We start from the raw sequence: 72,089 nt of genomic DNA on the forward strand, positions 1-72,089 counted from the left end.
TACTTTCATCAACACCACAGAGGACATTGTTGTGAATCCTGGGTTCTAGGACCCAGGTGTGCAGGGTTTGGGTACCCAACCCAGGGGTTCAAGGACTTAGTTTAGTGTAGCATCATTGAGTAGGAAAGTCCAGCTTAACTACAGTCCCACACAAACTACTGAGCATTCCTCTTGACGTGGTGCTTGTGTTTTCTGGGTTACTAACATTCACATGAAGGGTTCGGGGACACAGTAGTAATTTTTTAGTAGTAGTAGTATAAATCTTTATTCGGTAAAATTCTCACCATAAAAGAATACATTTTATACAATAAAAACATTGCTAAAAGCTATCAACGATAAAATTCCCTTGTTAAAAAGTTGAGCCTGCACATTATACAGTACATTGGGTGATTATTATGAGGCCCCAGCCAAAACATCCTCATCAGTACACTATTGCATAATAATTAGAATGACTTCAAATCCATCCAGTCATCATCATAGCGTCCTGCCAATAAGGGCCTGCTAGCTATTTGTCGGGGTGGAGTGTAGCTTCATCCTCCTAGTACGAGTCAACCATGCACTACTCAGATATTTAGCCACCCCGCATACCATGGCAGAGGAAGACGGGTCAGTGGTCAGAACTCGTAGGGCCATTCTATGGCACCTCAAACCCAACCCCATGCATACTGGTTTCAACCAGACCTTCCTGGCAACTTTATAAGCGGGGCAGGCAAAAAGTAAATGCGCCACAGACTCCTTTGGAGCCGCGCACCCGGGGCAGGGGCGCGGAGGGCCACCAGCGTTAGTCCACCCCGCGGTGAACTCGTGCACCGGAAGGGTCCCATACCTGAGTTTTAAATAAAGGGCTCTATCCAGAGGCTTGGCTATGAGGTCGAGGAAGGGTTCCAACTTCCTAGACCATTTAAACTCTAAAAAACGCTCAGTGAGTAAACCCCCAACCCCACTGCGTGTTGCCTCTGCCTGAACCCAGTCCCAGTATAACTTCTTAATCACCAGTTTGGGGGGTGGCATTTGACTCGCCCACACATCCCTCAGGCCCAATTGCACCACCAACTGCCTCACGTTGCTCAACCACCCGATCTTGTTACCGATGTCGAGCAATATTAGTTCATCCAGCCCAGCAGCATATTTGGCGAGTTCCCTGGTCCTTCGCAACCGAGCCCAAAACAATAGAGGGCGCAGCCGCACTAGGTCTTTAAAGGATCGCCTGCCCAGATCTAGCCGCAAGGGAATTAGCGGGGTGGAAACAGGAAGAGCCACCAAGTCCCTCAGAAACTTGTTTTCCGCTGCAACTAGCTCTGAAACATTTTCAAACCCCCACAGCTCGGAGCCATATAGTGCGGCCGGGAGTATCTGGCCCTCATAGATTGCCATGACCGGTGCCACAGGTTTACTCGTTGACTCACGATGCTCCCTCATGGTCACCCCTGACACTCTTTTGTGGCCGGGTAACATTTTGGCCAGGTGGTCCTTCCAATTCATCCGACTATTTACCCGCACCCCCAGATAGTCGAATGAATCTACCAACTCCAAGGGTGCCCCATTGAGCGTAAAATTATTTTTAAATCTTTTGGAGGGTGAAAGAGCCATGAGCTTAGTTTTCAAGGTGTTAATGGTAAGTCCTCTATCTGTACAAAAGGTGCTGAATCGGTGCAGAAGCGTTTGGAGTCCCACCGGGGATTTAGAGATCAGTATGGTGTCGTCTGTGAAGAGTAGAGTGGGGATTCTTTCCCCCGCCAGGGATGGTGCATCCGCCTCTTCCTCTCTCAGATGATCCACCACTCCATTCACATACAGAGAGAAGAGGGTCGGTGCCATGACACATCCCTGGCGTACTCCCCTCCTCACGGGCACCCTATCTGTCAGCTGGCCCTGGGTGCCCCATCTGATCCTCGCATAATTCCCCTCGTGGAGCCTTACAATAAAACTCAGAAGAGACCCGGGGAAACCCATCTTCTCCAGTGTCTCCCACAGCTTTACTCGAGGGACCAGGTCAAAAGCCGTTTTGAGATCTATGAAAGCCATGTAAAGGCTACCCCTTTTGATGGTAACTGACTTCCAATAGATGACAAAAAAAACGAAAGACCTGGTCCATCGTACCCACCTTCTGACGGAATCCTGCTTGAAGGTGGGAGAGGATTTGTTCCTCTTCCATCCAAGCTCCAACCCTTGAGATGATGACCCTGCCAACCACTTTCTGAATCACGTCTATCAGGCTGATAGGTCTGTAATTGGCAGGGTCCTCTCTAGCCCCCTTTTTGAACACAGTGACCACCTCTGCCCCCTTCCAAGAGTCTGGCACGGGGTGCCCCTGGCAATCAGATTCATTATAATGGCAATTAATTCGGCCCAAGCCCTAGGTTCCTCTATCAAAAGGTCCCCCGAGATCCCATCCGGGCCAGCCGCCTTCTTCGGGGTCAGATGTCTGATGGCCACTACTACTTCCGAGGGCAAGAATGGGTCCTCGAGCTCCCCTATAAGTTTCCCTTCTCTACCCCTAGCTACCGTTGGACAAGAGGGGACTTCAGTTCCACCATATAGTGCAGAAAAATGGTCAAACCATTGCTGGCTTGTTATGTGGGCGGCTAGAGGCTGTGCGCTCTGCTGCCTAGCTTTATTAATAAGGTCCCAGAATAACCTTGAGTTCCTCATGCTGACAGCACAGTTTAGGTCCTGCCAATGTTGTTCCTCCCACTCTCGTTTGGCCAGTGCCATTACCCTTAAATAGTCTTTCCTAGCCGCTCTAACTAGTGAGGGATCTTTTTTAAGTAGGGCAGCTGTTAGCTCTTTCCTTTTTCCCTTGCACTGGGCCGAGTACCAGGGATTACTAGAAATGGGAGGTGTGTTATTAACTCTATGGCTTTTCCCTTTGGATAAAAAATATTGGCTCACCTGCTCTATTGTGGTTTTGTAGGCTGTATCAAAGGCAATGGGCGACTCCGGGGCACTTCCCATTCCCTGTTCCCATGCCGCCAAGTCCAAGGTCAGATCTACCACAAGAGATTTTATACTCCCAAGTTGATCTTCCTGCAATTGGGCCTTGTCCCATTTCAACCTACGGTTACTATTTTAAGGGACAACCTCTTTGGTTAACTTCAAGGGAGCACTCATCCCCCCACCCTTGGGGTTACCCCACCTAAACCTAGTGCAGAGGGGGTTGTGGTCACTATCCTGTGTAGCCACCACCTCCATATCTATTAGGTATTTCCACAATCTAACGTCCAGTAAGATGTAATCAATTCTAGACGGACCATTAAGCCTGTTGAAGGTCATTGCACCAACGCTGTCGGACATAGTCCTGCCGTTGAGTGCTCTTAAGTTGTGTTCCCTAGTGAGGGCATTAATTTGTATTGCCCTTGCTGTACATTTTCGAATAGGGGGTAGTGACAAGGCTGGGATAGACCATCTAGAATCTTCCCCCTCCGTACCCAAAGGATCGTCCCCAGAAAGGGGTTCAAACGTACAGTTAAAATCCCCGCCCACTATAATTTTAGCAGATGGGGGACACTTAGCTAATGCTAAGTCTAGACTCATTAAAATTACTGAGGAAGTGTCCCCCGGTGCCCCTCTAGCGTAAACATTAAATAATTCGAGCCTGATCCCCTCAATGTGTCCCCTAGAGGAGAGGTGTAGAACATCCCTACACACTGAATCTTGAATGACAACATCCCAATCCAGATCAATTTTGATCCAAACCAATAGTCCTCCCGCGGGTCTACCCTTCCCACTGCTTACTGCTGGTGAAAAATATGTAGTATAGCCAGATTTGTGTAGTGGGAGCAGACTCCAGGTTTCCTGGAACAGGCAAACATCAAACTTCTCAATGAATGTGTGCCATTCTGGTAGAGCCATCTTCCTTTTTAACCCTGCGGCGTTCAAAGATAACAGGTGTATAACCCTGTGACCTATAGGAGCTATACCAGGGACCCCCTTGCTCTCACACCTTCCCCCCTCCTTGGGCATGGGAATGGCGTCCACACAGGTAAATGACTTGGGGGACACAATGCTACCATCTATGGTGTCTATACACAATACATCCGTAGTGACTCTGGTGATGCTGCTATCCGTACTTTGGGCTACTAAGGGGCCCACCTGTCTATTGTCATTACATCTTGCCACCCTTAGTGCCTCGAAATCTGTGCCCTTTGGATTAGCCACACTTGGTCGGCCACCCCTTTCCCCCTTAGACTGTAGACATCAGTCGCAGTCTTCCATACCGGATAGCAACGAGAACCTGTTGCCTGTCTCCAGAGGGGTAAAGGGCCTCAAGTGCTCCATTCTGCTGTTACTATTTCTGTTGTATCTCTGGGGTGCCGTGATCCAGCCAAAAGGGTCAGCCGCCTGGGCGGGGTGCTGGCCATAGGGAGCATACCTATTACTATATAGTGGCGGAGGGTTGGGTCTGGAGGGGTAGAGCCCACTTGCATAGGTTGGGGGAAACACCACTGATCTAGGGTAGAAATATGTCAGAGCCCGTGGGGGTAATGCAATTGTCCCCATTTCCAGTGGGCCAATTTAATATATAATCCACTGCACGCGGGTCTCTAAAATTAACCACCACTAGGTCACCCTCAATATCTTTACATCTGCTACCCAACCAATTGAGCCGCCTGACATGCACTATGTCCCCATCAATGATATGTGGAATGGGCCTATAAGTACTCAACCAGTGTATGATTTTATTTTTCAATTGAGCATAGCCCTCCCTCTTGTTATCTAATAGCGGCGGAACCCCTGTCAAAACGACCACAAAAGGCACCGCTTGTGGTGGTATCTCCACTTGTGGCCCTTTGGTCACTGGAGCTCTAATGTGTCTGGCGCTTCCCTGTTCCTCCCGCATATTTCCTGTGGGGGCCATTATCGGTCCCCTTTGGGAATCGCCCACTGGCCCTGCTACTGGGATGTTTATATGCTTTAGAGGGTGCGGTCTTTGGTAGACGGGGTAGGCCCTACCATGGGACTGTGACTTCGGTTTGGGGGGCTGGGATGGAGCAATAGGAGCATTGGTAGAGGATAACCTAACCGAGGTTGCGGGCGGAGCAGCCCCACTCACCTGGGCTTTGGCTAAAGTAACCATACTACTTATGGCAGTCTCCAGGATGGTCAGTCTAATCTCAACTTTATTTATGCTCTCACTAATGGGCAGGAGCAGGGACCTGAGTAAAAATTCCAAGTTCCCCAATGATGTGGCGGGAAGTAATGCATTCGGTGGTGGGTCCCCAGGAGTAGTGTCGTGGTCTGTGGTGTTGGTACCCATGACAGGTGAAGCCACTACTAACGGTAGTGGCAGAGTTGAAGGAGATTCTGGCACCTCCACTATTGCCATATCAGGAATGATAGGGGGCTTTGATGCTTTACCGAAATCGGAGTGGGGAATTTTGGCTTTACCCTGCCCTACCCTCAACTTCCTTCTTCTCTTACTGGGTGGTGGGCCATGCATCTCCACCACAAATAGTTGTTTCGGCTTCATCTTCCTTGGCTTTACTGCAGTGGGGGTCTGGGTGATTCGATCAGCAGCCGTACAACAGAGACTAGGAGGGGGGAGACACTAACAATCTGATCGGGAGGCAAACAGGGAGTGGGAGTACAATCCCGCAACAAAAGAGGGACGCCATCCTGGGTTAGTGGATCCTCGCTAATGTTAGGGGAACCTCCCTCCTGGGCGACAGGATGAAGAGCGGTATCGGTAAGGGACCTGTTTTTCATACTTTCAACAGAGCGACGACGCTCAGCCCTACGCTCAGCCATAGAAGTTTCCTTATCGCCATCACCCAGGACCCTAGAAAAATATTTGTCCAATGACCGATTTCTTAATCCACCCGCCCTCCCAGTGATTCCCTCCTCAGACGGCGTTGCCATGTCCGTCGCCTGTATCGAGGTCCACTGTTCCAGTTCAATACACGCGTAAGAGAATAGGCCCAGCCCAGCCTACACTGGCCTACGAGGGCCTCAGAGGGCCCGCCCTTTGCCCGCTTTGTCCCGCGCGCGTCCCGCAGCGCGGAATGGGAAACCAGGTTTTAATCCTCCCAGGCGGGTGGGCGTAGCCGCTGCGGGAAGAGGCTGCAGGTGTGTTAGGAACTGCCTCGCAGTCCCGCAGCGGTGTGGGCAGTGTGGGCGGGTCCAGCTGCGCAACCGAGGAGCGGGCGCCGCGACTGGGAACCAGCAGAGCAGGAAATCCAACGTAGAATCCAGGGAGCCCAGTCCAATGCCCCGTGAGCTGCAGCCAGTGAGTAGCACCCGCGAAGCGGGTGTTATGAACAGTTATGGAGGAGCCAGGCGGTGGGGCGTAGCCGCTGCGGGAAGAGGCTGCAGGTGTGTTAGGAACTGCCTCGCAGGCCCGCAGCGGTGTGGGCGGGTCCAGCAGCGCAACCGAGGAGCGGGCGCCGCGACCGGGAACCAGCAGAGCAGGAAATCCAACGTAGAATCCAGGGAGCCCAGTCCAATGCCCCGTGAGCTGCAGCCAGTGAGTAGCACCCGCGAAGCGGGTGTTACAAACAGTTATGGAGGAGCCAGGCGGGGGGGCGTAGCCGTTGCGGGAAGAGGCTGCAGGTGTGTTAGGAACTGCCTCGCAGTCCCGCAGCGGTGTGGGCGGTGTGGGCGGGTCCAGCAGTGCAACCGAGGAGCGGGCGCCGCGACCGGGAACCAGCAGAGCAGGAAATCCAACGTAGAATCCAGGGAGCCCAGTCCAATGCCCCGTGAGCTGCAGCCAGTGAGATGCCTGAGAACGATATATGTACTGAGGTAAGGTTGACGAGCAGAGCGGTAAATATTGTACCTTCTTTCACAGCTGGCACCGTTGGTTGGTTGTGTGGACTCTTCCTCGCGCCTCTGTACTTCCTAAAAAGTACTTTATAATTATCTTCTCAGAAGCATAGCACAAAGAAAGACACAATATATTTTAAAGTATTAACAATGTTATTCTGTTGCTTAGTATGTGAATAATAACCACACAGAATATAATTAAAACAGCTTTTTTGCATGTTACTATCTGCGACCATGAAATGAACAGTGCTGCCATGTTTTAGAATGTTCCTAGCAGCCTACCATCATAACACTACTGCTATGCATTCTATACTGAGTGCATTGAAAAGCTACGTTGCCTCTTTAGCAGTGCTTCCCAAACTTTTAGAACCACAACCCTATTTTTACAATGACAAACTTTCACAACCCACCAAAACAAATGTAACAAAAGCATTGTGTTGAAGCACACTGTGATTTACAGACAACACAGTTTCCTCTGAAATGGCAACAACATTTGCACGGACATACACTTTTACTGATAAAACTATATTGCGCACAAGTGATAAGGTGTGGAAATCAGATTTCAGTGAATAATTATTATGTGTCCATCACCAAGTAAAGTGCCTTGATTTGTTTTGATACCTTTAAAATCTTTGTTTCCATCACACTTCAGAATTATAAACAAATGTGCTTTATTTTTGCTTTCTTAACTGCTGAATGTTTACAATCCATTTTGAGGTATTTACATTGTTTGCCTATTACAAAAAATGACACCCTACCCCCTTTTCCTTCACCCTCCCTGTACCTCAGTAGGAATGTCAGATAATTTACTTTTATTTTCTTTCTCAGACTGCAAAGTGAGAAGAGTTTGTAAACACAATCCCCATGTTAAAAAATATGCAGCAATTTGTCAGGAGACATAGCCTGACATTTGACCCTGTCTTTGGACTGTGACCAGATAAATACAGAATTTAAAGGCATCTTTATTTATTCCTTGGACTTCCACAACCCACCAAATATTGGCTTTAACCCACCAGTGGGTCATGACTGGTATTTGGGAAACACTGCTCTAGAGTTTCTTGAGCCCTGTGCACTGCATACTTGTTCACAGATCAGGTGTGTTTATCAGACTTCAGCTGGGAAGAGAGGGTGCCTTTCAGAAGGAGAACAAACAACAGCTGGGCGCATCTCCACTCATTACTGAATCAACTCTTGACAGAAGACTGGATGTTCTGGCAGTCTGACAAGACCTCTCATGATAACCTGTGGCAAAAGCCTCTCTGATTCAAATGCAAATTCAAGGGATTTATAAAGGATATTGACCATTGGCTTTTACCCTGCCTTGCAAATCAAGTGAGGATTTTCCAAAATCTGAGTTGTAACTGGTCTAAACCAGGAAGATGAAAATACTCAACTCAGACTAAATTTTTACCTTGCATGTCTACTTTTAAATCTTGAGATGTACATATTGTACAAATGGAACCACTGGAAAAACGGAAAAGTGGGAGGGCAAAATAAACTTGCCTTATTAAAGCCCAAGTTAAATCAAAAGGGTATTAAAATTGGTAATCAGGCCACTGCTGCTGTTACTCACCCCCTAACCCCTTTGATTGCTCCAACATTGCCCGCTGATGAGGTTCCACCTCAAAATCTGGAATGAATTCATACATCATTCTTTCAACCACTCCTAACCAGACTGTCTAATATATAGGATACTTTGACTCTACTCTGTAATAGGACTGCCACTAATGTTACTGGTTTGGGAGGGGGAAGTGATTTAGGACTTTCACAAACTCAGTAACCATCAACTATTGTGGATAGTTCGGACACTCGTATTACTACCACAAGGCTGACAAAGGTCCCTACAGCAACATCGCTACAGGGGATTGTGATTCACTTGGTGACTGAGAGATCATTCGCTTCTCTAACTAGTGAAAAGGCCTGATTGGGGAAGGCGGCTACTGGCATAGTTCCATGACTAAATAACACACAGACTGGCGAAACAGGTATTGTTGATTCTTGCCAATTACAAGGGCAAGGGTATTTAAGACTTGAAGATGATATGGTATATGGTATTGGTGCAAGGACAAAGGTTATATCTCCCCTCGGTGGTTTCCCCTTTTGTTATTGTTTTAGCCAGTACCCCCATATAAAAACCTGAACAACATGATTCTACTGAACAGCTAATGCGTAAAGCCTTATTTTGGCCCTCAAAATTTTCAAAGGGAAGGTGTACTTTATACCCGCACCTCATCATGGCGAGACGAGTGAAGTGGGTGAGCTCTGTACTGAAGGTCATAAGAAGGGATTGTATAGATCTGAATTCTAATAATCAGCGACTAGTAGGTACCCTTTTGAGACCACTCCCTAATGTTCCTACCTTTGACTCTCAGATATGTGCCCTCCCTCTAGGCTTTTTCTACAAACTCTCTAGGCCATTCACAACCGTACACCATAAGGTGAAGGACCCCTGCTACCCTCGCCCCTTATTGAACTCCTACTTTCCCCAATTGATTCCCTCAGTTCCTCTTTTTAACATATTTACTCCATTAGGATACTTGGGGCCCGATGTAGGTGGCAAATACCGGTCGGAAACGGCCGAATTCGGCCGTTTCCGACCGGTATTTGGCATCTTGAGATGTAGGGGGCCAGATTTTACAGATTCTGTATATTTACCGATTCGGTAAATTTACAGAATCTGTAAAATACCAAATCGGTATTTTTACCGATTCGGTACCTTCCAGATGTAGGTGGGACTCTTCTGAGTCCCAAAGGCCCTACAAATTCGGTATTTTAACACACAATCCAATTGGGTGTTAAAATACCGAATTCAGGTGTGCATGCACATGTGTGCATGCACACCTAGCCATGTGACAGACAGACATGCCCTAAACATGGCGCACATATCTATTTTTGGGGTGTCAGAGGGTGTCAAAGTGACACCCCCTGCACCCTTGCCAAATTCGGTATTTACCGATTCTGTAATTACAGAATCGGTATTGCCCATTGATTCCTATGGGCTTCAAGGCCCATAGGAATCAATGGGCAATACCGATTCGGTATTTACAGATTCGGTAAATGCCGAATCTTAATGATTCGGTATTTACAGAATCTTTAATACCTACATCTCCCCCCTTCAAATTTACCGACTCTTAAATACCGAATCGGTAAAATTCGGTATGTAAGAGTCGGTAAATATGAATTACCTACATCTGGCCCTTGGATGCTTGTGATTGACTGGATAATTTGCGTTTAAACTCAAATAAAGAAAATGTTATGCTCCCTTTACCTGACCCTGTTTCTCAAGATCAATCGTCAGTTGAAACTATTTTGGAATCTGTGCATGAGGCTGTAGGCAAAGAGGGTAGTGAATCAAAATGTGTTTAAGTCATCTCATGGAACATAGTGGGATTTAAAAAGAAAAAGGCCAATCCTGATTGGCTGGCCTTGGTAACTCCTTATGATATAATATGTTTCCAGGAAATATGGGAAATCAACCAGATTAACTTAGACGGCTATTGGTCCTTTCAAACCCTCGCAACACGGTCCAGGGCTGGAAGCTCTAGAGGAGGATAATAACATTAGTGGCAAATACATTCAGATTAAAGGTAATACATTTTTCAAATTATTATTATTATTATTATTAGGGGGTTTTGTAAAGCGCTTGGTGACGCTCAACGGCGTGTCCCCGCGCTGAGGAGCGAGTGCTTACAGGAGGACTACAGAGAGCGGAACCTATTAGCGAATGAATAATATTGTTTTTAACTTGGCTCTGAAGATTGATTCAGATGGTTCTAAGCGCAGCGTCGCAGGTAATTTGTTCCAGCTGGACGCAGCTAGATACCTGAAGGATCTGCCACCCATCCGTGCTTTAGATACCTTTGGAATGGCCAGGCGCCCCGAGCCAGAAGATCTAAGGGAACGGGACGGCTCGTATTGTGTCAGCAGTCCTTGCAAAGGAAGGGGAGACCTGCCATTAATGATCCGATGGCATGTGCAGAGTGCTTTAAACTCCACCCTGCTTCTTACCGGGAGCCAGTGCAGGGTCTGGAGCGCCGCTTTTGAGGCAGCTCTTCTGGGTAGTCTAAGCACCAGTCGGGCAGCAGCGTTCTGCAAAACCTGCAGGCGGCTCAGATTCTTCTCTAAGGTCCCTAGATAAAGAAGGTTGCCGTAGTCCATCTTAGATGTAACAAGTGCATGCACCAGCGTTTGGCGAGCTTTAGTGGGTAAGAACTTCAGCACCTTCCTAAGGCTCTTAAGAGTCCCAAAGCAAGATCCGACCACCCGATTAATCTGGGGGCCAAAGGTCAGGTTGGAATCGAACCAAATGCCCAGATTCCTCGCCTCCTGGCAGGGGATGGGTGTTGGTCCCAAGCATGGCGGCCACCACGCCGACGTCCACGCCGCCTGGCATCCCCCCACAACCAGCACCTCAGTCTTGCCTCCGTTGAGCTTGAGGCAGTTGGCGGACATCCAGGCAGCAAGGTCTTGCATGCATGCTCTGAAGATGTCCGCCGCAAGACTGGGCGCACGTGATAGGGAGATGACCAGCTGCGTGTCGTCGGCATAGGACACCATGCGAAGGCCATGACTCTCCACTATGGTGGCAACCGGAGCAACGTAAAGATTAAAAAGAGTTGGACTCAGGGACGAGCCCTGCGGCACCCCCTGATCCAAAGATACTCGCTCCGAGTAGTAGTCACCCTGCCTGACTTGAAAGCCTCTTCCTATTTGAGGCAAATACAGGTCACAATTGGATCCTTATTAACTTCTATACTAACAATTTTGAAGGTAACCAGGCATCGATCCTGGACCCCCTGGAAAAAGACATCTCCGTCTTTTTGTAAAGATCTCATAAAATCAGCGACATTGTCTGGATGTGCGATTTGAACACCCACACCTGTAAGAGGGGGGTTTCCACTGTATGTGGGATGTTAGCTGTTGATGGTGATCCTCTTCCCCACTTTTCCCACAACGAATATGGAAATACTCTAAATAGGATGCTAATGGCAAACAGCCTCAATATAATTAACCCATATGACAATGCAACCGGCTACCTGATCTTTACCTTTTCCACAGGTTCCTGTTATTCGACCCTTGATTGTATTTTAGTCTCGGAGTCTAATAAATCATGTTTTACTGATATTAAGGCACACTTTAATGCCTTTAGTGATCATACGGCAATCACTTACTCCACTAGAATTCCCTAAAGGCATAAATCCCCAGAGAAACCTTTGCCAAAGCTTTCCGTAGCTAGGAAAAATTGGATTGGTTTGAAATGGGAAATGGTGGATACTGTAGAGTTTATTGGGCGAATTGTGGGTAAAAGGGAGCAGGAGATTTTGACCTGCCAAGACCTAGATACATCTCACACTGATTGTCCGGCAGCCTTTGAGCGGATCCTATCGGAGATCAAGGATAATTTATGTTCCCCGGTCTCAAATGGGACTCGCAAGAAGGTTCGCTGGTTTGATAATGCGTGTGTAAAGGCCCTTAAAAATCTTCATGCTGCCTTGAAGGCAGAACCTAGAGACCAGACCTTAGTGAAGTCATCACCCCTGACCTATAAAAAAGTAAGATTAGACAGATTATATCTGTTGAAAGAGGTCGCGTGGGAGAATCTGCAAAGAGCTGCAGGAATAAATAGTGCCAGGGAGTTTTGGTCCATATTTAATTCCCCCTTTTTAAGAGGAGATAATGAGACTTCTTTAGAATCCCATGTGAATGAGGAAGCATGGGTTGAACATTTTGAAGCACTTTTTGGGAATCCGGACAAGCAAAGGTTCTGTGCATGCCTTTCCCATCTCGTTATTCCGGAGACCTTTTATGTTTTAGTCTGGACAAAATCAAACTCACTCTCAAGCACTCTAAAAGATCTAAGGCATCTGGACCCTATGGGGTCCCAATTTACCTCTTTTTAGATAACCAGGACCTTTGGGCTCCATTACTTTCAAATATTTTTAACACCAGAGCCAGGACAGGTCCGTTGGCATCCTGGAATAAATGGGTCATAATAACGATTCTCAAGAAAGGAGATAAGGCCACCCCAAAAGATTTTAGGCCTATATCACTATTAGATTCGACAGCAAAGATAATGAAGTGGGTACTTTTGAACAGATTGGAGGAGTGGCCTTGGAAAATAATATAATAATTCCTAGCCAATACAGCTTTAGAAAAGGAAAGAACTGTACACCAGGTCCTTTTGAGTAGCGTTTGAGCATTATAACTGCGAAGTATACAGCGGCCAAGAATGCACATTTGTAAATGGCGTTTATGGAGTTGTCAGCCACCTTCGACTGTGTGGTTCCTTCTAAGTTATAGGCAATAATGGAAGATATGGGAATAGAGACACAGTGAATCAGCTTTATTTGAGAGATATACGCTAAATCTTTGGCCTGTGTACGTTACGGAAAAAAGAAAGAACATACAAGATATTTTAATATTACTCACGGCGTGAGACAGGGGTGTATACTTGCCCCTTTTTCATTCGCTTTATACACTAATGTGGTGGAATCTGCTTTGGTAGGTACTACCCTTGATGTACCTTTTATTAAATCTTCTCCTGTCTCGATACTCCTCTGTACAGTTGATGCAGTGCTTTTGACACAAACTGGTAATGCACTGCAGAGACTCATAGAGAAGTATGTAAAATTTCTGAACAATTTGGACATGAAGATAAACCAAACTAAGGCATAGATTCATCAAACAAAAATCCGCTCGCAAAGGAGCAGATTCTGAGAATCTACCCCTTTGCGAGCGGTATTTTTGCATTTGGGATGCATCATCCCAAATGCAAAAATCGCAAATAGAGAATTCGCTAAATTGTGATTATTTGCATTTAAGGAATCTCAAATTAAGATTCTTTAAATGCAATGCATAAAAGTTTTAAAAATAGCGAATTCGCTAATAGGGCACGCAAATTACCATGAAGTACAACTTCATGGTAATTTGCAAAAACTTTGAAAAATGCACTTTTGTGCATGTGTGTGCGCAACATATGTGCACAGATCCATTTCAGGGGTGCAACAGGGTGTCCTTTGGACACCCCTGCACCCTTGAAATCGCAATCTCAATTTGCGAATCGCTAATTGTGACTCGCAAATTGAGATTGTCTTCCCATTCATTCCTATGGGCCTGAATGGGTAGGTATTCCTTAATTGCGACTCGCAATTTGCGAGTCGCAATTAAGGAATTCTAAGAAATCGCTATTTTTTAAGGTATTTCTTGATGCACTCCATTTAGCTATTCCTTAATAGCGAATCGGTATTTTTCTCTATTAAGGAATCGCAAAATAGGTTGTTGATGCATCTGGGGGTAAGTCATTTGTACTTGTGGCGGGTACGAAAATAACAAAACTCCCCACCTTGTCCATTGAAGGCCGAAATCTTGAGATTGTGGACTCTTTTAATTATTTTGGGATTAATTTTATTAGGAAAAATACATGGCCAGATATGGTGACCAACAGAGCCATTGCAATGGGAAAAAAGTATTGGAGAGATTTTTAGATTTATAAAGGACCTTGGCTCAAAAGCCATTAGGCGTAATGTAAAAGATGTGTGATGCAAAAACTTTATCTATTGCCACTTACAAGGCAGCCATTTGGGGTTTCTTGGATTTTTCAAAATTGCGGAGTATAGAGGACGGTTTCTTTAAAAGGTTGATATATGTTCCACAATCCTGTTCCTCCTACATAACCCACTCTGAGCTGAGTGTCCCTTATATAATAGACAAAATGTGTATGGCCCCAATTCTCCTGTGGCACTCAGTCTGGAGGAAAGAAACTTTGAGTCTGACTAGACATATCCTGGCAGACCCCTTCAATTTAGATGTTTACACCAAATCAAATGTCTAAAATACATCAAGACAAACTTACAGGCAATCGACTTACACAATTTATACGAGGACCCGAAGTCTTGACTGATAATTTCTAAAAAAGAATTGAAGTTGCACCTATTAGATTATTTTGGTAGAAAGAGGTATGACCTCAACCGTAAACTGACCACTGTAAGATATTACCTACTAGCTCCTACCATAACTAATATTTCAACCTCATACCAGCCATTTGTAACAAATCTCCACCATAGATATATATTACTGATGTTTCGATTAAGATATATTCCACTTATGCTAGGTTATCCCTCAAAAATGTATTCCATTAATGTACTTTCTTTATGCCCATCTGATACCCATTCTACTCAGGATGATTTGCATATTGTTTTCTTCTGCAAATTCTATACGAATGAAAGGAATAGATACATCCTTCCACTTATACGCAAGCTAAGGATCAGACAATGCCACACACAGCACTTTATTGCTTGCAGCAATTACTGGACCCCTTGGTATGTGTGGTATATAAAAGATGTTCTTGAGTCAGGAATATATTCATGTAGTTTTATTCAAGATGGTTACAGGTTCAGTTCTTAAGATAAATAATAAGAGACCCCACCAGGAGTGACCGCCTTGTCACTCAGCCTGCCTCCGAACTGTCTGTAGGCTGAGGCAAAACCCCCAACATTATATGATATCACTGGGTAAACTCACAGTGACATCAAGTGATTAACAAGGAAGTACAAACCTGGGAAAGGAGACAAAGTCCATGTACAACAGTATGCTTCTCTCTGGCCTCGTTCTTTTCATCTGCAATAAAGACAAGGAGTCAAACTCTCCAGTTCAAGTTTTATACCCAGGGTAATGGTAAATCTGATTCATTCTGTTTTTTAATTAATGAATTCTCTGTACTGAACATGTTTTTTTACATTCCTTTTAAATTGCATAATAACTTTGAGTTTTAATAGATGTCTTCTTGTAATCTGTAATGTTTATACTGTAGTATACTTTTCATGCCATTATCATATCGGCAAAATAAAGTTATTATGATGATGAGTAGATTGTGGAACTCTTGTTCCAACTGATGTTATAACAAGTCAGTGTTACGATACAAATGACATTTTCACAGAGGTGTTCAGCAGGCAGTCCTTCTTCTTCTTGTTTCTTCCAGACAGGGATCTAGATGTGCTCCTCTAGGCTCCAGAGCTTTTCATCATCAACAAGACTTCCAGGAGCTGACCAACTCTAAGTCACATATCAAACTTCACTATTCTGCGCCCATCACTCTCAGAAATCTTTATCTTCACATCTATGGGATTGTAGCAAATCCCTGTTATATTAGCTCAATTGAAAACATCCCTGAGCTCCTCCATCTTAGAGAGGGGTCTGTAGCCCTTGGTTGCACTAGGTTGCAACCAAGAGGAGATCCCAGATGATGAAGCATGTCACCAAGGTGAGTGATGGGATTACGTCCTTTTAAAAGGATTTCCACTGATAGCACCACCAGGTTTTTTTGGGTGCCAGTTGCTTTAGGAGCTTTTTTCCTGCTCATAGACCCATGGTTATTTTGTTGTTGCTTACATTGTGTTTGGTGAATATATCCATGCCTTGGTCTCTAAACACTCCCTGAGACCCTCAATCCACTGTTTTGTTATTGTTAATCTGAGAATGCACCAAGATCTATGGGTGGATGCTTTGGAACACCCACACTCCACCAATGGAATGTCTCCCTGCTGCAGAGTAACGCATGGCAGCAATTTTTGCTGTTTTGCGTTACTCTAGATTTATCAAGCCATGCAGGGCCATGCGCTCTCTTAGGTTTTGTGTCACCTTTGCGCCCCTTGCACGGTGCAAGTGCAATGCAAAACCTTGAGAAATATGCACACCAGTATCCAGTCACAGGAATGCCTGAAAGGTCTTGGCTGTCAGTTGACAACAGTCTCAGGCCATCTGGAAGGAATGTAAGGAGCCTAAACTGTGAGGTGTCTAAGAAGAGAGTAAATCTAAGATGTATGGATAGAAGCCCAAGGCATTTGATGTGAAGGTAAGAATTAAGAGTGAAAGCACCACCCCTACAGCCCTGTTCTGGAATTCGCATACCAACCTTCTCATATCTGAATATCTACCAATGCTGAAGGGCTCTGTTGTGGAAGATCCTTGTAAAATTGCTTGTATGGATTACAGTAGAGTATTTATCGCTCTTCAAATATTATTTTTCAGGCTAACATTAGATTAAGGTTATGTTATGATAATACATTTGTAGAGCGCACAAATACCCGTGGGTGTCTTGGCGCTACTAGGGTATTGCAGTGAGGTGGTAATCAGGAGGAAAAAACAGAGCGGCTAGACATTAAAAAGCTAGTGGGGCATATTAGCAAGGAATAGTGATATTTATCGCAAAATGCGCTTTGCACATTTTTTTTATCGCTGCCTATCGCTGGATATGTTAGCGGAGAAAACATGCTATTAGCAACGTTTTTCTCCATTGTGCTAAAATATCTAGCGATAGTGCGAAATGCGTGAATATCGCTGGAAATCCAGCGATATTCACGCATTAACGCCAATGCGGACTTAACCTGAAAATCCACCTCCCATTGGATAAACAGGTAAGTCATGTTTTTAGCAGGCGTTAGATTATAGCGATAATCGCATTTCGCACGATTTTTTGTATCCCTATGCCTGCCTTGCTAATAGGCGATAGCTGTGTTAGCCCTAAACCAGTCGCTATCGCCTAAAAGCTGAAGCTAACTGCTGTTAGCGACAGCTTGCCAATAGGGCGATAAAAATATTGGCGCTTTAGCGGCAAAAAGTGCCGCTAAAGCGCCGATATGGCTCTTGCTAATATGCCCCAGGTTTTTAACAGTTTCCTAAAATGTATAGGAAATGTGTTCCAAAGTATAGGGGTTTCAGAGGAGAAACAGCTGCCCCCCCATTATTTCTCTTGAATTTGGGGTGGCCGATTATCAACGTATGCTTTGATTAAAGATCTCTATTAGGAATGTACCAGGAGAGGGAGCGTCTAAGGTAGGCAGGTCCTGAGTTGTGTAAGGCCTTATACGCAAGGCAAAATGCCCTTAATTTAATGCGAGAATCTACCGACAGTCAATGGAGTATTTTAAAGGATGCTGAGATAGGATGAAATTTGGGCAGGTCAAGGACAAGTCTTGCCACAGCATTTTAGACGCTATGTAATTTCCTTTTGTACTTCTTCCGGAGCTTGACATACAGTCAATTAGAATAGTCAAGTTTGGAAAGAACCAATAGAGAGATTACGGTTTTTCTAGAGGTCAACGGAATGAAAGGGAGATCCTTCTTAACGATTCGCAACAAGTTGAAACTGGACGAAACCACAGAACAAATATGCTTGTTAAAACCCAGTTTGTCAGCAATGATTACGCACACCTTTTTTCCTTTTTGAACCGGGTTGGGAAGAGTTCCTAAATCTTTGGGCCAGAGGCTGGGTTCCAAAAAAGGGGATTATTGCCAAAAACAACGACCTCTGTTTTTTCTGAATTAAGTTGAAGGCAATGTTTGCCCATTCAATTGCTGACTGCTCTCATACAATCGTGAAAATTATAGATGGTATTCTCCAGGTTGTTTGAGACTGACATGACAATCTGTGTGTCGTCGGCATATTAAGTGAGGGAGAACCCGAAAGATCTAAACAGGGCCGAAAATTCAACCACAGAGATATTGAAAAGTAGGGGATTCAGGGAAGATCCCTGAGGGACCCCACAGGGAGTGAAAAACATTTAGATGTCGCATTGGGGTCACAAAGATTCACTCCAGGAAGCGTAAGCTGAGCACATATAGTTTGGTGTATAAGATGAATCAGAAGACTTATTTTATCCGAGAGAGAATTCATGCTAGAGACTTGATGATTACCATGACACCCATGTAATGAAAAATATGTACAGTGTAACAAAGCTCTTTCTTTAAGCAAAAGAGGCCACTGTGACATCAGAAGAATGCTGTTTAGATATACCACAACATGAAATCTCATAGCAAAGAGAGGTTTTATATGCCCACATACCTTTTCCTAGAGACAAGGGGAGCTCAAGACTTCTATGAGTTAGCTCTTAGGATGTGGGAAGGATGGTACCTATGCCTTCTTCACCCCCTTGACATCTCTTCCATTGCAGAACCATTGGTTGCATTGAGCATAGTAAGTGCTGCCTTCTTCACAGCCACATCTGAAGAAGTGACTGCACATGACTTTTGTGCTGGTAAAGTACTCTAGCCTTTTCAGTTGAGACAAAACACATCTTTTATGGAAGATGTGACACATGGATGATTGAACTTTACAGAGGGAGGTGATGACAGATATGTACTTAGTGATCTTCTCCAGGAACTGTGACCCAGAGAGAAGACACCCAGAGGAATCCTGCTCAGTTGAAAGAGTTGTATCAAAGTACCCACTGTCTCTATGCAAGACAATTGTTTGCATTTAATATTAATTTGCCATAAGCATAACCCAAGAAATGCACCTCTCTCTATATTCAACCCCTCAGTATGGGCATATAAAGTGCATCAGGGGCAGAAGAAGCTTGCTCCAACATGTCCAGGAGCCTACAACATCTACAATATTGCCTAGGCAGAACTTCTAGGTGTAAACAATATCATTCTTAGGATAGCTACCAGACCTCAGGAGAAAAGAATCAAGGTGAAGGTGAACTGTCTCATTAAGGCTGGGTTTACATTCTATGTTCATCCTCTGGCACTTGGCCTGTAGACTCGATCTGCCCTTGTCTAGAGCCTAAACTAGCCTGTATGTAATAAACCTCTGTCCCAAATTCTCAAGTGGACTACACCTTTGATGCATTATTCCATAGTTAATCTGGGTTATAAAAGTGGAGTTATTATTTGAGGCCCAGTTAGGGCCAGCAGCAAGCCCTGATCAGATGGTATTCCTTTTTTTGCAGTGAGCATCATCTTTCATAGCAACACTTGTCAATATGAGATTTCCAATCTTAACCGATGCTATAAACCTAGACAATAAGCAAGTTTGCCTTCAATCTTCAAAATTTGCAACTACAATGCAGGATTCCTACCCGGGCTAACACCATGTTTAGTCTAGGAAAACATTCTTTCATTGCATAATGATAGCTCAAACGTTTTCCACTGGTCATAGCCTTTAATAAATGTGTGTTCTAACATTGTATGCCTAATTCTCTATTGAATTAATGTTAGCTGTTCCTAGTTGTGAGTTATGTGGTCTGATTATGAACATTGTAAAGCAGGTATTTTACTATTGTATCTGACATTGCTTGTGAGAGTAGCGCTGGAGGATTTCTCTTGCCAGGTTTTTCTTCTGTTGTTTCTTTGGGTCATGCCTTACACCAACAAAACCAGCAAGTTTGCTATCTTTCACACAGGTTCCACCAGTCTGGATTCAGTTGTATTAGGCTGATTTTCACTTTTTCCATAGTTCACAATTTTATTTTGCTAGTTTATAAGCAGAGATGTTGGTTCATTAAACTTCCATGGTTAGCTGATGTGACATCATTCCAATTTGATCTCGATGACATTTCACTCTTAACCCTTCAACGGTCTCAAATGTTACTTTTGAAAGACAATGAGAAAGAAAAGAGGGGAAATGAGGGATAGAATATTGGACTTTAAGATCCAATTTTCCATTCTATTCATGTTGCTATGAGGCCAGGGGATGCGAGGGCTGTGCCAGGGGTATCATTCAGCAAACCACGTAAGGAGACTGTTCCCTCTGGTTTTCCCAGTTGACATTCCAGTGTATGAGTAGTACTGACAGTGTTGGCTGTGATGCTCTTTTATGGACTGTGTAAGGGCAAGGTTGTAATTAGTATGGCCATCAGTGGTTCACAGTGAGATTCGGCTCTTCTTTGAAAAGCGGTTTTCTTTCTTTTTCATGATTCCCTGACCATTTTGCAGGTTGTCACCCTATCTACTATTATATTTATATGTTTTGTTTAATAATGGACCAGGTTTTGTTCAAGCAAATGTGTTGTAATTGTCTGATACTGTTGACTTTAGCAGTCAGATAAGCATTGATTGGTATGATGGTAAATCGTGTTTTTACTTAATTATGCTTTGGAGGTCTTGTTCAAAGGGGGTTATTTCATTCCTATGCAAATGAAGTAGTGATTATGTGGCTCACAGTTTCTATTATAATGGCAAATAATGTGTAAACACTTTTTCTTTGATATTTAACTCAATTCAGACTTCCCACAATTCAGCAATCAGCCCACATTTTTCGTCTGAATTTAAATCAAGGATTGTATAATCCCCTGTTTTCTACATATAGCCTTTGCTCAAATTGGCCAAACCAAATGCAGGGTAAAGTTAAGAGAGGCACTTAACAGTATGTGTAGTAGTTATCCAGTAGTAGTAGTTAACATACCCATAAGTACAATTTCCAAAGGTACGGGCCTATATCTATGCCTCTGCCTGTCTTATATTCCATATGCATAGTTATTTGTTGCGGCCTCATAAAACTACAAACATATTTGTCTATGTTTTAAGTGCCAGTACCGCAAAGGACTCCAGACTTTTCTGGAGTATAGTCAAGTGGGGGATAGGAGGTCACCCTGAGCCGCCCTGAGCCGCCAACTAATCATGTAACACAGAGCAGTTGGATAGAATATTTGCCGTCCTGAGGATAAGTCCGGAGAAACCCCAGCCAATATTGCACACTTAGTTCCTCCCTTTAATATGAGCGTTGTGGTAGTGGCCCTTGATTCCGTTTCATGGGGGAAAGCACCCGGACCCGACGGGGTCCCAGCGGATATTTTTCTTCACGACAAAGCCCGATGGGGCAGGTATATACTGAAGTTGGCCAATGCAGTGGCGCTAGGGGCCCCGGTACCGAAGTCGTGGCAAGGGGCTGTTATAATTCCCGTGTACAAGAAAGGCGATAAAACATTGCCTGGGAATTATAGGCCTACTAGCCTAATAGACACGGTACAAAAGGTGATAGGGAAAATGACCTTAGAGAAAATAATGGTCTGGGCAGAAGAAGAAAATATCCTGTCCCCTTTTCAAGCAGGTTTCCGCAGGCTAACTAGCACCACAGACCATATATTTCGTTTCACCTTATTTCATTGGAAGACGGTCCTGCTAGGGAAAGGCAGCCTCTATGCTGCCTTCATTGATTTGCGAACAGCATTTGACCTAGTTCCTCGGTCAAAGTTGTGGGAAGTTTTAAGCCAGATGGGTATGCCGCTGGAAATTTTATCACTTGTGATGAGACTGCATGAGCGTAATCATGCAAGAATCCAGTGGGGGGGACATGGGCAAGTTACCAACGAATTTCCGGTTGAACGGGGAGTACGCCAAGGGTGTGCTATGGCACCTACGCTCTTCTCTTTGTATATCAACGGGCTAGTTGAACGTATACTGACAGGAGATGTAGACGCCCCATCCTTGGCTGGAGTGAAGATTCCAATTTTATTATTTGCGGATAACACGCTCATAGTTTCCAAAACCCCTAGTGGACTACAGCGTGCTCTGAAGAACTTCGAGGGCTTTTGCATTGACCGTGGGCTAGAAGTCAATGTTATGAAGACAAAGCTCATGGTATTTAATCCCCATCCCAGTTTTAAAGGGAACTTTTTTATGGATGGTCAAAAAGTGGAAAAGGTATCGGACTTTGTTTACTTGGGCATCCACATATCAAAGGTAGCTAATTGGGGGAAGCATATAGAAATGGCGGCTCTCAAATTGTGCCAAAATACAGGAGCCATAACTGTGGAGCATAGAAAATCTTTGACAAAGCCGATATAGCCATCACTCCAAGTGTATGAGGCAAAAGCCATCAGTTCGGCTCTTTACGGTGCCGAAATCTGGGGCTATGACAACCTAGGCTCATTAACACTTGTTGAAAATAAATTTTTGTGAAATCTTATTGGTCTCCCCAAAAGTACACCCATGAAACCGTTGCGCTATGAATTGGGTAGGAAAGCACTTTCGGACAAGGCCAGATTGCGACCAATATTATATTGGCGTCGTATCTGGGTCACTCCGGAACTTGCGCATTATGCCCAGGGTTTCTTGGATGTAATTAAAACCGACACATTTCACAAAATAAGCTGGCTTAAAGAACTGTCCGAAGCATTATCTATAATGGGCATGAAGGGGTTGTGGGAGAATCCTGAGCTACCCCAGTTCCCATCTAAAGAGGTTCTAAAAGTTAGGTACTGGGAAATGGTTGCCTACCAGAAATGGAATGATGCTGATCCTTCCTCTATGGAGGGTCGCTATTTGGAAGTGAAAGTCTCTCCCAGTTTGGAGCCCTATTGAGATGATATCACAAAGCCTGGGGATCGGAAACTCCATTTCCAGCCCAGAGTAGGGTCACTCCCAGTTAGATCATTAACAGACAGATGGGCTGAAGCCAAATCCAATGTTTGCCCGGCTTGTAAAAATGGTGTTGAGACCATTGCCCATCTTCTTTTTGTCTGTAGGGCCTACTCAACCCCCGACGCATTTGGCTATCAGCAATGTGCAAACTGCTAGGTACTAGGGACAGTAAGGTGGCCCAAAGATTAATTTGCACTAGCACTTTGCCGGTTATTTCAGTGGCGGCTGCCAAATTTCTGGGGTGGGCATGGGCAATTAGAAGGAAATTTGTACCCTGAGCTCTGATTAATCTTTCCCTCCCATCCCTGATTTTGATGTTTGATTTATTGATGTTTTTAAATAGTCTGTCAAAATGCTTTGTGCATTTAATTTTAGAAAATATTGCTTTTTAACCTGCAAATGTATCACTAACAATGGAATTTTAGTGGAGCTTGCAAAAGTATTTTAACATGGAACAAAACCGTTTTATATTGTGCTTTTATGAGTTTTTATCTCGAATAAAGCAAATTTGACTGACTGGCATAGTTATTTGTTGCGGCCTCATAAAACTATAAACATATTTGTCTATGTTTTAGGTGTATATTTGAGAGTGGCAAGGGCGAATGACTGTAAAATGGGGACTATAATTCACAAAGTGGGAGAAGGAAAGAGATAATTAAAGACTGGCTCACACTGAGATATGCGATTCACCAAAGCCACACCCGCGTCTGCTCCAGTGGTGCTACTACAGCCCAAACCTATTCCTGACAAGCCATCACACACCATGCATGACCACTTACAGGTACCACAAGGTGATTGCATTTAACCTAATGGAGGAAGTAAAAACTACCAGCAAAAAGACCTAGCCTTAAAAAACTTCAAATACAATAAAGGGACAAATTATTATAGAATGTTACATATTGCAGACAAAGGGGTTGATTTAGAGTTTTGTAGATATGGTACCCGTTTGCAACAGCAACAGAGTACCTTCTCTATCAAACTCACGGTCGTCCTGCCTGATTTGGAGATGTGAGGAACTACAATATGTCATGACGGAACCTATTCCAGGTCCATCAACAACTTACTCCTCCAAAAGCCCGATAGAGATGGGGCTGTTGGAGGATAGCCATTGATTGTCTGCCAAAATAAGAGTGGGTGGTCGGATGTTATTTTTTGCTGTCTGTCCGTGAGGGACAGTGAAAATAAAAAATAACCGCCAACACCATATGAAAAACTTTCATGGTGTGGGGGGTTATTAGTTTTGCTTTTCTGAACAACAAACACCCACTTTGGAAGTATGTTACTGAGAAAAAAGTAAAACTATGTAAAAGTTGGGCAGCTGATGGAGCAAGGTTTTACTTGTAAAGAGACTTGCTTGGATTCAACCCTCTCGAAATAAACTGTATTACACTAATAAACATGTTTTGTATTACTAATAATGCCCCACATGACAGTTCCAGTATCCAGGGAAGCTTTCCTATGTGCTTTTTACTAACCGTAACTCGAGTGTCCTAATATGGCCGCTGCAACGCGGGAACTTTTCTGCGCATGCGTCTGTCACACTCACGTGACATGACGTACTTTTTGCTTTGGTGAGAAAACTTTGCTTCTGCGGACTAGAACTAAAGATGGCAGCTCTATGTTTTCATGTGCTAAAGCCTGCATTGCTGCTTTTACTAAATTGTTCGTTCTGCCTAAAACTGAATGCTGTAGGTAAAATAAAGTAATGGGAATAGAGTAGAGATAAGTGGTATACAGTGCATTCATTTAGTCTTTGTTCTAAAACTGTTCTTCTTTGATTTTACTATTAGCTTGTGTTTGAACCAGTCAAGTACAATGTTACTCCATCTTGAGTCCCGCGACTGCACATGAACTGCATTTTCAAAGGTCCACAAGCCATGGCATTGAATCGATGCCAACAACAGTCTTGCCTGCGATGCGCCTGGGAAAATGAACTAATGACCCACGGAAAGGAAGACAACTTACCAATCTTCGTATACATTGTATTTGTTATTGAAACATCCATTGTTGGGAGGAATAAAAGTGCATGAGAAAATAAAATCATGGGAGGGAACATTAATTTTAATATTTGAATAAAATGACCTGATTACTAGTGTGGTGTGATGACCTCTCCTCGTCCTTTGACCATTCAAATTGAGGGAATACACACATTTGCAGCATTGGGGGGGGTGGTACACTGCCCTGGGTAATTGTATAACTAAGGTAGGCTTAGCTAGTTAGATTGTCCGACTTGTCCGAATAGTTGACCTGTCACTGACCCAACCACTCAATAGGCAATCGAGAGCAGAGGTGCTGGCGGAGCACTCTGTCAGAAGATTCGATAACCCAATCGGGGTTCTGGGAAGGAGTTCAATTATCCAATCGGGGTTCTGTGGGAGAAGCTTCGAAAACTCCATCGGGGTCACACTGTTAGCTGCCGAGAGGGGTGTGACGCTGGCGTTGCACTTTAGCTGTGGGTGCCGGTCTTGACCTGGGGTGGTCCTGTCCTGATCCAATTTGGTCTGTACTTGTCCTGATTCTGGTCTGCACCTGTTCTATCCTGTTGGCACCTGAAGTATTGGGGGTCCTGTCCTTTATCCCAGCCTGTGGCCAGGGTTGGTCTTCACACCATTCAAGGTAAATATAATGTTGTGTGGGTATGTCATTGTGCTGTTTCCCTCTTCTTACCCTTCCTATGTTTTAATGCTTAAAGAATGTTTCATAATATTTTCACATCATCTTGCTTTGATTATATTCTTTCTAATTGAGTGCACTTTAATCGAATTGGTATGGACTCTGACATTTAAGAATTTACATAGATAAAGTGTTTAAATCTTTCCCGAGTCTGTGATTATTTTATGAGTGCAAATGTTTATTTACTACCTATTTACTTGCTAACTCCCTTGATCCCTTAGGACTCTAGGTACCTGTGACTAGGATTGGTAAGTCAAGGTATAGGTCATTAAAGGTTAAATAAAATCATGGTTTAGCGTAGGTTTCCCTGTTCAAAGTGTGTATGTTTTATGGCCCAGGTGAGTATGGTAAATCTCGAGCAGGTGAGCCTGCTCTATCAGTATTCTTTTGGTAGCAGATAGATGGTTAGGGTTTAGTTAAGATAGGTAGTTAGTCGTGGATTGATAAATTGATTATATTTTGATTTTATGTATTAACCAAAAACCGTTTGTATTGTTCTATGTTTGTTTGGAATCCCCTCGTGGGCAGAATAGCGGGAGGTAAATGGAAGCAACTTTGTAGTGAGGTCACTTGCCTAAGGAAGTAAGTGGATGGTTAGGTAAAACCGGAAGCACATTAGGGAATTTTCTGTATACATGTGTGAATAAATGATAGCAAAGGAGATTGTTGGTGAAACTTTGACCTTATATCACCTAGAAAGGGTAAGCTCAAGGGAGTAACAGGTTCTCTAATGCTTGTATGAAGAGTAGGCGGAAGGGATCTACTCGCAGTGTATGAAGAGTAAGCAGTAGGTGCAAATCATCTTTTCTTTGAATTTAGTCACTTAGGCACAGTGGCGAATGTTTCTACGCTGTTAATTAATGAATATTGCATTTAAAAGTGAAAAAAAATAGGTTCTTGTATTACCTTGCAAAGGAGGAAGTCAGTTGCAGAGCTGCGCTGACGTCACCTAGAGCAGCACTGGTATTGGTTGGGACAGCAGCTGTGTAATTGTAAAGGAGGGGTGAGTGCAGGAGCGTGGGAACTTGTCTCACGAGAAAAGCCGCGTAATCATTGGTCGGAATTTATTTGAATTCTAAACACTGATTGGTTTTCGAAAATAAGAAACGCGCCGGTATTGTTGAAGCATTTAGTAAACAATTGAGCGTAGCTGCATATTAAAATTTATTGGTACAAATTATATGTGGCATTTAGACCCAACAGTTATAGGAAATAGACCCGATAGGAGGTACTTAGGTTTTGCACACGAGCAATACATAAGGGGAAGACCTCATATCATGTACGGAGGAAAAAGAAACATTTCACTATTTAAGAAAATTTAAAATTACTTTAAGAAGGATAGAACGATTAAAACTAGAGAAGGAATTATTATTCCTCCACCAAATACGCCAGCATCATACATTATGGTAGAAAGGGGCTACCACACCTGTATGTGGTTAGAGAATTGAACAGAGTACACAAAAGATGATGGTGTTTTGGCATTTCCAGAACATGGTACTTTTAAGGGTAGAATTTTGTACAATTTGAGAAAACAAATGAATGAATTAGATCCCAGACCTAGATTAACTCAGTACAAAGCATTAGAGGAATGGGAAACCAAGGCTTTTGAGCGAGATAGACAGAAGCGACAGAAATTGGAGTGCATTTATTTTATCCCAGATTTCCAAAAGAGACAAGAGATAAACAAATGAAGAAATGGAGACAGTCTATGTTAGTAAAAGGATTATATTCTCTACTAACCTTAGAGGAACCATCAGGAAGCAAGTGCACAGAGAAAACGAGAAATTTAATGACTAGTGGTGAGTCAGATGATGACTACTTGGAGGATTTGTTAATGAAAAGTTCACCACCTTATCATGAAAAAGCAAAAGAGTTAACCCTAGCGCCCCGTTCTTAAAACCACTTTTGGTTCCACAAGAAGTGCATGAAACTTCGTTAGAAAAAGTGCTACAGGAGAGGGAACGAGAAGCCATAAATAGAGACGTGAATTAATTCAGAAAATTTCACAGCTGCATATGAGTCCTGAAGCCTTGACCATTCCGGTAACCATAGGTCCAGTTGTTCCATTATATGGAGACAAACAGTCCTGTCCTAAACCTCCCGTTCTGACTACACCTGTAGTGCAATCTCGAAAACAAACCTTGACAGTTGATGATCAAGCAAGTGAATGCGAGTCAGTGATTTCCCTGATGGATTTACCTATAAGGGAACCGGTGGGTGATTCAATCAGGAAAAACACTCCTGGAAGTTCTAGAGAGGTACGGATGGAAACATCCTCAGGTACAAGAAGCACTACTGTAGTATCCCCAGAAGAAATAGAAAGATGGTCCAGAGAAATAGAAAAGTCAAAATCTCAGCCGAAGGTATTGGATATTTTTAAATTAAGAGTTGAATTAGAACAAATGATGGCTGGAAATGTGGGATTGACGAATTGTTGTTTATGTCGAAGTATCACTCGAAATACTAAAACATTTCATAAAAAGTTAATGAGTTTGGCTTCTGAAATGGGAATTGATATTGGAAAATCTGAAGTTTTACTGAAAGCTTAACGCGCTGAATTTTCTGACAAAGATTTAGAAAACATGAGGACGCCGCCTCCTCAATTTTATCTGCTCTGGATTTAGCCTTAGCTAACTGCCCTTCATCAGCAAAAACCATCGTGGGGGGGATTTCAACTGTACGTTTGAACCCCTCCTCGGAGATGACCCCCTGGGTATTGAAGACGAAGATTTAAAATGGTCCATTCCAACCCTATCCCTGTCCTCTATTAAAAAATGGTCAGCTAGGGCAATCCAAATCAATGCACTAACTAGGGATCATAAGCTAAGAGCCCTCAATGGCAGGACTCTATCCGACCGGACAGGTGCACTGACTTTCAATAGACTTACTGGGCCGTCCCGAATTGACTACATCCTAATGGATGTTAGTTTGTGGGCAGACCTTATTGATATGGAAGTGCTCCCAAGTCAGGATAGCGACCATAACCCCCTGTGTTGTAAGTTCAATTGGGGCAGCCTTAAAGATAAGAGTGTGAATGCCCCCATAAAGACAACCAAAGAGATCATCCCATGCAATAACAACCGCAGATTGAAATGGGACAAAGCTAACCTTAAGGAGGATGACCTAGGAACGATTAAATCCCTGGTGGAGGGCCTGAATTCTGACCTGGTGGCTTGGGACTGTGAAAACCAGACTAGTGCGTTTCCTGACACTTCCCTTGACTCACTAAACACACGGAAGATGCCACAGGTCTTTGCACGATCCAGAAACACTAAGGAACCTACAAAGTTTTCCACAGTAGGAACTGGAGTGACAGGATAGTGAAGAGATACAAAAGGTGGAAAAATACCCATCAGCCCACTCAATAGTGGAACTTCGTCATTTGGGATTTCATGCTTGAAAAGTTGGTGTCCAAAAAGCACTTCCTCAAGTAGACATTGAGGCTAGCCTAGGACCCAATGGTTGAACCTTCAACCAGAGCAAATGACAGAGTATGAGGCCGATAGGGCTTAGTTGCAGTGCTCAAAGAAATTATATAAGAATATGTGAAGAAAAAGGAAAATAATCCAAGTGGTTTAAAAATGCCTATCTTGATGTCAAAAAGGAAACTTTATTGAATGTGCCCATCAAGATGGTATGGTTAAAAAACAGAGTGATAATAGCAAGAAAGATGGTTTGCTAGTTACCATAGATGTTCTCTGGTCAACATGTTTCAGCCTTCAAAGGCTTTCGTCAGGACCTATGAATCACTACTGCAACACTTACTTCATATATTGTGAAAAACAAACTACAGATATTTTCATGGGTGGTGTATCCCCTCCTGTCAGAGAAAATAAAAGAGAAAAAAGAAAAAAGAGAACACAAAACAGAACACACAACAACAAGTTATATTCATTCTCATAACAGTTGTATGTATCTACTTTGATTTGTACAATGTGTTCTGTTTAACAACTTACCCAAATTTTTGGGATCAGGAACCTCACCTCACCTGGCGACAGCTCAGGCTAAAGGAGGCCACACACTAAAAGAGATTCATTTACAGGAGTGTATTTTAGTTCATCTTTAAAAATTGTTCTATTCCAGATTAGATATAGGTAGGTGACTCTGGTAGCCATAGGCAAGAGATGTGCATTTTATCAAGAAAGATTCATCATTTGGAGACCTCTATAGCCAGTCAGGTAACATTCAAAATTGTTTAGTTTGTTTACATTCTACTCATAGAAACATAAATAGTACATATTGTGCTAGAAGCGTTGACACCAATAATAAGCCACAGCATACTAGTTATATGCACCTTTAAACAAGTAGAGAGAGTCTCCTTAAGTCGGCTATTTGTGGCTCAAGGAACTAGCGCGGTAAAGCGCTGTCATCACCGAGGATGATGCGCTCCTCGTTTACGATTCCCCAAAATCCTCCAAGGAAAGGCAAAGAAAAGACAAGACCAAGTCAGAGTCAATACCGCAGCCTAAAGGACACCTACCTCTCCGTCGTTACCTCTGGCTTTCGCTGAGCCGAGGGGGACGTAGTGTTCTGGTGCGGGTAGCGAGTTTTAAAAGGGAAACGGCGGACCAGAGAGAGACATGTCTTCTCTGCGTTTCGATAGGTTGCTTGTTTCGACCAATCCTGTGCTATCAAATGGCAAGCCCCACATGTTAATGTGGAGTCGCACACCGTTTCCTGTGGAAACGAACAGTCCGCATAATGCGGACCGCTCTGAGAGCCGGGACTGGAACGGACCTAATTGGTCCCTGAAGACTACCGGAAGTACTTTAGAACCGCCAATGGGCTCTCGCTAGCAAGCGTATTCTTGACAACTGAAATTCTCTCAATGTTTTAAAATTAAATATTTCATTCGTATATGGTGTACCCTGAAATAATAATAATACAGATCGGTTGACAATAATGTTGTTTTGTCTTTTATTTTGTACAAATAATTGCAGTAACCTCGTTCGATTTATAAGGACATTGTATGCGCATAGTGTAGTATGTACTTAGTAAATGACAGCCAGATTGGCGTCAATGACTGTTCTTTATATACACAAGAGTGGATCAGTCCTATGGTCCTGCCCATAACCTCAAATATACATATACCATTTGCCTCGTTTGTATTTGAAGCCTCATTCGTTTCTAGTATGACAAATATCTTTATATAGCAAAACACAGGGTGATGTTCCATGACCACCGAAGACAAGGTGCGCTCCTAAATGGTATTTATAAGAGCTGTAGGACGACCTTGATGACTTGTTATTAGACGCACAAGAGGGCGCTACTAAATGGTATTTATAAAAGCTGTAAGACGACCTCAATGACTTGTTGTTAGACGCACAAGAGGACGCTACACTGTGTATGGGTAACACCAATGTCTGGACAGACCTACAGATTAAAGCACTTTCAGACACGAAATGAGTCCTACAGCCGGTATATTCACAGCTGTAACCAAGGAATGTCATCGTTCAATCCCTCCGAATCACATTTCAATTTATAGACCCATCTTTGTTCTTTCCTTAATAGGAACTGGGAAATATCTGTGATGTGCTGGGGTATGTAAGGCTGTTCTAACACCACCCATTGTAATTCATCTGGTTGATGTCTCGCAGTAAGGAAGTGAGAGGTGAGACGGGTCGCTTGTTTGTTGCGCCTGATCGTACTCTTGTGTTCTTGTATACGTAGCTTGATCCTCCTCGTAGTCATCCCTACATATCTCAGACTACACGGGCAGGTGATTAAGTAAATAACTCTCTCACTGTTACAATTGGTATGGCGTTTCAATACCCATGGTTTGTTAGTGCCAATGTCAACACTGAGAGTCTTTTTCGTCTGAGGACAAACTGAGCAGTTTCCACAGGGATAGTGTCCCTGGACTGGAGGGAGATTCCACAGAGTAGCAGTTGGTACCTCGGGAGTTAGTCGTGGTCTTGTGTGGACCAGTTCATCTTTGAGGTTGCTACCTCTCTTAAACGCAAAAAGAGGCAAAGGGATGTTTTCTCCGGTGCTGTTCAAAATACGCCATCTTTGTCGTATTATTTTCTGGATCTTTGAGGACGAGGAATTAAAGGTGGTCACACATGCCAGTCTTTCCAAAGGTGGTTTGTTGACTGGGGGTGCTAAGAGGGCCTCTCGATGATTGTTTTCTGCCCGCTTCTTGGACTTTCTAATCAGAGTGCCTGGATATCTCCGTGTGAGCAATTTCATCGATAGGTCTTTCGCTTCAGACTGAAAATCCATCTTGTCTGAGCAGTTCCTGCGAACCCTCAGGAACTGGCCAAACGGAACGTTCTCTCGGAGAGACCGAGGATGATGGCTGTCAAATCTCAACAGTGAATTTCGTGCAATAGGTTTCCGGTACAAAGAGCTAGCTAGATGTCCATCTTTAGGAAAAATTCGAAGGTCCAGAAACGGGAGTGACGTTTTGCTGTAGTCAAGGGTGAACCTAAGATACGGATTCTGACCGTTCAACCAGTCCTTGAAAGATAGAAGAGATTGTTCATCTCCACGCCATATTAGCAGAATATCATCAATGTACCTTTTCCACACCCTCAATTCTTGATGGTGTGGATTGTTGGTATTAAGGACACATTGAGTTTCAAACTGGTGGACATATAGATTTGCCAAGCTGGGCGCAAATTTGCTGCCCATTGAGGTACCTGATATCTGTAGGTACAGGTCATCTTCGAAAGCAAAAAAATTTTTGGTCATTGCTATCTTTGCCAATTCCATTATGAAATGGATCGGTGTTATAGTGTCTGGTGCCGACTCCTCCAAAAGTTCTCGTACTGTTTCAAGGGTATCCAATTGAGGTATACAAGTATACAGAGATTCGACATCCAGGGTTGCCAGGATGTCTGTGTCTGTATCAAACTGTACCTCTGGTAGTAGGCGAAGTACATCTTTTGTATCCTGCAAGTACGATGGCATCTTTTTCACTAATGGACTGAGGAACACGTCCACAAAAGAGGACAAGGGTTCAAGAAGAGACCCTATGCCCGAGATGATCGGACGACCTAGCGGTGGTCTCGTAGGTTTATGTATTTTGGGCAAAGTGTAAAAAGACGGAGTAGTGGGAAATTTAGTGACTAGGAAAATGGCCTCCTGCGTTGTGATCCAGCCTTCACTACTTGCTTCTTCCACTAGATGTTTGATCTCATTTGTCAGTCTCATTGTCGGGTTTTCATCCAGCGGAGCATAGAAGAGGGTATTCCCTAGTTGTCTGAGGCACTCAGTCCTATACGAAATTGTATCCTGGACCACTATGGTGCCCCCCTTGTCAGCTGGCTTTATCACAATGTTGGTGTCTTTTGACAAAGTTACGAGTGCATTCCTCTCCGACTTGGACAGGTTTTGATAATTGCCTTCTTTCGAAAAATCAAGTGATTTCAAATCATGCAGTACCGCTGCTTCAAAAGCACCTACTCTAGATGGTATTTGTTGGAGTAGGGGCATGAAGGTAGACTTCACCCTCAAGCCTGTGTTCTTATCAACGGTCGAATCTTCCGAGTCTTTTTCTCTGAAGAGGTGATGTAGCCTCACGGTTCTGAAAAATCTCTCAATCTCACCTCGGATCTGGAAGGAGTCTCCATTGTTGGTGGGTACAAACCCGAGCCCTTTATTGAGCAGTTTGTGTTCATTGATGGTCAGTGTCCGAGCGCTAAGGTTCACCACAAGATCTTCTTCTGTTTCTGTAACCGTTGCATCTGACCTTATTTGTTGCGAGACATTGGGTTCTCTGATTCGTCTGCCCACTGGACTTGGCCTTGGCCTCTCCGCCTGCCACGATTCCAGCCTCGGCCCTGTCCTAAAAAAGCCTGGCTATCAAAGTATTGAGGCTGCATTGGATAGTGTGACATTGGAGGGGGGAATTGGGGATAACCCCATGGGGCTGGTGGCCACCATGGTCCTGGTTGGTACATACTCCCTCGCCCATTGTATCTGCGATTAGCTCGAGCCTGTCGGCCTTTACCTCTCCATTAACTGGTGTTACCCTTTTCAGTGTCAGATGATTCAGAATCTGAAGAAGTGGCATAGGAGGAACCAGTTGTTTGTTTCTGCTTGTTTGAGACATTAGGGTTGTAATTCTCACTAGTGTATGGGTATATCTTCTCATGGGAGAACTTCTCTAGATCTTTCTTGAACTTTTCTATCTTTGCAAAGAAAATTGGGTCCCTGTATTCTTTGTTGGCCTTATTTGAGTCTTCCTGTTGTTTCTCAAACTTCTTAGTGGTAAGAGTAGTCTTTATTTGCCCCTCTAGGACTTGTATTTCGACTAGGATGGCATCTGCTATTCTCTTGGCCGTTGTAATGATAAGAATGAGCCAATCTCTAGTACAACGTCACGCTATTAGTGACCAATCTTTGATAAAGGTTTTATCAGTCAGAAAAAGCCTTGGTGCGTTCGTTACTATCAGTCCTGTGGGTGCACATTTACCATGTAAATATTCTGCCATGATCTGTCCATGCACTGATGTTCTAGAAAGACTTTTCTTAAGATTAAGTACTGTTTCCCAATCTCCTACTATTGTCGGAGTCGTGGTCGGTATTTGGTCTAGCATGCTAGGGTTCTCGCTTAGAATAGATGATAAAATCTCGTCATAATAACCTAGGCCACCAAAGTCTGCCATAGTATTACTGGAAAAAGATGAACCACAAGGCAAAATCAATGTATTATATTGCCTTAATGAATATAGAAGAAGGTGGGGCCCGCAGCCGTAGCTGCACAAAATTACATAAAACTACAGAGTGGAGAAGGGCCCGAGGGGAAATAGTTTATAGACCTACCAGCATCTTGTCCCCCAACTAAACATACTAAACACACGGAAGATGCCACAGGTCTTTGCACGATCCAGAAACACTAAGGAACCTACAAAGTATTCCACAGTAGGAACTGGAGTGACAGGATAGTGAAGAGATACAAAAGGTGGAAAAATACCCATCAGCCCACTCAATAGTGGAACTTCGTCATTTGGGATTTCATGCTTGAAAAGTTGGTGTCCAAAAAGCACTTCCTCAAGTAGACATTGAGGCTAGCCTAGGACCCAATGGTTGAACCTTCAACCAGAGCAAATGACAGAGTATGAGGCCGATAGGGCTTAGTTGCAGTGCTCAAAGAAATTATATAAGAATATGTGAAGAAAAAGGAAAATAATCCAAGTGGTTTAAAAATGCCTATCTTGATGTCAAAAAGGAAACTTTATTGAATGTGCCCATCAAGATGGTATGGTTAAAAAACAGAGTGATAATAGCAAGAAAGATGGTTTGCTAGTTACCATAGATGTTCTCTGGTCAACATGTTTCAGCCTTCAAAGGCTGTCGTCAGGACCTATGAATCACTACTGCAACACTTACTTCATATATTGTGAAAAACAAACTACAGATATTTTCATGGGTGGTGTATCCCCTCCTGTCAGAGAAAATAAAAGAGAAAAAAGAAAAAAGAGAACACAAAACAGAACACACAACAACAAGTTATATTCATTCTCATAACAGTTGTATGTATCTACTTTGATTTGTACAATGTGTTCTGTTTAACAACTTACCCAAATTTTTGGGATCAGGAACCTCACCTCACCTGGCGACAGCTCAGGCTAAAGGAGGCCACGCACTAGAAGAGATTCATTTACAGGAGTGTATTTTAGTTCATCTTTAAAAATTGTTTTATTCCAGATTAGATATAGGTAGGTGACTTTGGTAGCCATAGGCACTATGCGCATACAATGTCCTTATAAATCGAACGAGGTTACTGCAATTATTTGTACAAAATAAAAGACAAAACAACATTATTGTCAACCGATCTGTATTATTATTATTTCAGGGTACACCATATACGAATGAAATATTTAATTTTAAAACATTGAGAGAATTTCAGTTGTCAAGAATACGCTTGCTAGCGAGAGCCCATTGGCGGTTCTAAAGTACTTCCGGTAGTCTTCAGGGACCAATTAGGTCCGTTCCAGTCCCGGCTCTCAGAGCGGTCCGCATTATGCGGACTGTTCGTTTCCACAGGAAACGGTGTGCGACTCCACATTAACATGTGGGGCTTGCCATTTGATAGCACAGGATTGGTCGAAACAAGCAACCTATCGAAACGCAGAGAAGACATGTCTCTCTCTGGTCCGCCGTTTCCCTTTTAAAACTCGCTACCCGCACCAGAATACTACCTCCCCCTCGGCTCAGCGAAAGCCAGAGGTAACGACGGAGAGGTAGGTGTCCTTTAGGCTGCGGTATTGACTCTGACTTGGTCTTGTCTTTTCTTTGCCTTTCCTTGGAGGATTTTGGGGAATCGTAAACGAGGAGCGCATCATCCTCGTTGATGACAGCGCTTTACCGCGCTAGTTCCTTGAGCCACAAATAGCCGACTTAAGGAGACTCTCTCTACTCGTTTAAAGGTGCATATAACTAGTATGCTGTGGCTTATTATTGGTGTCAACGCTTCTAGCACAATATGTACTATTTATGTTTCTATGAGTAGAATGTAAACAAACTAAACAATTTTGAATGTTACCTGACTGGCTATAGAGGTCTCCAAATGATGATTCTTTCTTGATAAAATGCACATCTCTTGCCTATCGCTACCAGAGTCACCTACCTATATCTAATCTGGAATAGAACAATTTTTAAAGATGAACTAAAATACACTCCTGTAAATGAATCTCTTCTAGTGCGTGGCCTCCTTTAGCCTGAGCTGTCGCCAGGTGAGGTGAGGTTCCTGATCCCAAAAATGTGGGTAAGTTGTTAAACAGAACACATTGTACAAATCAAAGTAGATACATACAACTGTTATGAGAATGAATATAACTTGTTGTTGTGTGTTCTGTTTTGTGTTCTCTTTTTTCTTTTTTCTCTTTTATTTTCTCTGACAGGAGGGGATACACCACCCATGAAAATATCTGTAGTTTGTTTTTCACAATATATGAAGTAAGTGTTGCAGTAGTGATTCATAGGTCCTGACGAAAGCCTTTGAAGGCTGAAACATGTTGACCAGAGAACATCTATGGTAACTAGCAAACCATCTTTCTTGCTATTATCACTCTGTTTTTTAACCATACCATCTTGATGGGCACATTCAATAAAGTTTCCTTTTTGACATCAAGATAGGCATTTTTAAACCACTTGGATTATTTTCCTTTTTCTTCACATATTCTTATATAATTTCTTTGAGCACTGCAACTAAGCCCTATCGGCCTCATACTCTGTCATTTGCTCTGGTTGAAGGTTCAACCATTGGGTCCTAGGCTAGCCTCAATGTCTACTTGAGGAAGTGCTTTTTGGACACCAACTTTTCAAGCATGAAATCTCAAATGACGAAGTTCCACTATTGAGTGGGCTGATGGGTATTTTTCCACCTTTTGTATCTCTTCACTATCCTGTCACTCCAGTTCCTACTGTGGAATACTTTGTAGGTTCCTTAGTGTTTCTGGATCGTGCAAAGACCTGTGGCATCTTCCGTGTGTTTAGTATGTTTAGTTGGGGGACAAGATGCTGGTAGGTCTATAAACTATTTCCCCTCGGGCCCTTCTCCACTCTGTAGTTTTATGTAACTTCCCTTGACTCAGCTTATAAAGTTATAATTGATCAAGTTGGTCACTTTTTTACCTCTAAAGGGAAAAGTCATAGGAAAACTATCACACCTCCCATCTCAAATAAACCATGGTACTCAGACAAGTGTAAGGGCAAAATGAAAAACCTGACAAAAGCCCTGCTTTCTGGGGATCCTTTGCTGGTTAGAGCGGCCAGGAAGGACTACCAGAAAGCACTATCGCTGGCTAAACGGGAGTGGGAGGAACAGCACTGGCAAGCCCTATCCAATGCTGTGAGTAGGAGGAACCCGAACCTCTTCTGGGATCTAATTAACAGAGCCAGGCAGGGGAAATCGCAACCATTAGCAGCTCACATAACCAGCCAGCAATGGTTTAATTACTTCTTATGCTTATATGGTGGTAATGAAGAGTTAGACAGCCCTGGGGTAGCTAGTTTTAGCGCTGGGGATACCTCTGGGGCGGATGAACTCCCATTTACGGCCACCGAAGCAGCAGTGGCGATTAAACGGCTAACCCCCAAGAAGGCGGCCGGTCCAGACGGGATCCCTGGGGACCTGCTGATCGTGGAACCGCTGGCTTGGGCTAATTTAATTGCCACAATTATGAACTTGATCGCTAGGGGACACCCGGTGCCAGACTCCTGGAAGGGGGCAGAGGTGGTAACAGTGTTCAAGAAGGGGGCAAGAGATGATCCTGCGAACTACAGACCTATCAGTTTGATAGATATAATCCAGAAAGTGGTCGGCAGGGTCATCATCTCAAGGGTAGACGATTGGATGGAGGAGGCTAGTATCCTCTCCCACCTTCAAGCGGGCTTCAGAAGAAAGGTTGGCACGATGGACCAGGTCTTTCGCTTATTTGTTATCTATTGGAAGGAAGTTACCATCAAGAAAGGCAGTCTATATATGGCCTTCATAGATCTCAGGACAGCTTTTGACCTGGTCCCTCGGGCTAAACTATGGGAGATCCTAGGAGAGATGGGATTTCCTAGTAGACTTCTGAGTCTAATCGTAAAGCTCCACGAGGGGAACTATGCGAGGGTCAGATGGGGATCCCAGGGTCAGTTAACGGATAGGGTCCCGGTGAGGAGAGGAGTACGCCAGGGCTGTGTTATGGCCCCGACTCTTTTCTCACTATTTGTGAATGGAGTAGTGGACCATCTGAAAGGGGAAGAGTCGGATGCCCCATCCCTGGCGGGGGAAAGAATCCCCACTCTACTCTTCGCCGATGACACCCTATTGATCTCCAAATCCCCAGTGGGTCTGCAAAAACTCTTGGACCGATTTAGCTCCTTCTGTACTAATAGAGGCTTAATTATCAACACCTCGAAAACTAAACTGATGGCATTTTCCCCCTCCAAAAGATTTAAAAATAATTTTCTGCTTAACGGGGCCCCCATGGAGATGGTCGATTCATTTGACTACCTTGGAGTTCGCATTAACAGTCGAATGACTTGGAAGGACCATCTGGCCAAAATGTTACTCAGTCACCAAAGAGTATCTGGGGTGACTCTGAGGGAGCTCCGCGAGTCACGTAGTAAACCTGTCTCCCCGGACATGGCGATTTATGAGGGTCAGATTCTCCCGGCGGCATTATATGGCTCCGAGCTCTGGGGGTTCGAAAATGTGTCAGATCTTTCCACAGCAGAAAATAGCTTTCTGAGGAAGGTGGTGGCTCTCCCCGCTTCCACACCATTGATCCCCCTGAGACTAGATTTGGGCAGAAGAGCCCTTAAGGATTTGGTGAGACTACGCCCATTGCTCTTCTGGACCCGTTTAAGAAGGACTGATGAGCTTGCTAAATATGCTGAAGGGCTGGATGATCTTCTTCTGCTTGACACTGGAAATAAAATAGGATGGCTGAATAATGTGAGAAACTTGGTTCTCAAATTAGGACTAAGTGATGCTTGGGAGTCTCAAACGCCGCCGCCCAAGGAAGTGATTAAAAAACTATATTGGGACTGGGTACAGAGCGAGGCACTGAGTGGTTTGGATGGAGGTTCACTCATGGAGCGATTCTTGCAAATTAAATGGGTGAAAAAACTGGAACCCTTCCTCGACCTGATAACCAAACCCCTAGATAGAGCGCTATATCTAAAACTGAGGTATGGGACGCTCCCGGTGTATGACTTTACGGCGAGGTGGTCCAACTCTGGTGCCCCACTGCGTTCGTGTCCAGGCTGTGCAGCACCAAAGGAGACTGTGGCCCACCTATTCTTTGCCTGCCCTGCCTACAAAGTGGCCCGTAAAATCTGGCTGAAACCTGTGTGCAGGGAGTTGGGGTTGAGGTGTCACAATCAGGCACTACGTGTACTTTCTTCAGATTCATCATCCACCTTCATGTTATGCGGGGTGGCAAAATTTTTGGGCAGTGTGTGGGTGACGCGTTCCCGGCTACTGAAATTGTATTCTAGGGAACTAACGGTCTGATGTTGTAACCGTTGTAGTAAGCTAGTGACTGTGGTGCATTCCTTAAACCCAGGACTCTTCTTTTATATGTCGTAGCATTTTATAGTTTTAATGAGAGAATTGATAAAGTATTAAGTATATGTATTCTTTTATGGTGATCAAATTTGCTGAATAAAGATGAAATTGATTGATTGATTGAAAACATGAATGTGTCAGGATGTAAAGTGCAGATCAAGGAGTTACTATCATTGTTGCAGAAGTGGGGTGATTTAGACAAATGGAAAGCTAGATGGTCAAAGAAAAAGGAGGAAGCCCAAGCAAAAAATACTGTACATGAATATTTATTAAAAGAACCAGAAAAAGTGGAAAGGTTGTGCCTGATGAGAGAAGTGCCAGGAGGAGGTTATGTGCATGTCCCATGGTCCCGACAGGATATTTGATCATTTACGAATGATATCCCGAAACTTAGAGAGAAACCTGTAGAGTGGTACAGACAAGTCGAGAGATTTGTAAAAGTATTGAAAGTGTTGTTAAAAGATTTAGATGGGTTGTTTTACATTGTGGTACCCGCCGATTTATGGACAGAATGTAAGATCACTATTGATTGGCCTAATGAGGAGTACCCAAGAGACCCAAACACAGAAGCACCATCAGATGAGGTGATGAAAAAGTATCATCAAGTCATAACATTTCTGAAATGGAAAGTACCCCCGAAAGAAACAGTTTGGACAAGAATAGACAGAACTACTAAAAATAAAGATGAATCAGTGCATGCATATTATGAACGCCTTTTACAGGTATTCAAGCAGTACAGTGGTTTGGAAAGCATTGATACGAAAGATATGACAAATGTTATTTATCGATTTGTGTCAGGGTTAAAGACATAAATTTCACAAATGATTAAAGATCATAAAATCTGCTGGCAGGCAAAGCCGGTAGATGAGATACTTAAGTATGCAAAATATTGTGGGGATGAAATTGACAATAAACAAAAGAATTTAGAAGAAAAAGTAATGTGGGCACAAGTAAAATTAGCAGAGCAACAGGAACTCAAGTTAAACCAATTGAAAAATAATCAGAATCAAGGAGATGGAAATGGGGGTAAACCAAGAGGTATAATGAACAGAAAGGAAGCCAAGAAAAAATTTCCTTGTCATGGGTGCAAAAAAATGCGGCATCGGAGGAACGAGTGTAAAGCTGTATTGAGTAACAATGTGCAAAACGATAATTGGAATCCACAGACGCAGAATGGGGTGTCAAGGACGCCACAGCAACAGGTAATACAGAACCAGTTACCACTTACACCAATATCAGATTCTGGGAGCCAAGCAAATTACAAGGTGGATACCACAAATTGGGAGGGAAGTGGAAGGAGGGACGCAGTGACATCACAATTTATTTTGAGTGACGTATTTTTTGAGGAAGATAGTTACTGACGGTGCCTGAGGGGGGAGGACGAGCAGTGCGTACTTGGCTAATCCTTGCCGGTAGATCAGTCAGGTCCATACATTGAGGGAAAAGTTGAGGGAAATGATGTTACCTTTTTGTTGGATACTGGCGCTACCCATTCTACTGTAAGAACAGCAGACGTTTCAACAACCTCCGAATGCTCTGCAGGATTTTCAAGTGGATCCCCTCCGACACGAGAAAAAACGTCACCCAGGCCCTCGTCACTAGCAGACTGGACTACGGGAACGCCCTCTATGCAGGAACAACCACCAAGCTCCTGAGACGGCTCCAATGCATATAGAACACCTCGGCACGACTGGTCCTCGACGTCCGTCGACGCAACCACATCACACCCCACCTGAGAGACCTGCATTGACTCCCCGTCAACAAGAGGATCAACTTCAAACTACTCATCCACTCACACAAAGCCCTACACAACGCCGAACCAGCTCGCCTTAACGGTCGACTCAACTTCTACCCCCACCCGTAGCCTCTGCTCAGCCAACCTCGCCCTCGCCACAGTTCCCCGCATCCAGAAAACCAGCAGCAGAGCCCCCCCCCCAGCACTTTGAGACCCTCACGGGTATGTAGCGTGCTCTACAAATGATTGATTGATTGACGTTCCAAACCTACCCCTCTCGGGAGAAGCAATACAAGTGGTGGGCATTTCTAATAAACAAATTAGTACCCCTGTTACAGAACCTATGCAAATCAGAATAGGTCATTTCAAAGAAATGCACAAGTTTGTAGTGTGCGACTCCAGTCTAGTAAACCTATTAGGTAGGGACTTACTGTGCAAAATTAATTGAACAATCTTTTGCACCCCAAGTGGTGTTGAAATTCAAACCCCAGACGAAGATGGAGTTTATAAATTAATGTTGGCCCAACAAGAAACTGAAAATAAAAAGATGCTAGTGGAAGACCTCCTAAAAGAATTACAACTTATGGTGAATCCAGAAGTGTGGGATTTGACTTGAAAAGATGTAGGATTAATGGCAAATGTTGATACAGTAAAAGTGACAGTGAAAGAAGGTGCAGTTTACCCAAACATTCGACAATACAAAATGAGCCCAGAAATAAAAGCAGGTGGTGCAGCAGAAATAAAGCGTTTGGTTGAGCAAGGCATTTTACAGGAAATAATAAGCAGTCCATGTAATTCATCCATATTTGGCATAAAGAAACCGAGCGGGAAATAGAGGGTCGTACAAGACCTCCGCAAGGTTAATAAAATTGTTGTCCCATGTTGTCCGGTTGTGCCAAATCCTGCAGTGATTCTGTACCAGATACCAAGGGGGAGCCGGATGGTTCACTGTAAATGATTTGTGCCATACATTTTTCTCCATACCATTACATCCAGATAGCAAATATATTTTCTCATTCAAATTTGACTACCATGTCTACGTTTGGAACCAAGTCCCTCAGGGGTACACAGAAAGTCCATCGATTTTCAATCACATATTGAAAACATTTCTTGAATCTCTGGTTTTGACCAGACAGTCTGTCCTGGTGCAATATATAGATGACCTGTTGGTGGCGTCTAAGACTCGAAATACTGTGTCGTTGATACAATTGCATTGCAGAATCATTTGGCAGAATGAGGGCATAAAGTATCACCTGAAAAGTTGCAATTCTGCACCACATCGGTAAAGTATCTGGGGCACCAGATAGAAAGAGGTGTCAGAAGAGTTACCTCTGAAAGTATAAAAAAATTCAGAAACATGAATCTACCTCAAACGCAGAAAAAAATCAGAATGTTCTTTGAGGCGGTAGGTTACTGCAGGCAGTGGATTGTCGGATTTGCAGTCCTAGCTAAACCTCTGATACAAATGAAAATGAAAAGAGCAAAAGATCCAGTAGAGTGGGATGACGAAAGCATGACTGCCTTCCTAAAGCTACGAGACTATCTCTGCTCAGCTCCAGCCTTAGGGATGCCTGATTATTCAGAAGAATTTGCATTATTCTGTGATGCACGCGACAATTGTGCATTGCCTGTCCTGACCCAAACTCATGGTTTAATGAGACATACTGTGGCATATTTTTCATCCACACTAGATCCAGAGGCATCTGCATTGCCAGGATATCTGAAAGCAGTAGCTGCAACCTGCATGAGTCTTGAGCAAAGTGAATCCATCATTATGGGACACCCTGTAACTGTGTATGTCCCACATTCAGTAGTGATTCTGCTAACCAGAACACATACTCAGTATTTGACTCCTAGTCGGCTGACTAAGTATGAGCGAATTTTTCTAGGTGCAGGGAATGTGACCATTGCCAGATGCACGGTCTTAAATCCAGCTACACTGTTACCTGATTCACACTTCGTAGAAGTGAAAGGGGAAGTCGAGCAGGATTGCATTGACCTCACAGAATACAGTACAAAGCCCCGACCAGACATGAAAGAAGAGCAATTGTTGACATTTGAATATGAGCTGTTTGTGGATGGCTCATGCATGAGACATGAGGAAGGAGGATTAAGTGCTGCTTATGCTGTGTGTACTTTGTGGGGTCCAGTGGAAGCATCCTATTTACCTGGAGTCAAGTCTGCACAAGTAGCTGAATTAGTTTCATTGACAAGAGCCTGCAAATTTGGGAAAAGTTTGAAAGTAACTATATACACTGACAGTCAGTATGGTTACGGGGTTGTGCATGACTTTGGCCAATTGTGGATGCAAAGGGAGTTTCTGACTTCTTCGGGTACTCCTATTAAGAACAGACATTATGTAAAAGACTTACTGGAATGAATTACATTACCAAAAGAAGTGGCTGTGGTCAAGTGTGCTGCTCACCAATCTGGATATGACCGAGTGACAGCAGGTAACCGATATGCTGACTAACTAGCCCAGCATTGTGCCAAACATAAGATGGCAATAAATAAGAAAATTGATGCACATGGAAACAGCTGCCAAAGTATGTTGCTTGAAAGAGTGAAAACATGGGAAGAAGTGAGAGATTTGCAAAATGAGTCAGAAATGAAGGAAAAGGAAGAGTGGGAGAAAATAGGATGTTGAAGAAGGGTTGAGGATGGTGTAATTGTTTACCTTGATGGGAGACCTGTGTTACCAGATTGTATGCTTGCTCCTATGGCTAGGATGTATCATGGAAGTTCACACATAGGTAGAGATGCGATGATTAGGCCGTTCAGACAGAGCTGGTTCAATGCGAGATTCAGGAATGTAGCAAAGAGTCTTTGCCAGTGGTGCATAACATGCCAAAGAATGAATCCTGGTAAGAGAACTGTAGTATTACCAGTGAAGATTGGAAAGGCTGAAGGTCCCTTCATAGGACTACAGATTGATTTCATCCAGTTTCCCCCTTGCCGAGGACTGAAGTACATCCTTGTCATTGTCTGCCTATTTTCAAAATGGGTGGAAGTCTACCCTACCCGTAGAAATGATAGCATCACTGTAGCTAAATTACTACTGAAGGAACTCATACCACGTTTCGGTTTTCCAGTAACGATTGAATCAAATCGAGGGTCTCATTTTAATAATGAAATAATTTGTCTGATCTATGAAGCATTCCAAATTGAGCAAAAGCTGCAATGTGCATATCGCCCAGAGGCTTCTGGAGTGGTAGAACAACTGAATGGCACAATCAAGTGACGATTGGGAAAGATATATGAATCTAACCGATTGGAGTGGCCTGAAGTAAGTCTTTACCTCTTGTTCTGATGGGACTCAGAAGCATCCCAGACAGAAACACAGGCTTGAGTCCCCATGACATACTCATGGGAAGAGCATTGAGGCAGGCATGGGTACCAGGACACAAGCTGATATATATATATATATATATATATATATATATATATATATATATATATATATATATATATATATATATATATATATATATATATATATATATATATATATATATATATATATATATATATATATATATATATATATATATTACCTACTGGCGGTCGCCAGTAGGTATATATAGTTAGGATTTTTTCTCTATGGGTTTTTTGAAAATTCTATGTCTAATAACTTTGGCGTTTGTGGACGGAATTGGCTGAAATTTTCAGGAAAATGGCACATTTTGTTTCTGAGCAGCCCCTGAAAATTGGGTGGGGGTTCGTCCAGGGGGGGTCGAGAAAAAAGGGGGGTCCCAAAACGTGTTTTTAACATTGAGTTTTCCATAGGGCGGTTGGCCTCACTTTTAGCCCGAACGGCTGAATGGATTTGCACGAAACTTGGCAAAATTGTAGGGACTGGTAGCCCGATGTGCCTTTTGTAGGTCTCAATATATGTGCTACAGTGGATTTTGAGAAATTAACGTTTAAAAAAAGATATATATCTGTAACAGCGGACCGGGCAGCGCTCCAGGACGCGTACTTTTCGCGCAACGGAGCTTTGTGAAGCAAAGCTGATTGGTTCTCCGGCGTCTGTCAACATTCCAAACAGTCCGTAGCGGCCACCATCTTGTCTCTCGGTAGGATCGAGAGACAAGAGGAGGCCAAAGCGAAGGGGCAAATGACCATAAGGGGGAATAGTAGATCCTCGCTGACCCCCTAGGTTTGATGTGGAGGTTTTAAAAGGGCCCCGCGGGGCAAAAAAAAAAAATAATAATAATAATCGAACGGCTGAATGGATTTGCACGAAACTTGGCAAAATATTAGGGACTGGTAGCCCGATGTGCCCTTGCTAGGTCTCAATATATGTGCTCCAGTGGATTTTGAGAAATTAACGTTCAAAAAAAGATATATATCTGTAACAGCGCTCCGCTTCGCGTACTTTTCGCGTTACGGAGCTTTGCGAAGCGAAGCTGATTGGCTCTCCGGTGTCTGTAAACATTCCAAACAGTACGTAGCGGCCGCCATCTTGTCTGTCGGTAGGATCGAGAGACAAGAGGAGGGCAAAGCGAAGGGGCAAATGACCATAAGGGGGCATAGTAGATCCTCGCTGACCCCCTAGGTTTGATGTGGAGGTTTTAAAAGGGCCCCGCGGGGCAAAAAAAAATAAATAATAATAATAATCGAACGGCTGAATGGATTTGCACGAAACTTGGTAAAATATTAGGGACTGGTAGCCCGATGTGCCTTTGCTAGGTCTCAATATATGTGCTTCAGTGCATTTTGAGAAATTAACGTTCAAAAACAAGATATATATCTGTAACAGCGCTCCGCTTCGCGGAGATAAAATTATATCTGTATTACCTAGCTGTTGCTAACACCAGTTAGCGACGGCTAGTAGGAGATAGCGACCATCTTGGGCCCCACTTTGCATGTGAGTGATATTTATCACTAATGACATGCAAAGTGGGCATGCCAAGATGTTAGCGACTGGAAACAGTCGCTAACATCGCTATCTCCTATTATCAACTTTTGGAAATATTCGAGATAAGCGCGAATATCTCCAAAAAGTAACAGCTGCCCTGAGCAGTTCTTAGCCATGTTATCCAATGGGAGGTGGATAACATGGCTAAGAGCATTAGCTCGGTAATGCATGAATATCGCTGAGTTTTCAGCGATATTAATGCATTGCGGTCGTTTTTTATCGTATTTGCGATAAACCTTGATAATAGCAAGGTTTATCTGCGATAATTTCTGACGGTAAAAAAATCTTTGCAATGCATTGTTAGGGATAAATATCGCTTAACTTTGGTAATATGCCCCAACGTCTGTTAACGTTCGATTCGAAGGAAATCAGGAAGTGTTGAAAAACATTGTCTGCGCCATCTTGTCTTTTTTCAAATGCCACACTTTTGTCGTGCACGGCAGCCATTTTAGATGCCTTGACCAGACCCACTCTGTGCACGCTGTCGATCCTTAGCATGGCTCCCCACCCTCGCAAGCATCTCACCCAGGCAGTGGTCACCCCCGCTCTCTGTCTTATGCATGGGTAATAAACCTCCCCCCATCTGCGCTGCTCTTCCATGAGAATCACACCCTGTGACCGCCCGACACCTCCCTTTCGCCCTATTCACTACCGCACCCTCTGACACTCCTTTTCCTCTGTGTCCGATTGTCCAGGCCGGTCCTAGGCTATCAGCTAGCCCTGCAGATGTAGTTTATGGCCACAGCTGTAAAGAATCACCCCTCTTCTGTCGTGTATTTCTATAGGTTCTGAATCGATCCCCCTATTCCTGACCATATTCTGGTTAACCTACCTAGCTAGTTAACTAACAGTCAGCCCATGAGGCAAGAAATCCCCCATGATGCAGATACCGTTATCTGACGCAGTCACACTACGGCACAGGAACGTGTTATCTGATTAGGTCATAACGCTTGAGATCTAATTAGACAAGCGACATTCCTCCAGCCCCTGATAAGGCATACGACGTTCTCATAACAAATCAAACCTATGACAACCTGGATAATCCGTGCGCCCATTGTTTTGATTTCACAGAGAACTTTAGTAAAGAATGTGCTAACGAGCAAGTCGTATGACATCTTTATTGACGTACCTATGTCCATCCTTACGTCAATCCCGGCACCTTTAAGGTATAAATATTGCCGACCTTGCCCTATGCAAACACACGCGTGGTGACAAGACGGAGCAGCCATACTTGCCGAAGCCGAGAGCAGAAGCAGACCCCGCAGGCAACAGCCCCGCCTTCCTGACGCGCTGAGAGACGCGCTGCTATCTCAAGCCGAGAGACCCAGCACCGGCGCTTCTGGGCAGCCCTCGCAGGCAGCCTGGAATATCGAGAGCAGAGAAAGAGATACCATTCCTCATTCATCCTAAATTCCAGGTACAGAACTGAATAACCCCTCCTAGAGAATTCTTTAGTTATTCACTTGGCAAAAACAAACTTAACTTAAACTGTAACTTTCTATTCCCGCCCACGTATTAGACTTAGGTCAGGTACACGGGGTAGGCGTATTTAGAAACACCAGTTGAGTACGTTTAGTCAAATGTATATGTGTATGTAAATATATTTTAATCATTTTAAACATCATATGGCTCAGAAACCATATCAATGTTTTTACAGTATTATTTTATACTATTGCTTTTAATGTATGCACTTTACTTAACTATAAGTATTGCAATAATATCGATCCATTTCTCTTGTACGAGAAAAGAGACTGATCAATAAATAACATCTTTTATTGAACACGCCCGTCTCTTCCTTTTCTCTACATTCTGATGAGACTAAGAATGCACGTACTGACTGAGTAAAATAATTGCCTTGTGCTCACACGACTCTTGAGATTGACTCTTGATTAGGGGAGAGCAAAGTTGTCATGTTCTATGGTTGTCAGAAACTAAATCCCTTCTTGTCTAATCAGGGGAGTTAATCCTTCCTTGAACATTCGAGAAAGTTTCTAGCGAACTCTGAGCTTAGCTGGCAAACCCAAAAATTAAGTCTAGTATCGACAGTAGTAGACCTAGTTAACGTCTGGCCTAGGCCTTTACTGCTGTAGGTACTATTCCAATGCGCAGAGCCTATTGGGAAAATAGGAGCTACACTACATGGCGCCCAACGCGTTTGGAAAGGGCGATAAAACTAACGTAAGACATTTAGAGTAACTCAGTCGTGCTTTCTCACTCAGACCCCTTTTTCCAAATACTCCAAAGACGTCTGGAGTGGGTGAAAGGTTATAATATCCTCCAAAACCTCGCAGGAGGGAACTCCTATGTATGGTTCTTGGTCAAGTCAACGTTGAAGGATAAAACAGTTCCGAAATATTGTGCATCTAATCTCTGTTTCCATAAAGAAACCTGATCTGCAAATAAACATAATACCATCCTGTCAGCAAAATGGACAGCGATGAAGAACGAGAGGTTACTAGATTAGCTACTGAAATAGCAGATGCTGATGCTACCATGCAAGCAGCAGACGCGGATATAATACTCATTCCGGTCGCCAAAAGGAGATCTATAACCTTAAAACTTATAGAAAATGGACTGACACCTAGAGGTGGCACAGTCATATTCGTAATCGAGGCACACGAATATCGGCAGACAGAGGTATACTATACATGGATACATTTTCCAGCAGCTAATACTATAACAAAGTACTTCCACTATTACAAAGTAGAGGAACCTCCTAATGAGTACACTCCTTTCGAGGAGGTGGAAGTACCACTCAAATTCCAAGAGCATTTGCTCTTATTTGATGGCGCCCTAAAACATAATAATCACATTACAAGGCTCGGTCCTTTAGGAAGACCAGGAGCAACGTGGCCGGTCTTAGCCGGATACACACCATATCCAGACATCGAAAGAATGCCTGCAGCAGAGCTGTTAATACAGCTAAAACAACTACTAAAAATTCACAGACAATTAGTTCAGTATGTAATGCGGACTTCAACAATTCAGCCAGCGATTAAACTTCCACAGCTGACCCCTCACCAGGGGAACACAAATAAAATTACACCACAGAACATCCAATCCTGCCTAGGTAAAGTTCCAGCTAAACGGGAACAAATACCATTCTGGTTGGCACAGAAAATTACCCAAATAGAGGCGGTGTTTCCTGACACCACCCCATTAGAAAAACACAGGATTCTGACTATATGTCTCCCAATGGGAATCGCACCACACATTGAGGACTGTGACACTTGGGGTACAGTCTTTGCTTCCATCTACACAAAAACGCACGGTGTTCCATCCATTTCGGTAATACCAGATGTGCTAAAACAAATTCAAGATGAATACGGTCCAGAACCTGCTTTAACTCTTGGTATGAAATTACTAAAAGACTTCAAGCAGGTCTCGGCTATATTACTAGCCAACATAAAGGGTGAAGCAGCAAACGTGGCGATCCGCCAGAGGTTAAAAGAGACAGATATAGCAGACCAACCAGCTGAAATTGCCAGAATCATAGAAAAATCCTATGAAGAACTAGGCAGAGATAGTCTAGGTGGAATACCAGTAAAACCGCAACTGACTACAAGTCCAGAAAAAATGTTTCTTAATAATAATAATAATTCACCAAAAAAGAACTGGGATGGGAACAAACAATCCAATCCAAAAGAAAAGAAATTCCAGTCCAGAGGAAGGTCTCCTAGGCGAAGAGAGAAATCTCCAAACCCGAGACAAAGGTCACCTCAGAGTGAACCCTCTGGGAATAGATATAACCTTAGAAATAGGGATAATATTAAAAAACCTGATAGATATCAAGACATTGATACACGTCCCTCTCAATCTTTTCAGAATTCCTCGCAGAAATCGGAAAGAAGAGGACGATCAGAAGAGCACGCCAAGTCCAAAGACAAGGAACCTGCTCAACTGAAAAAGAAATCACAATTTCCAAAAAAGAAGGTAGCCAGTATCAAGGTAGTTAACAATGCCGAGAATACTGAGGACACAACTGAAAAACGGAGAGTGGGCTCAGACAATGCTAGACAGCGCAGCAGAGGTGAGCATAGCTCGCAAAGTCCTTATGGATCATCTGGAGACAGTGGACACGAATGAATACCTTCAAGTGGAAACTGCAGATACCAGAGTTAGCAAGCCCCACAAAATATACGAGATAACATTACGTATAGAGGGAGATAAGACTAGGAAAATAAGGGGACTATTTTGGGATAACCTCTCAAAGGGTTATGACATACTTCTAGCTGAAAAAGACTGGCCACCAGAGTTTGTCAGGGAGTGCCCTCATGGCGAAGAAGTAATTATGCCTGCCTTCTCGAATCAAATCCCGATTCATAAAAAATACACACTTGCTAGAAAGTGGGCAGTGGCCTTAGCACCTGCTTTATATAAAAATCATGTAGGATGGGATGAGGATTCTCCTCCTCACAAAATCCAGTTAAAATCACAACCAACTGCACAAAGGCAGTACCCAATTAAGCAAGAAGCTAAAAAACAAGTAAATGAAATACTAGATCAGCTAGAATACCAGGGGGTGATTGAAACTTGCACCTCACAAATGAACAATCCTTTGTTTCCGGTCTCCAAACCAGACAATTCATATCGTCTAGTTTTGGATTACCGACACCTTAACACATGTTGCAAAACTTTTGCAGTGCAAAATTCACACAGTGCTGCACTAATGAATAACATAGTGCGCAAAAAATACAAAACTACCTTGGACATCTCCAACGGATTCTTTTGTCAAAACATAGCACCAGAGAGCAGATATTTAACAGCTTTCTCAGTAAATGGCACTCAAAAACAATTCTGTCGGTTAGCCCAGGGGTACAAGAATAGCCCGGGGGTATTCTCAGCGAGAGTAACAGAATTACTACAACAATATGATGATGAAGCATTATCTTATGTCGATGACATTTACTTAACAGATGATGACTTGGAAACTCACTTGAAAAGAGTGAACACCATAATACTTGGTTTCGCTGCAGAGGGTTACAAATTCAACTTCAAAAAATCCAGAATTGCCCATCTGACAGTCCTATTCTTAGGATATGAGTTATCAAGTGAAGGCAAAAGCCTGGCAGACAATTTCCTAGAGAAATGTGCCGTAATCCAAGCTCCTAAAACACTAAAAAACCTACAGTCAATTCTAGGCTTCCTAAATTTCGGAAGAACTTACATTGCAAATTACGCAGAAAGGGTCAAACCCCTTTACGATCTAATTAAACCAGACTTTAAAAGATCCAGTTGGACTCAAACACACACAGAAATTTTGAGATCCTTACAAACAGACATGCTAATTAAAACAAAATTAGAAACCCGTGATAATACACGCAACCTTGTGATCCGAGTCATCCCAGGGAGATGCGGATTCACATACCTGACCTCTAATGAGGGAGAAAAGGTACCAATTGCATTCAGATCACACTTGTACACAAAAGCTGAACAGAGATTCAGCAACAAAGGAAAAATTGTTCAAGCAGTTCAAACCGCAATAGCTAGAGAAAAAGACATAGCTGACGGTAGACATATCACAGTCAGAACAGCTGAATCAGCCTTTGAAGCATTAACAACACCGTGTAATTTACCAACAACAACATTGGATCCAGAATGGTTACAATGGGTAAATTCAATCACAACGGACAAAGTATACTACTTCTTTGATCCAGAACTAGAAGAATTAAAAAATCTAAAATATGAAAAGACGTATCCTCTGCCAATCGACATTCTGCCTCTACGACATTACGCCTGTGTAATCTATACAGACGGACATGCTCAACCCTCCGTTTGGGGAGAACATGCATACAATCCCACATGTGAGATCACAAAAGAAGTGTGGCGCGGAGGTAAACTAAGACCTCTATTAACAAAATCACACTCAGTAGAAACAAATTCAGAAATGCAAACTGAAATAATAGCTTTGAAAATGGCGCTAGATAATGCGGATCGCGAATTCCCGACACTTATAGTGTCAGATTCATATTTCTGCGTCAAAGCATATAACAAGGATTTGCAGACATGGATTCAGAACGGTTACAAAGATGACACAGATGCACCAATAAAGCAGAGATTTCTCTGGGAACAAGTAGCTCTTTTGAAAAAAGAACTACCAAAGACTCACGTGACTCACTCACTGAGTCATCAGCGTGATGGCGTTCACGTTGTGGGGAATTCATTGGCTGAAACAGCCGCAGCGGCAGCCAGTAAAAAGCGTACATTAAAATACATTGACGGTGAAACATTGCTGGCGGTGAAAACATCATCAAAAGGCGACTGCTCAGCGTTACCGATCAACTATCCACTCAATTATACATACATAATCGATGCAAACTCCGTCCCTTTTGCTCGAATCCCTGGAGTGGGGGATAGAGTGATTCCAAACATGGACAAGAGACACTTGTTAATCGCAGACGCACACATGGGCGAGGGTCTCAGACACCTTAAATTAAAAGATTCTCTGGAAGAATTACAATCACGGTACTGGTGGCCAGGCATGAGCCTGCACTACACCTTGTTTGTAAAAAACTGCCCAAACTGCAACAGAGATCGCAGTGGGGAGAGAAGCAGTTTAATACCTCGTCGTATCAAGGCAGATAATATTACCAACAAAAAGAATGGCTTGCGATTAACATACACAGGCTAGTTCCACTTATAATGTAGATCCACAGCACTCGGCTGACGTCCGGACTGTTATACAAGATTTGCGAGTCTAAATGGCATATACGCTAAGAGCATGCTACGTTCGACCATTTTTTTTTTTCTCACTCAGGCAATCCAGCCTGGGGGGGGAAAGAATGGCCAAATGAGCACAGCCCAGCGGGAATCTTCTCACTTCCTTCCTGAGGGTATGGGATGGTGTAAAGAAAAAACCAAGGCAGAAAGCAATCTATAATGGAAAGGACATTAGGTTCGGGAGCTGGGTGGGTCAAACATCTAATAAGTGTCCAACGTAGTCTAAATAACTTGCCAAGAAATTCTCTGAAGGGATTCAGTCCGTACGAATTATTATTCGGAACTAGGATGTTGATCTCTGACCTTGATAGTCAGACTTCAGTGGTAACAGAAAAAAGCTTTGATGTCAAAGACCGTTTGGCTATTTTGCAGGACTTAAACAAAACAAGAAAAGACCTGAGCAACATACAGTTGAAACAACAGCCAACAACCACTGAAGAATCACCACCTGTCCCAGCAAGACCTGTCTGGATTCCAAAAGTCGGGGATCTAGTCAGGGAGAAGATCGCGGTAAAGAAGGAATTTGGGCCTTCTTACAGAAAAGCAGTTCCTGTCTTGTCTGTCAACGGGACAAGATCAGTTGTACTACCGCCACTTGCTGGAAAAAAGGAGAACCGAGTTGTATCCATCGACCTGGTAAAACCACAACATGTGGCCAATAACAAACAGTAGGCCAAGTGGACTCCCAATAAGTAGCAGAACACCAAGGTTTGCTACCAGTACAGAGGTCCTAACAAAGAGGCTCATCACTTTCGAAACGCCTACAGAAGAACAACAAGGACTATGCAACAATGCAACAGAACTTAGACCTCTGAAAACCCAAATAAAGACATTTAGCAGAGACACACCAATCTATACTGAAGTACCAAGTGAAAATGCGAAAAACAAAAATCCTGAACCAATTGGAACAATTGACAGAACTGCATCCGGTTACTTCATCAACTTCGATGATTCCTCTGAAGGCTTCAGCGAACAAAAGACACAGCCATCATCAAAATCCTTTAAAGACAAAGCGAAGGAACTTTTGAAACAACTAAAAGAAACATATCTGATTTCTCCATGGATTGAATTTTGGGTGGGTTTTGGTGCATTTATCCTCATACTTTGGCTCATCATGGTATTTACTTTGGGACGCTTCATTGAGGGAAAATATGCTAAAATGGACACAGCAAGTCAGAACATCAACTTGGTCCTCAAACCACACACATCTTCACACGTCGAGAAACGAGAACTTTCTTCAGAACTTTCTTCAGCCAACTTCACAGCAATTCCAATACCTGGTGGGGTAGCCTGGGACAACACTGACTATGAAATTTATGGTCCGGTCGAGATCCTGAAATATCCACACCAAATTAAGATCTCTTTGAGTGACTTTGCAAAACCAAACTCATTTGCTGATGATTGGGACTTTGAAAGTATAAACAATATGATGTCTGACTTAGTAATGTCTGCTAAATTTACAAAACATGATTATTTGCAAGGTTCTACAAATTATGATAGTATGTATTGCTATAACCACTATGGTAACCATTTCTTGCATAAATCTGCACAACCTAGAAATGTTTTAAATTTTAATCAATGGGAACATTGTGCTACACCTCCAAAAGGGAGCTCTAGAACCGTTTATGACAAATATTCATACTTTCAAGGTTTTAACACTAGTAATGCTGAAACATTTCATTATAAATTGTCAAACAAGACAGGGACCAAAACCATGATAACCAACACAAAATTGATTTATTCTGATTCATTCTTTGAAAAAATGAATACTTTTGGATTCGATTATTAGGACAAAAATGTTGATTTGAAAAGTGTTTGGGGCACAAAAGAATGGCAAGTACAGGGTTTAGAAGCTTTGTTTAGAGCCTGCATGATCCCAGAACAAATGATATTTTTAAATGACACTGTTCAACAAACCACCTGTCTTGGCTTAGCCAAAATCAAAGATTTAAATAACCCGTCTATTCCAAAGCCAACAATGTTTAGCAATAACTCTGATACAGATGAAGGAATAGACATAAACCATATACTTAACCAAAACAGAACACATCCTGATTGGAAACAATGGTTGAACTGGCCCACAGATACAAATAACTGTCAAGATAGATTCCTGAATAAAACACAGGGTTTCAAAATGACCAGGCCAGACCCTAGATATCCCCAAAGACATCACCCAGGGATAATAACAACCTACAGTGTGGGCAAATTATGCCTTCAATGGCTACAAACTTCCACACTGCCTGAAATTAAGCAACACCTAACTTTACTTACTGATGGTGCTGACTTGCGTGATTTCATAATGGGACCACGCAAACAGCGTCAAAAGCGTTTCATAGCAGCCTCTGTATATGCAGCATACAATGAGGCCTGGAAGGTTACTCAAATTGAGACAGCAGAAAGAATACGGGAAATTGACCGTATTCATTTGGAAAAATCACTTTCTGTAGTGGACAATGGGTTAATGACTCTGTCCTCCAGAATTTTTTCATTGGACAGCATTGTGTCTTCAGCAATCGATATATTATCGCAAGACTTACTGTTATTACAACATGGTCAGTCACAATTGCGTTCTATCGTACAGCTTGGCTGGACGTTACAAAATCTGCGTTCAGGCTATGTGCCTTGGCGTTTAATCAACACTACGTCACTATTCCAAATCTTTAACCTTACTGATAGACAAATCGGTATGGCGCAGAAGGGTGCTGATTATACAATCTTGAGCATTGAAAAACTAGAAAGATTACCGTTGACAATGTCAGAACGACCTGTCAGTGAATGGATAATCCACGGAATCATAAATATTCCAATCTCAACCTTCAGGTTTCAATACTGCCAAAAACATATACAGGCTGGCATGTACGAGAAATTGGGAAAGGGGTACCTTAAAACAACTTGGAACCTGCCCTATTCACATGCATGTGTCAGTAACAAAGGACAGAAAGTGTTTCTTAGTGGCAACAATTGTGCTATGTCACTAAGCGGCACGCTTCTGTGTAACGGTATTAGTTTGCACGGAGCCTGTGAAGGGAATTCATACAACCTTTCATGTCACCAGCAAGGCGCACCTGCAACTGAAATAGAACCATTCTTTCAAAGACTCTATAATGGGAGTTACATTCTTATTGTAGACCGCAGATGTTGTAGTCTTATGCCCGGGACTCCTTATCTCGTCATTACGACGGCGAAGGTCAAGTGCTGTGGACGATCTTTGTTCCCCAGCTCCTTTCCAGACAGGGAGGCGAGGGCATGGCCCAGTTTGAAAATTACTTCTATTCGAATAGACACTTTAAGCAGAATGAAAACAGTGCTTCTTCAGACGCCTACAAGGCTCACGTCATCAAAAGAAACGTATGATCTACAAGTCGCAAGGACGACTGCAGAGATACATACATTATTATCAACCAATTCCCCCGTACATTTCGCGGAAATCCTGAGCGAAATCTTAAATATTTCTGATACCACAGGGGTCTCAAAGGTATTTAAGACAGTATTTTCGATGGCATTAACACCATTCAAAGCCATACTGGGTATTTTTCCAGATTTCGTCCATTCGATTTTTGGCGGACTTCCCCTGATCCTGGGACTAATTGCAGGAATCCTATTCCTAGTCCTTATTTTTCGTTATGGCAACCCATGTCACAGATCAAACTCTCGCGACAATGGAAGATACGATCCTAGCCATTGGATACCGGGACCGGATATCAAAAATCCTGGGACTTTCCCGGCTTAGAGACCTAAACATGACTTGGTTTCTATCATTTCGACCAATGTGTCAAAGGTGTGTTTTACCTGTACTAAGGTGTCTGCTATGCGGAGAAGAATGCGTGTTAGACACCTGTCTGACGCTACAATCGGATGCGCCGGTGGATGCAGATACACTGTTGGTTCCTACCAAGGTTCACGCACTGTGCTGCCCTCAAAGCTGCCAATTCTGATGACGGCATTCCTGGAATCTTCACCACTGCGATTGAAGAGTAGTGAAGTTCAAGATGAAAGCAGCATCGAACAGGTACGACCTTCTGTCAGCAATGCAAATCAGAATGTCAATGCAGACAATCATGCGCATGAATGCATGGTTACCCCTATTTCCGACTTAGTGGAACTTTCCCATGAAGCTGTTGACAGTTTTTTCGAAAGCCTGAATGATATGATGTTCTCTCCGGAACAGAAATAGAGACTTTTGAGTAAACTCGCACACGGCGTTCCCTGAATCCGGCCTTCAACTTAAAAAATAAAGTCACATGAACAATTACAATCCAGTTCACGGACAGCAACTTTTTTCAGCAAGCCCTTAAAATATTTTTCTATATATTTTTCCCCGGGACACTGACCTTCTGCTTAAAGTAAGAAACTATTCCTAGAGAACTAAGATTTCTATTTTTTTAGATACTTTATAGACTTTATATAGACTTTAGCTGCCCGCTGGTATGTTCACAATATATTTTATGTGATGAAATGGTTTCGACTTTTTTTCTGTATAGCCATATTAAGAGCCATTGTGTGTATTTCTCATATACCAACAAGCAATAATGCATAACAATGCGTGTTTACTTTTGCATTTAATTCATAGCTTAAGTGCATACAATATATATGACTGCAATTTTTCAGTATATTTGAAAATTTCAAAATGCATTTATGTATTTTGGGGTGGTAAGGTATACACTATACTCTATAGTATGTTGTACTATGTTATACTATGCATAGATTAGTAGATATGACCATAGTTAGCGTGGAGTGGGTGTCGTGTATTTCTATAGGTTCTGAATCGATCCCCCTATTCCTGACCATATTCTGGTTAACCTACCTAGCTAGTTAACTAACAGTCAGCCCATGAGGCAAGAAATCCCCCATGATGCAGATACCGTTATCTGACGCAGTCACACTACGGCACAGGAACGTGTTATCTGATTAGGTCATAACGCTTGAGATCTAATTAGACAAGCGACATTCCTCCAGCCCCTGATAAGGCATACGACGTTCTCATAACAAATCAAACCTATGACAACCTGGATAATCCGTGCGCCCATTGTTTTGATTTCACAGAGAACTTTAGTAAAGAATGTGCTAACGAGCAAGTCGTATGACATCTTTATTGACGTACCTATGTCCATCCTTACGTCAATCCCGGCACCTTTAAGGTATAAATATTGCCGACCTTGCCCTATGCAAACACACGCGTGGTGACAAGACGGAGCAGCCATACTTGCCGAAGCCGAGAGCAGAAGCAGACCCCGCAGGCAACAGCCCCGCCTTCCTGACGCGCTGAGAGACGCGCTGCTATCTCAAGCCGAGAGACCCAGCACCGGCGCTTCTGGGCAGCCCTCGCAGGCAGCCTGGAATATCGAGAGCAGAGAAAGAGATACCATTCCTCATTCATCCTAAATTCCAGGTACAGAACTGAATAACCCCTCCTAGAGAATTCTTTAGTTATTCACTTGGCAAAAACAAACTTAACTTAAACTGTAACTTTCTATTCCCGCCCACGTATTAGACTTAGGTCAGGTACACGGGGTAGGCGTATTTAGAAACACCAGTTGAGTACGTTTAGTCAAATGTATATGTGTATGTAAATATATTTTAATCATTTTAAACATCATATGGCTCAGAAACCATATCAATGTTTTTACAGTATTATTTTATACTATTGCTTTTAATGTATGCACTTTACTTAACTATAAGTATTGCAATAATATCGATCCATTTCTCTTGTACGAGAAAAGAGACTGATCAATAAATAACATCTTTTATTGAACACGCCCGTCTCTTCCTTTTCTCTACATTCTGATGAGACTAAGAATGCACGTACTGACTGAGTAAAATAATTGCCTTGTGCTCACACGACTCTTGAGATTGACTCTTGATTAGGGGAGAGCAAAGTTGTCATGTTCTATGGTTGTCAGAAACTAAATCCCTTCTTGTCTAATCAGGGGAGTTAATCCTTCCTTGAACATTCGAGAAAGTTTCTAGCGAACTCTGAGCTTAGCTGGCAAACCCAAAAATTAAGTCTAGTATCGACAGTAGTAGACCTAGTTAACGTCTGGACTAGGCCTTTACTGCTGTAGGTACTATTCCAATGCGCAGAGCCTATTGGGAAAATAGGAGCTACACTACACTTCAAAGGAGTTATAGTAGATCAAGGCCCACACTCGATGAGATCCGTCACAGCAGAAGCGTTGCTATTATCTGAAAACCATCCTGTATTGTGATTGGGGAGGGGACCGAGCGTGAAGCGGAAGATTCCAGGGATGACTCTTTGTACATCAAAGTTTTTACAATTATGTGTCACATTAAAAATATATAGCACTCCGACAAAGTAGTAAGATTATAAAACTTTAATAATTTATAAATATATACAAGAAAACAAAAATAGTAATAACATATAAACATTTTTAGGGAAAAACAACGAAGTAGCGGTCGGCTGTGCGAATAGTCCCAACGCAGCACAACGTCCAGATTTCCGGCGTGGGGCGTCGCGGGGGGTGGGTCATCAGTAGCAAACTGTTGTGCGAATAGTTCCAAGGCAGCAGAACGCGCCGAAATCTAGATGACACGAAAGTGATGTCTAGTAAGTTGCCACCCAGCAAATAACGGCGTGGGGCGTCGCGGGGGGTGTGTCATCAGTAGCAAACTGTTGTGCGAATAGTTCCAAGGCAGCAGAACGATGGCACCAAGGTGATGTCCAGTAAGTTGCCGCACTGGTTTTGGTATCCTACAATGCTGCTCCGAATAACGGCGTGGGGCGCCCCGGGGGAGGCGGCGTGAACGGGCCTCTCCAGGTGGAGTGTCATCTGTTGTAGTGGGGCGCCCCTTTACCGTTTCAGTTGCCATTCCGTCCGTTTTTGGTCCACTGTGTCAAAAGCCGCAATTCAGCTGAGTTGCGCCCACTCTTGCGGTGCAGCGATAGGCGGCTGTCACAGGACTCTCAAAATGGCGGCAGGCTCTTTCCTTTTTGGGCCTGGTCCACTGAAATGGCCCTGGGACACCTTGGAAATCGGACGCTTGTCTGCTAGGTCTTGGACCCCATTCTCGAAAGCGTCCCCTCCGCCTTGAGAATTCATCAAAAGTTTTGGGGGCCCCGACTCCTGCAGGCTTCTGGTGGGGAGCGGCTGCCATGATTGCTCGCGGAATGACCACGATGGAGCTACGAGATGGTGGTGCTCTCATGCTGACGCCAGTTTAGTCTGAAACATCCAGAAACAAGGTGGGGCTTTCATCGTTTGGGAAAAAAAAAAGTTTTCATCCAAAGAAAAGTGTTGTTTTTAGGTCATATGATCAAGCCTTCCATCATTAGGAAACCAAAAGTAAAATGAACCAATGAAAAGTTTTATAAACAAGTCACATGGCCTGTTATGCGGCATAGGGTATAAAATGCGGAGAAAATACGTTGGCACGTGAGGCGGCGTCAGTAGCGGACCGATGTGCGAATAGGCCGAAGGCAATACAACGCGCCAAGATCCGGATGGCACCGAGGTGGTGTCCAGCAAGTTGCAGCACTGGTGTGGCCATCCTACAATGCTGAAAGTCGGCGTGGGGCGCCCCGTTGGCCTGTGAGTTTGCGTCAGTAGCGGACCAATGTGCGAATAGGCCGAAGGCAGCACAACGCGCCAAGATCCGGATGGCACCGAGGTGGTGTCTAGTAAGTTGCCGCACTGGTGTGGCCATCCAACAGTGCTGAAAGTCGGCGTGGGGCGCCCCGTTGGCCTGTGAGATGGCGTCAGTAGCGGACCGATGTGCGAATAGGCCGAAGGCAGCACAACGCGCCAAGATCCGGATGGCACCGAGGTGGTGTCATAGTTGAGAGTTCTGAGCAGCGGTTGTAACACTGTCTGAAGCTTATTTGCAGCTGCTGCAGCTTCACTACGCGCCAAGATCCGGATGGCACCGAGGTGGTGTCTAGTAAGTTGCCGCACTGGTGTGGCCATCCAACAATGCTGAAAGTCGGCGTGGGGCGCCCCGTTGGCCTGTGAGATGGCGTCAGTAGCGGACCGATGTGCGAATAGGCCGAAGGCAGCACAACGCGCCAAGATCCGGATGGCACCGAGGTGGTGTCTAGTAAGTTGTCGCACTTCTGTGGCCATCCTACAATGTTGAAAGTCGGCGTGGGGCGCCCCGTTGGCCTGTGAGATGGCGTCAGTAGCGGACCGATGTGCGAATGGGGCCAAAGGCAGCGCAACAATATTTTCTGACTGACACCACAAGGCGCTGAGATGCCAAGATCCGGATGGCACCGAGGTGATGTCTAAGTTGCGGACTGATGTGCGAATGGGGCCAAAGGCAGCGTAACAATATTTTTTGTATGGAAGATACCACTAGGCGTTGAGATGCCAAGATTCGGATGGCACCGAGGTGATGTCTAGCAAGTTGCTGTACTGGTGTGGTCATCCTACAATGCTGAAACTCGGCGTGGGTCGCCCCATTAGCCTGTGAGATGGCGTCAGTAGCGGACCGATGTGCGAATAGGCCGAAGGCAGCACAACGCGCCAAGATCCGGATGTCACCGTGGTGGTTTCATAGTTGAGAGGCACTTCATCTGCAGTGGGGCGCCGAGATCCGGATGGCACCGAGGTGATGTCTAGCAAGTTGCTGTACTGGTGTGGTCATTCTACAATGCTGAAAGTCGGCGTGGGTCGCCCCATTAGCCTGTGAGATGGCTGTTCTTTGGATTTGGGCCTGGTCCACTAAAATGGCCCTGGGACACCTTAGAACTCGGACGCTCGATTTTTTTTTCCTTTCCTGTACATGCAAAAAAAGGTAAATGCCCGGTACGTTACACGCTTCATCTGCCACGATGAACTCTCCAGAGGAACCGAAAAAAAATATAGTTGTGGTAACTATACCATGCATCGTCATATGGAGAGGTGGCACCAATTAATTATAGTGCTGCATAAAAGAGAGATTTGGAGGAGAACCCCTGACCTGCTAGTACATTCATCAAAGAAGTGGCACTGAGAGCTTCAGAGGCAAGGGAAACGGTCCCAAATATTTAGAAGAACTTTGGAAAGATTAAAATGACATGTTTAGATTGTGGCAAATTAATTTCATGTGGACAGATGAGTGTTACTCTAATAAATACAGCATATGAACATCATCATAGTCGATGGTTGGTAGAGACATTTTGACTATATCCTGGACCTGCCCGTCCTCGCCCAAAATGGCGCCGGAATAAATGGGACTCGTAACTTCTTGTTGTGTACTGGTTGCAGAACCTTGAAATCACGAGATACGTATGCAGTTTTGAAGCACATGGCGGGCGGGGACGAGAATTGATTGAATATTTCGACATCCCTATTGATATTAAGTTCTGATGTGTTATTGATTACTGTACTATTGAAAGTTCGAATTAACGTCACCCATGGTACTTGCCCGCAAATGTATATCTAGATAATTTTATTGTAACTGGCCCTGTCGTATTTTAATTATAAAATGTACGTCCACCGATTCCGTAACTGTTAGACACCTTAGTTCTTGCAACCTAATGGCCCGCCCGTTACGTTCCTCTACAGTGTAAATGTCTACTCATCATATACGATTACAGTTTGCTCTGTGGCAGGCCCACGTGGTTATAGGCTCGTATTTGTATAATGAAATTTTCACAATAAAGGTTTTTAAAAGAAAACATGGTAGTAGTATATACATTGGTAAAGTTTTTAATAATAGTGACTGTTTTAGAATCATTAAAAGGCAAGTGAAATAAAGCAGACCAATTACATGAAGGGTAAAAGGTATAATACGAAGGAACGCAGTAAAGATAAATGGTCAAGGGCTGTTGTGTTTTCTATTCCTGCAACATAAAGTGATCGATAAGAATCTCATATTCAGGCGTATCGGCGACTAAGACAGCAGGTCGACCCTCTTTTGCTCAACGGCTCCGTCATGGGACGAAGAAACGCTCTTTTTCTCGAAAAAAGAATATATTTTACTTGCAGGACAGTTGTAAAATTTCCGGGAAAGTACATTAGCCTGGAACATTATAACATATATTTAAGAAAAAATAATGTTCGGAAGTAATGAAAAGCGTAATTTTTAGGTCATATGACCAAGCCTTTCATCATTACAATAAGAAAAGTAAAATGAACCAATGAAAAGTTTTATTAACAAGTCACATGACTTGTTATGCTTACGTTACGCGCTGCGCGCCCCGGATGACTTCCGGATGCGCTAACACGGCGCGTCATATGACGCATTACGCGACAACGCAGGTACAGAATATAGTCAAAATGTCTCCACCAACCAGCGGTCGGAACACAACCCCTTTCAGCAGGCTAAATAGTTCTGTTAAATGACAACAGAAGGGACAGGCAACAAGAACCATCAGTCAAAGAGGGGAGGGCTAGTTCTTCTCTACCGGGTTACATTGGGGCGCTACCGGAACTGATCGAATTGGTAGTCTACAGTGTTTCTGGATGTTTCAGACTGAAGCTGGGGTTAGCATGAGAGCAGCACCATTTCGTAGCTCCGTCGTGGTCATTCCGCAACCAATCATGGCAGCCGTTCTTTATCGTTATTTTGGGCGGGGTGGGTGGCGGAGCCGAGCTGTTTTGCAGCCATCATTGTGTGGAGTTCAGTTCATCTCACTAGTTTTGTATTTGTAATGAGGGGTTGTTCCTAATGTTTCTATTTTAGCGAGGTCAAAAAGAGATCCCATTAGTGGCCTACTGATTTTGCTCGATTACTTTTCTTTTTTTTTACACGATTTTTCGTTATCTGCAAAGACTAAACAGAGTATTGGGACTCTGTGTTTGTTTGTAAATAGAGAATGAACCAAAGAGAACTAATTCTAAAACAGTAAATACTTGGATAACAATCAATCAAATGGAGAGAGAAGCAGGCACGACGGATTACAACGGGGGCCAAGGCCTGCGTTAACTACCTTTCACTATCTGCAAAGAGAGAGTACTCCTAATAGAAATGAGGGGGGGGGGCACCATTCAAAGCAGATCAGTGTGCATAAACACGAAAATGTTTTCACTTACCACGTACTTGACATTCGACAGCTTATGATATTTGCTATTAAAAAACCATTGAAATTCACTGAAAAAACCATAGGTTATAGACCATATATAGTTAGGAATTAGCATTTACAAAACCTTGAAAATTCACTGAAAAAACCATAGGTTATAGACCATATATAGTTAGGAATTAGCATGTAAAAAACCTTATTTTACTCACACAAAACCATTGAAATTCCATATATAGTTAGTTGCACTAACTATATATCGCGCACCCGCAATCCACTGCTGATCATGTCACATATTACATCATTCATGACATGGTCAGTGACATCACTGATGACATCACTGATGACATCTCAAATGACATCACTGATGACATCACTGATGACATCTCATTTGACATCATTCTTGTGCTAATACGATAAATCTCTTCAGACTCTAATATAACCTTAGATACACTCAGTGTATACAGACACTCACACACTGCCACTCATCCATGGAGTTACTCACACACCCAGTCAGTCATGCAAAGAAACAATCTCACCTCCATTTCTTCAACTATACAGTTAAACACACCTTACTTATTGAAACATATACTAACACATATTTACTCTCTTATACAATCCCTGATACAAGTTCACAATGATCGATACAACCACTCACTCATTCAGTGGCTCTCATGCACAGTTATTTATATATGCCAACTCTCACATGTACTGTGTTTTACATATGTACTTACTATGACATGTAGCATTGAGATATCCATTCACTCATCAATACACTCATGCACACAGTCAACTGCCCATGTAGCTGTTTCCACATGCACTCTTGAACTCATACACCTAGTGAATAAACTGCTCACACATCTATGCATAGAGTCACACACCTTCCAGCCACCCCCACACAAACTCAATCTCCCATAGAAATACTTGGGCAACCAATTAATAACACATATTGCCTCTCGTATAGCTAATGATCAACACATGCAGCAGTTTACAGAACAACAGACATAATGATGCACAAATTAAGACAGTTTAGTCACTAACCCATGCACTCAGTGAGACACATTTAATCACTCACTCATACATTCAGTCATGCACCTACTAAATCCTTCGTCCAGACACGTATACTTCCACTGTCATTTGAGATGTCATCAGTGATGTCATCAGTGATGTCACTGACCATGTCATGAATGATGTAATATGTGACATGATCAGCAGTGGATTGCGGGTGCGCGATATATAGTTAGTGCAACTAACTATATATGGAATTTCAATGGTTTTGTGTGAGTAAAATAAGGTTTTTTAAATGCTAATTCCTAACTATATATGGTCTATAACCTATGGTTTTTTCAGTGAATATATATATATACACCTGATGATTTAGTGCTCGAGTACTGCAATGAACTGGCTGACCAAGTGCGTTCTATCTCTCACCAGGTTGGGGAAGACGCTGTCACCAGACAATCAACTCCAGCACATTACCTGAATCCAGGTCACTGGGTAGTGATAAAAGAACATACTTGAGAATCGTGCCTAGCACCAAGGTGGGGAGAGCCACATCACGTGATATTGGTTACCACCACAGCTGTAAAGTGCAGGGGAATTCCAAACTGGATCCACGCGAGTCATACCAAGAGGGTGACAGAACCTGATGAAGTAGAAGCTGAAGATTGTGCAGCTGAGGGGTCTCAAGAAGTTGATCCCGAAGTAGTTGATGAGGAACAACCGAGCACCAGTCAGGATGAATGGATTCCAGTAGTCGACATACCTGCGGACTGTGTGAGAACCAGAAGTCAAACCTATCTAGATAGACAGAGTAATAGTGAGGATGAGTCAGGAATTGAAGAATTTACTTGGATTACAGAAATCCAAGTCAAAAGTAATTCTGAGGAGGAAAAGATAAGGAAAGATCAGTGTACTCAGACATTTGAAACTCCAGCCAGAACTCCAGAGTCTGAGGAGGGAAAGATAGGTATTAGGGCGAAAGCTCAGGCACAAGACAATCAAGAAAACTAAAGAACTGAGCAGGACCAGATAGGGGAGGAAAATGTGTTCACGAAAAAGGAGGCGAAAAAAGTCAAATTCAAAGTCAAAGTCAAATACAGCAAACTCCTGAACAGGGCGAGATTAGTATCCAGGCAGAAGAAACAAAAATAAGGCCTGGACCAAGTCAGATAGAGACGAATTCAGAAGTTGACAGAGAACAAGTAGTGCCACAACTGAACAGGTAAAAAAGAGCATCTGAAGAAAGTCAAAGCACAGTGCTAGCTAAAAGACTTAGAAAAGGAGATAAGTGGCCTGGTTTTCTCAAGAGACTGAAATTTCGCCTTAAAACAATAAATGAAGAACCAGAACAAGTAAACAAAATATCAAGCCAAGCTGGACCATCCCCATAAGGAGAAGTCCACGTTTGAAAAGACTGAATAACAAGTTCAAAGGACCTGAGTGGACCTACGTCATACTTGAAGATTTCGAAAATCTAGAATTGAGTGATGACGAACTGATTGTTGATCAGACTGACGAAGAAGTGAGGCCAACTTGAGAAAAGAATCACAGGTTAAAAGTCTGTAAAAAAGTTACAAAGAGGGGATAAAATCTCCTTAGTCAGAAATGGCTGATTATAATGTTAACGGAAGATCGAAAAGAAATTGTCTGAAGACATGTTGTAGAAAATGCACATGTAGTACAGTAATAGTAGTTATAGTATGGTTTGGAATGACATTAGCTATACCTTACCTAATGAGCAAAGAAATGCAGAACAAAACTAATATACCTGAGCAAGTAGATTCACCTAAGACAATAGATACACATACACAAGAGAAAGCATTTAGTCTTAAGCAAACTGGAGTAGGTTTAGAAGCACCAGATGAGGGAGATTCACATTATAGAAGAGTTAGAAATAGAACTCATTTAAATGTATTTGCTAATTTGTTAGTACATTATGTAGAAGCTATGGAAATCAGTGATTGCTACATGTGCATGAAGTTGCCCACATCAGTAGCTGAAGGGGTCACTTATCATCACTTACCCCTTACATATGGTATTTCATGTGGCATTTTAGCTAGTCTGTTTTTTAGAACTGGAAAATTGCAGTATTACTATTCTAACTTTGATGTAATCTTTTCTGAAGTTCCTTTACATTGGAATTATAATCATATTTCTAGTACTAGAGACTCTACTCACTTCATGGGTGATTATTTTCTAACAGTAGGATCAATTGATATAGCCGAGGCTCATAAGAAAATCTAACATGTATATTACAGGAGAAAGAAAATACGTTTTTACATTTACTAGAGAAAAGGAGATAGGATTTCCATAAGAAACCATCTAATCATAAACGAAAAATTCCTAAATGGGCTGAAAATAAAAAGTTTACCTCTAATGGCAAGACTCAAGCTGCTATGTTGATGGATTTTGAAAAGAAAGGGAAACTCTGTCTCCATAGGGAGAAAACAGACTATTATAATAATATATTCATTGGTTCCAGTGAATGTTAACATAATTTCAAAGTTATTGGGGGTTGGGGTTTCAAAGATGGAACTGAACCAGTTTATCCTGGACTTTTATTACATTTGTGGGAACAAGGCCTATTTTAAATTGCCTGATCATCGGTATGGGAGTTGCTATTTTGGAATAGTATTCCTAAAGGTATACCATGTAGAGAAATCACTGGAAGCAATGAAGAAATTAATGGATGAACTCGTAGTAAAAGAGCATCATTTGCTGAAATTGCAGGTGACATACTTAGTGCAATAATACCTTCAGTGGGAGTGGTTCTGAACACTCAAAGAATTTGTAAATTGTTAACAGTGGTAGATCGCTTATCGACTGACACTGCTAGTGGATTTTTGACGATCAATACCGAATTAGTTGCGGTAAGATCAATGGTTTTACAAAATCGACTTGCTCCTGACATATTATTGGCAAAAGAGGGCGGAGTCTGTAGAATGTTGAAGGCGCAACATTGTTGCACTTACATTCCAGATGAAAGCATAGAAATTAAAAGGTACGCGAGAAATATTACCAATTTGAGAGAAGAATTGAAACCATTGGAGGTTGACAGTGCATAGAAGAGACTAATCAGTGGTCTCTCCTGAATAGGTAATTGGTTCACTAATGGAGGAAAGAGTTTTGTGGGTAAAATACTGATGCCAATGGTGGGAGTAGCTCTGCTGATTTTAGGGATAATATTTTGTTGCAAATGTCGCAAACATAAAAAGACGTATAAAGTAAATCAGAAAGGGAAGAAAAGAAACTTCAGTGAAATCGAGCTTGAAGAATTAAATGGGGATTTGTATAAAAGGATGAAAAACTTCCACATGAATAATTGTGAAAACCCTAAAAGAGTTTTTGAAGAAATAGAAATGACTAAATGTTGAAAAGTTGGCATCTGTTTCTGTAATATGTAATGATATAAAATATCATCAAAGAGGTGATTGATGGAGCAAGATTTCACTCTTAAAGAGACTTGCTTGGATTCAACCCTCTCGAAATAAACTGTAATACACTAATAAACATGTTTTGTATAACTAATAATGCACCACATGACATTTCTAGTATCCAGGGGAAGCTTTCCTATGTGCTTTTTACTAACCGTTACTCGAGTGTCCTAATATGGCCGCTGCAACGCGTGAACTTTTCTGCGCATGTGTCTGTCACATTCACATGAAATTACGTACTTTCTGCTTTGGTGGGAAAACTTTGCCTCTGCGCACTAGAACTAAAGATATCTGCTCTATGTTTTCATGTGCTAAAGCTTGCATTGCTGCTTTTACTAAATGGTTCATTCTGCCTAAAACCTAACTCTGTAGTTAAAATAAAGTAATGGGAATAGACGAGAGATAAGTGGTATACAGTGCATTCATTTATTCTTCGTTCTAATACTGTTCTTCTTTGATTTTGCTATTAGCTCGTGTTTGGACTAATCAAATACAATGTTACTCCATCTTGAGTCCCACGACTGCACATGAACTGTGTGAGAAGTTAGCCTGGCATATGATGTCCACTATTCTAGTGGGCACCTTGCACTAGTCTAAACGACCCTTATTGATGGTGGTTGTAAAGTCAACCTTATAGACAAGCTATCCTAGTGGTAGCATGGACCAGCAGTCTTATGCTAAAATCTCAGAGAGCATGTGAAGCAAGCTGTTTTACCAATTATAATCCCTTGAGTACCAAATGAAAGGACACCACACAAGGTATATATCAAATATATATGTATTTATTTCTAACACAACCCCTCTGAACTCTTTATGAGGTCAGAGATCGAAATACATCACAAGTTACTCATTAAGCATACTATAAGTTGCACAAATCCAGTTCTACCCTAGAGGCCTCACAAACCATATACTAAGTAAGTGGTATAAGAACCACTTCAGGAATAGGGAATAGGCCTAGGGCCTAGGGAATCGCTGGGGATACACTAAACAACCGAGGGTTAGGAAGTAGGAGAACCACGGGAGACGTGTGCAGTGTCTAAACACAGTCGCGAGTTACCATTGACTTATAATGGAGAACGAAGAAGTTACAAAGTTACTGATTAACCCCTTCGCTGCTGGCAGGATTCCCCTGCTGTGCTGGGGGGCAGGGGGTGCGCACAGCGCCCCCATGCTCATGACGACCTGAGCTCGTCATGAGCCACGACGCTCCGGTGCTCATGACGAGCTGAGATCGTCACGACCACACCCGTTTAATGGAACGCTCAGCACAGCAGGGGAATAAGCCCAGCATGCGAGCGTTCCACGGGACATGACGAGCTCAGCTCGTCATGAGCACCGGAGCCCCATGGCTCATGACGAGCTGAGCTCGTCATGAGCACAAGAGGGGTTAAGGACACTTCCGGATGGACTACGGTAAAACCCCTTTAAACTAGGACACTTGTAGAGGCGACACCCACTGGAGTATTCGACTTACCTCACCCAGGGAAGCCGGGTGCATAGATGTCTTTTTGTGTCAGGTTTCGTCAATGTTTTCTATGGAGATCTGCAAAGAAGTGCTGCAGGCGACCAGAGGAAAAGTGTCCGGGTGGATCCAAGGGTGGATAGGAGATGAGAAGAACCTCAAAGCAGAGAGGACAGAGTCTGGGTTACTAGCCAGTGACCAGGAAGGAACCAGGCGACGTCGAGTTGATTTCAGGTGAAGAGGTGAAGCTTGTCTCTGCAGCCACAAGGACCAGTAGGCGTCAACGACAACTAGGAGCTGGATTCGAGCTGTCCCACAAAGGATCTAGTTGACTCCGGTGTCGGTATCCGGCTGGACCCATCAAGCCTTGATAACCGCAATCCACACAGGAAGTGAAGATTGGCTTCAGGTCAGACCAGCAAGGTCTGGGGAGCTTCTCCTTTGGAAGGAAGCTGGGGAAAGCCTGAAGCAACCAGGCCAGTGGTGTAAATTCAAAGGTTCGTCTTCAGAGTGCTCAATAGCCAACGGGCTAGCAACCAGGAAGACGCGTCAAGCTGAAATGCAGGAGCAGGCCCCACGTGGGACTCGTGGAGTGTGGAGGGCTGAGCTTTGGTGCAAATGGCACTCAGGTCTAGGGCTTCTCAAACCCCAATGCAAAACTTCAAGCGTGCCTCGGTAGTTGCACTTTTAGCAAAGTGCAGGATGTCTCAGCTTTGCTGTGGATGTGGGTCGGAGTCGGCAAAGTCTAGAAGTCCAGTTCCTGCGTAGCTGAGTCTTCGGGTTCCGGCAGGAGCATCGACTAAGCAAACTGGTAAGTTACTGGTGGTGCCTGTTTGCAGAGGGTGGTCACTCCTTGACCACAAGGGAGATGTCTTCAGTCTTCTAGTCGATTTAGAACGTCAAAGATCCAAGAGTTTGTGTCAAAGTTTCTTCCAGGATTAATCTAAAGACTCTAGACTCAGCTCCTATCTTTATACTGATTTTAGGGGCTGGATTACCTGCTAGGTGCCTCCTATGGGTGGACCCTGAGAAGGGGGTGGTTACACCCCTTTCCCTTTGTCCAGTTTTGCACCAGAGCGGGGCTGGAGTGCCCCAGCAACTGGTTTGAACCGGGCTATGCATGGAGCACCTTGTGTGCCCCAGGCAGTGTCTGGAAAAGCATCTTTCCATTCAACCCACCCTGCCCCAATACACTACAGGCTGTCTGGGGTGATGCTAGCCCCTCCCCTGACAGGAAACCTATTGTCCAGGCCTCCCTTGCCAGAGTTTCATCCAGCAGCAGGAGGACAGACTCGTGTCTGTGGCAGCAGCATCCATTTTGTGATGCTGAGGCTCTGTTTAACTTTAACCGGGTAAAGCAGTAACTACATGTCTTTTCTCTCTAGAAGGGTGGAATGCTACCCCCGCCGCCAGAACTGGTGGGGGGAGGGGTAGTATTCCAAAGTGTTTGACACCTTACACAACATGTTTTGATAAAGCCAAACCAAAGTTAGAATTAACCGCGAGGATTATAATGCACTTAAGGTATATGGTATGGCTTTATCATAGAACAGGTATGAGGAGATGGTTCCGCAAGCTGCAGAAGGGCTCAGCTCATGCTAGAACACCCTCTCACATACAACCAAGCACTCTGCCTTCAGGATTGTCAAGGCCTGCCATAGGAGTGACTTATAGGTATGTATGTGTCTATATATAAGGGTAGATATAGGTATACTATATCTAAGTAAGGGGTGATTACACCACCTTACCCAAACTGAGTGATCAGCCTGTGGTGTCAGTTTGGATGTCCAGCCAGGGGTGGCATAATACATGCTGCAGCCCCTAGTACGCCTTGGATGCACCTGTGCCCTGGGTACCTATGGTACACTATACAGGGGCTCACAAAGGTGACCCAATTCCCAATCAGGTATGTACCTAAAGTATATGGTATCAATTTAGAGAGAGAACAGCTGGGCTGTGGGTCTGATTAGCAGGCCCACAGCCATACTAAAGTCGAAAAACCAGAAAATCACAGCAAAAAGTGGGGGTGACCATAGGAAGCAGACCCTACTCTCCTACAAACTGCATTTTCACAAGTCCACAAACCATGGCATTGAATCTATGCCAATGACAGTCTTGCCTGCGATGTGCCTGAGAAAATGAACTATTAACCAGGGAAATTAATTTTAATATTTGACCTCTCCTTGTCCTTTGACCAATCAAATTGAGGGAATACACACATTTGCAACATTGGGGGGTGGTACACTGCCCTGGAAAATGGTAAAACGAA

The sequence above is a fragment of the Lissotriton helveticus genome, chromosome 6 (genome assembly GCF_964261635.1).
Source record: "Lissotriton helveticus chromosome 6, aLisHel1.1, whole genome shotgun sequence".
NCBI classification, from domain to species: domain Eukaryota; kingdom Metazoa; phylum Chordata; class Amphibia; order Caudata; family Salamandridae; genus Lissotriton; species Lissotriton helveticus.